We start from the raw sequence: 60948 nt of genomic DNA, 5'->3' as shown, positions 1-60948 counted from the left end.
TCTGCTCTTCATTTGTCTTGTTTAGTGTGATTAATTTTGAGCTGATTTGAATTGCCTACATGACAAAATTAAAAATAACAACAACAACAAACAGTTACACAATATTGGCTGGGAGTATTGTAAACTAAACATGTTGTAGGGATATGGGCATGAATATAGATGTACATTTTAACCTACCAAATTACGTTAAGGTTTCTAGTTCATGGATAAAGGAAATCAACATGACAGATGAAATTTCAGTCCCTGGGTGATAGAAATGTTCTTGTCTGTTGTTCAAGAGAAAGTGGCAAATCAGCAAAACAGATTGAGTGATTTATTTGTGTTTTTCTAATATTGGAAGAGGATCGTTTCTGAAGGAATGGAAAGTCCTTTGTAAAGCTTCTGACTGTGGCTCTGGGTTAAGGATTGGTAGTTTTCAGAATGCTAGGGCAGCTTGTACAGTCTGCTATAAAATCATATATGAAGTGTTAAAGCAGTAATGAAATTAATATTTTTCAAAATAAATTTTTAAAAAGCAGAATGCTTATACAGCAACATTTTTGAAGTGTGGCAAGGAATTCGTACAAAAACACCATTAGACCATGAAAAGAAAAACATGTTCAAAGAAAAACATGTCAGGCTCATTTCTCCACAGTGGGACCATTGCAGGGCTTCAATGGACCATCTGCGCTACTCCCAGCGCTGTCCTGTGTTTGTTCAGTCACTGGTAGGCTACTCAGCCAAGTGTTAGCCAGTTGGAGAACATACGCAGCAGTAAGCAGCAGAATAAGCTTCACTTTCTAGGCCTCTCTTTTTCTTTGCATCAGCAGCTGAAGAGCTGAAAGGGAAAATGAAAACTTGGGAAGTGCTTACGCTGCAATTCCAGCTTGGTTTTGAATTTGCAGAAAGCCCATTTACATCCATGGATGGATACATGGAAGCTCTTTCAGCCACAGGAGCACATTTGTGAGCACTGCTGTGGGAAGCAGCCCCAGCTGATGAGCTGTGGGCAGAGGGTGGCAGGCGGGGCTGAGCCAGGTCTCCCCACAGCTCTGGGCCATCAGCCCCCACACCTGGGGCAGGGATGGGCCCACCTGGCTGAGCGCTGGGGAGGGCAGGCCCTGAGTGCCTGCAGCTGGGGCTCAGATGGGCCCTTCTAGGGGAGGATCAGCAGCTGGGTGCATGTGATTGAGCCGAAACTTCTCCAAGAGCTCTAGAAATGCATTAGGCTGGTGGGCCCGGCTGCTTCTTATTTTTGGGGGAAGCATGTCGGTCGTTCAGGAGCAGTGCCACTGCAGGAGTCTGCTGGAAGACAGGCTGAGCCTCTGGCTGCTGGAGGTGAAGAAGGGGGTGAGTAAATGCCCTGCTGAGTGGTTTTATCCTGTTGTTTTTATTTGAGAGCCTTCAGTGCACCTGATGGGTTTTGTAGTGGTTGGTATTTCACAAGGTTGTGTGTTTGCTCCTGGCACCTGCCAGGGTTCAGTTAGAGGAGAAAATCTGGAAGCTGCTCATAGGAAAGTTAACCAAGCGTAGAAAGGATTTGGCAAGTCCTAACAAGGAGGCATATTAAGTTTTGAGCCTGTAATTAGCTAAATACGAGACTCTCTATGCAGGGCTTTGCTATCCCTGGGGCTTGTGGCCAGACTTGTGAGGATACCCCAGAGCCTTCTTCTGAGGGCCTGCCCCAGCCCCTTCTGTCCCCTCAGGGCTTGTGCACATGGCAGTCACAAGTGAAATGAAAACGTTTTTTCCATTTCTTCACGTACTCCAAAAAATGCTTTTGTTCATGTTCTGTAACTTAAGTAAGCATAGAGAGATACAAGGCAAAAAAGAAGCATTTCAAATGTGTTACCTGTGAGCTGCTGTCATGTGGGAAGAGCTTGTTCCTGTGAAGAAACTGGGGGCAGGAGTTCTGAAGTCATTCTAGTAGTTTAGCTTGTGAAGGCTGTTGTAGCAGGTTTCTGTGGGATACATTTTAACCACCAATGTTTTGTTCGCTTTCCTCTCTAACTCTTCAAACACCTAGTTAAAACCCTTGCTGACTGGCCTGCATGAAGTACTGTGGCCAGAGTGAGCCCAGCTCCATGGCCTGAGTGTCTGTGGGAGGAGTTAATGCTGACGGCCAGCAGCTGGCATCTCCTTCATTAATTTGCAGCCTTACATGCAAGCTAAGCTTTGTTGTGTTTTTCTTAAACTGTTCAGGGGTTACTTAAAAGTGATTTTTAAATTTATAGTAGATAAAGAATTTGAATGAAGGAGGTTTTGTTATTTATATGAAGCAGAAGTGAATGTTTCATGTATCTACAATGATATCAGATTAAAGCAAACCAGATGATTGCATTCATCTGCACTACAACACCCTGGTTTCTGTGGGTTGCACTGGATTTACTTTGGCACGAATGCTGTGGCTTTGGGACTTCATCCTCTCTTGTTTTGAATGTCGAGTCATAATTACACATGTAGAAATTGAATGGAGACCACAGTTTCTGTGTTTGTGTACGTATACATATGTACCTGTAAGTTTAATAGGGAATAGGGGAATTATAATAAATACGAATTGTTTCATTTTGTAGCTACAGTAAGCAACATGGTTACTTCGTGAACATTTTGAAACTTGTAATATGTGAACTGAAAATTCAAGAAGGGTTGGAGAAAGGTTGGACAGGCAGAAACCTAATTCCAAGACCTGAGTTAAAACTACCTTGTGAAAGGGAGCTGCCACAGCTCAGCACTTAATTGGGCTTCCCTCTGAGAGGGAAGACAGGAAAAACATCTGTTGAATGCAGTATGTTCCTTGTAAACTGCAGAGGAAATGCTGTGTGATAGCCCTGCTTGAGACTGCAGGCTCATCATGACCAGAGCCACCTGTTCCTGTTGGAATCCCCTGACTTGGGGCAAGCATATTAAAAAGAAAAAAGGTGAAGGATGCTGTAAACTAATGTACTAGTTGTCCTTGCTTTGGAATTGGGAGCTTGTGAATTCTGAAGAGTTCACTGAGTCAGTAGAAACCAAACTACCTCTAGAAATCAATATTGCCTCTTAGCAGGATGGTTGTAATCAGCATCTCCAAAACATCATACCTGCTTCTAGGGAATCTGCCCCTGAAGGGGAGGGAGGGAGAGGGAGCCTTATGCAGCCAGAGGTGGGGTTTTGTCTGTACTTTGAGGGTGCATTTTGGAAGCAAGGATTAGGGGGTGCAGGGAGATGCTGAAGGAGGCTTGCCACCTACCTGTGGCATCTTTCATTTCCTTTGGTTTCTTCAAGTCAATACTCACTCACTGATCAATAAACTGAGAGTGAGTGCAACAGATACAGAGCAGAAAGGATGACCCAAGACTAACCTATGGACTTGAAGCTATCTTTTAGAAACTTCTTCTTCAGTAGTCAACTGCTAGAATAAGAGTCTCTGAAAAGTTAAGTCTCATCTGTGGAAGGGGAAGAGAAAATAAGAAGCAGCAGCTAAATAATCCCTGGAGTGCAGAAGCCGGGGCCAAATGCTCCCTAGTGCCAGGGACTGCCTCCTTCCCCTGCCCCTCTCAGCACCCGGTGCAGCTAGCGTGTGAAGCCATCACCTTTCTGTCTCCCTCCTCATCTTCCTCCCCAGGCATGTAGATGAGTAGTGAGAGGCTGAGGGAAGACATGAGGCAGGAATTTACGTGGGTGTCCTCTGAGCTTGATGCTGTTCTCTTTTGGGATTTACTGCCATGGTTTCCTCAATCAGAAGGCAGTCTGCACCTCCTGCCCAGCAGGAGGTAAATAGACGTGAATGGCTCCTGCTAAGACTCGAATTGTTGGTCTGCTCACCAATATGACACTAAATCTCTTCTAGTTTTCTTGCCAAAACAGGCGGTGTTTTCAGCGGTACTCCAGGTAAGGAGAAGTCAAAAACAAGTCTTAAACCAGCGAGCTTTAGAGCCAGTGCTGCAGGGATGGCTGAGTGCTCTTTTGGCCCAGCAGCCAGGCGAGTTGACCTGCGAGTTGGGAACCTGTGGCCAGAAGGGAAGGTGACCATAAAAATCAAGTCCTTGGAAGAGATGTTTACCTCTTCAGAACTTCAGTTCCCAAGGGTTTTGGCAGTGAATTTTCAGTGCTGAACATGGATGACTTTCTTTCTGGAGTTGCCTTTGATTGTGTCTTTTGAAACAATTTCATTTGCTTAATCCAATTTCTTTATTAGTGTAATTACCTGTCTTGTGTAGCAGTGCTGATTAATTAGAATTTGTCACTTTTTAAGCTAGAGTGTTTTAACTGGTAGTCTTAGCAGGAAAATTAAAGGAGAAATCGTAGGACAGGAAAAGATTTCAATTGTTGCTCTTCAGAAAGATTTCATCCTTTGAGATATGGAAGTTAACGGCAATATATGAGTGTATTTCTAAATAGCAAGGCTTAATATCTTAAACGTGCTTTTACCTCCTGGGTCTTCCATCTTGATGCCTAGTTGGAAGGATGGGGTCTTCCAGTTGGAGCATCATTGTCTGCAGGCAGAAAGTACTGGGGAGAAGCAAAAGCCACCCCTGTGTCCTACAGTCTTTTTTCTTCTGTATTCAGTCTGCCCAAACACCTCCTGTGTAATGGGAGGTTGTGTGCTTCATTAGAAGATTTGATCCAAAGCCTGCTGAGGTTGCCTTCCTTTGACTTAGGTTTTGTCGAAGGCTCCACTCAGCATCTGTTTCCTAAATGCTAAAAATAAAACAATAAATAATTCTTTCACTGGAGACCTGTGAAACTTTCCAGTCAGGTGGTATTTCAATCAATATAATTATGATAAAATACAGCTGGTGTGGAAGCTTGGGTACAAAGCAGCCCAGCTGACCAAGTTTCTTTTTTTCCAGTTGTCATAGTCAGATTTCAAAAAGATGTGCCTTTTATATTCGGAGCAGGCTGAGCAGTTCTTGGTATTGCTGGCATCACAGAGCCTTAGAGAGACACGCAGAGGCAGAAATCTTTGCTAAACTTTGCAGAATGTGTTTGAAAACTTCCGATGTGAAACGCTAGCCTTCTGAATATTGCTTTATCCAAAGTGCTTCATGACAACCTTTATGTGCTGTGAGCCTTTGAAACAATCTTTTTAGACACGTTGTTTACCTTTGCTCTTTTACTTTGGGAAATATTGCATAAGCCTTTTAAGATGTTTCTTCCATAGTTGACACTCACCCCGTGCAAACTGCTTTCCATTCCTTATCCTTCGTGTTCTTCCCTTCTCTCTCTAGGTTTAAAAATTGAAACAACAAAGCCATCAAACCAGTCTCTAAATCTGATCCTGATGGAAGGGGGAGAGGGATCCAGGTGCCCTGAGGTTCAGCAGGCACTTGCCAGCTGATTTTTAAGTGGACTGTTCTCAGATGTGATAGTGAGTAGGGTGTCGTAAACTGGACTGGAATCGTCTTCTGGGTTTCTGTCGCTGTCCTGAAAGGATGCAAAGTGACAGCGTATTAATGCCCTGCAATAAAGCTAGCCGGTGAAAGCGTGGGTTTTGCACATTACAAAAGCCATACCTTCTAAACAGACTGTAAACTTGAAGGATGGGGGAATGCAATAAATTATGTGGCATAGGAAAGAAAACAGTATGTTTCCACTGCAATGTTATCAGAGTGACAACTCAGCAAAGAACTTAGGAAAATCATACTAAAGGATTAAATACTATTAACTTTGAAACATATTTTTTGTATTAATCCATCTTTTTTCCTCATGAAAGTGGCTTTAACACCTTCCTGGTATTGATATGCAAAGAGGCATGTCTGTCAATTAAATAAAAACAGAAATGCTGGCAACTCTTCCTGTAACCAGAGGCCAGCTGTCAGCCTGCAGGTCAGTCTCGATACACTGATAACCACACGGGGATGTGGGGCAGAAACCGGTGCTGGGTGGCCACTGAGCTGCCAGCTGCACGGCTCCCTCTGACAAAGGGCTGCTTTGAGGAAGCCCCGTGTGTTGTTTCAGTTGTTGGAGCTTTCATTAGCCGTCTTAGAGACAGCAGCGCAGACATCAAAGAAGGAAAGAAACGAGAAACGCGGATGCGTGCCAGGATTTCTTCCTTGTCCCCCGGCGGTCCCCAGCTGCCCTCCCACCTGGACGGCAGGGAGCCGATGGGTCTCAGCGGTGTCGGGCAGCAGTGGCTGAGGTGCCTGGGGCACAGCTGTTGTTCCAGGAGTGCCTCATTTTGTTGCTTCCACAATGAAGTGCCGTGGGATTTTAATTTTCCATTTACTTATTTCTTAGCTCCTTCATTTTTGGTACTCAGGCCCAAAGATGAAAAGCTTGTCCAGGGACATGAGTGTTTCCCTGGAGCCGAAAGTCGGGTTGCCAAAGAACTTTCCTAGGAGCATCTCCTTAACACACGGCTGTTTCCCTAGGGAAAGGGCAGGCTCGCTGTGAGGTCCACAGCTCAAAATGTGCACGTAGGTTTCGTGGTTACAGCCATCCCCAGCAAGAGCTTTGGCCAGGGGCGTGGCTGCGTCATTGTGCTGGTGCTACGCTTGGCTCTTCTGTTTCTAGGTTGAGCAGATGGTACCCTGAGATGAGTGAAGTCATTTGGTTTTGGGTGTGAAACCGGACGTTTCTCAGCATATTTAGATGTAGGTAATGTGGCTGTAGGCATAGACGACAGGTTAACGTTACAAGCTTTTTCTAGAAGTGTACTCTTTAGATAAAAATGCTAAAAGGGTGTGAAGCCTGGCATCACTGCTCTCATATCTCCCGTTTGCTCTCACGTGGTTTCTCTGTCGATGCAGGATAGCTCTATAGATAGTGCAAGCAACTGATAACAAGTATGGACTGTAATACGGGGATAAAATTCTAAGAACTACGCAATCTGTGCAGTTGTGTCTTATGTTCTGTCATGGCCAGTGCTGCAACCAGAAAGTGAAAAAGAGAGGAATTTGCTAACTGGGATGCAAACTGCAGCTTTCTAAGGGTTTGTATGATTTACATGATATATCGCGGTAATTGGTGTAAACCCCTCCAGCAAGGAGGCAGAAAGGGATTTACCAAGCTTGGAGATAATTAAAGTCATGCTGAAGCTTTCCTAACAGGTGCTAAATGTGACACAGTGTGTGGTCTCCCTGCGCGGAGCTGGCTTTCCCTGTAAATGGGGAAGTGCAACATCAGATGCTTCAGTGCGTGCACACGGATAAACAGTGCTTTTATGGCATATTAAGAACAGTTTGTCTTATGACTCTTTATATGCATCTCATAATCTTGATCTGTGGTGTCTTTAGCAGAGCTGTCTAATTTCCAAGATGTGCTTCTGAAGCAGGATGGGGGCTGTTCCTGCTTCTTATTAACTGTATTACCAGCTAAACAAGAAAACAAGCAAAAAACAAACAAACAAAAAACAAGCTGCAAACAGCTGACAGCAATGTGGACCTTCAATGTGTTTCATTAAAAACAAGAGGAGTAGTAATAAGTCTAGGGGTCACGGAGGCAGAGATCAGCTCCTTGTGTCTCCTGGACAGCCTTTTGCTTGTCTGGGAGAGTCCTGGAAATGTGCAGATATTCATCAAAGTCTTTGAGCTTTGAATAGAGCTTTAGTTAAGTGTGAATGTCAACCCCATGTTTTAGTTTGTTCCTGGATAAAATTAGTGGCCTCATTGTGCCTTGCAAGCTACTGGCAAAGAAACTCTTTGATAGTGGCTCCTGGGACTGTATGGCTAAACCTGACAACAGCAAGTGCAGAATTGAAAGAGGGTGGTGTGGTTTTTGCACCATCTTGGGGATGTGGCGATTCTCTTTAATTTGCTATTTAGTTGTGCTTGAGTGCTTTTGTAAGAACGAATTCAAAATGACTTGGGAGTTAAGGTTTCAAGGAGGAGAGAGCAAAGAAAAAAATAATACTGAAAACAAAAAGGCAGAGAAAAAAAGGCATTCTAGTTATTTTTGAAGTGTTGTTCTGTTTCCCCTGTCAAGATTTGGATAGACATAAATTGTGATATGTGTTTTACATATAAAATTTAATTTTCAGTTTGTGGTAAATGAATATGTGGGAAAACATAATGGTCATATTAGGGATTTATAGAACACCATATTTGCAGACACTTATCTTTTACTGTCTTTAATCCTGCCTACAAAGTTTGCCTAAAGAAATGCCATGCATTTACCATTGCTGTGGGGATATTTGGGAACACAGGAAAACAGATGGCAGTACTTTGCAAGGAGTTTCTTTTTAAAATAGTGGGGAGATGGCTTAGGTTCTTTAATGCATCACCACTAAAGTAAACCCTGACTTCTGTACTGAAAATCAGTGGCAAGCAGGGTGCTGCTTATTGCTTGTCTTAATCTGCAAGCTTCCAGTATGGGAGATGCGGCGGTGCTCTCCAGACCTCTACAAGGACCAAAACCTTTGGAAGGTGGTGGGGGCTGCATTTCCCCAGTGGGTTGTGGCCACCGATGCTGGTCCTGTTGGTTTAGGGGTGCCCCCTTACTTGCGAAGCATCCCAAACCCACCTGCTCTTGCAGGTGGGCCAGCACCCCGCTCCTGAAGTCAAGTGGAGATTTTCCCCCGGCTCTCTGTCTGTGGTGGCCTGGGGTCTTCAGGGAGAGCCAGGGGTGCATGTGGTTCCTATTAGCTCCGAAAGCAGAAACGTCTGGGGAAGGCAGGCCTGGCTTACTGGCTCAGATCGGCAGCAGGAAGCCCTGTGACAGATCGTTCTGGGCCAGCAGATCCCCCCCACCATGCACTGAAGCAGGGAGCAAACACACACAAAATCACAGAAAATCCTGCTTAAAACGGCGGGAGGTGGGCAATAATGGCTGCCTTGCGTGGCTTCCCCCTCTTCCTGCCTCTGCGAATACTTTCTAGAGGGAGTTGAGGAAAGGATGGCTCTACTGCTCCCCTGGGAGCGGGGCAGCACTGAGGAAAAGCCCTTCCTGGGGAAGGCAGTGGGTTTCCCAGGGTGATGCCCATACTGGCTTGACCTCAAGAAGAATGGAGAGCAAGCTGGTGGTGAACGTAATATTTACAGCTGGGAGGGGAAGGAAAAAGGCTGTAGTCCAGCGGATGGATATCATTGTGGTGAAAGCAGAATGACTCGACCAGCTCTAGGTGGCCCTGCTCGAGCAGGGGTTGGACCAGGTGATCGCCAGAGGTCCCTTCCAGTATCGACCCGTCTGTGATGCTGTGGCATCAGGTAGATAAATTTGGAAAGACTCTACAGCACGGTCTCGTTAAATCAGTGTGGCTCATTTCCTCAGCCCCTAGGGACTGTTCCTTCTAATCTCTCTGCACTGCTGAGGAGTTCCTGTAGCTTAATGTGTCTGCATCTAAACACAGCAGGTCTAAATACCCGTCTTTCTTCCCTCTCTAACTTCTGAAGATACAGAAGGAATCTTTCTGGCTCTCAGAAGACAAGGTGTTTGAAGAAGTGTTCATACACTTTACATTATCAGCCAAATGATTTGAATTCTGGCTCTGCTGATGGCTTCAAGGAAATTAGTGCCTTTTACTTAAAAAGCAGAGGGTGATACTGTCAGCGTGCTGCAGCTCTGTGTGCACAGATGTTAAGCATCTTAGTCATAATGCCAGCAGGATTCAGACTTTTTACTATGAGATTTCAGTCCTAGTTTAACATCACTGGAGAATTTGCTTTGTAATTCTCTGGGGAACCTTCTTAATTTATATATTTGTCTAAAACTGATTTTTCTCTCCTTTCAGGGAATTCATCCCTGTTTAATAGTATTAAACACTTTCAGCAATGTTTCTGACCAAAGCTTGTTAGCAGGTCTGCCCTGTGCTCACCACGGCACATGTGCTGATGCAAGCTCAGCAGGTTGTTAGGTACCTGAGAGAAACAATACACGTTTGGAGAAAGGTGATGGAAAACCCTTCCCTTCTGCTCCTGTACCACTTGAAAGGGCCGCCCAGAAAGCTTCCCCTCCAGACATATTGTTCTGGAGCGTAGGTACAGTTCTTCCTCACTTCTGCCAGAAAGATGAACGTAATTCTGTCTCGGAGCAAGCTGCAGCATGATGCTGTGTCCTGGCAGCCATACATGTGAATGAAGGGAAGGAAAAGGGGGTTTGCTGCAATCGGATTCATAAATGAATCTCATTTTTCATTGGAAAGAGTAGTTTTTGTGAAGTCTGTTTAATCTCAGGTGGCACTTTTTTCTAGCTGAACTGAGCTACTCAAATTTCCTGAACCACAAAGGATGAGTAGCTTCACGATTTATGATTTTTCTCTATAGAAAGAAGAAAGTATAATTGAAAATAAGATGTACAGTAGAATTAAATTTTCAAGCTGCAGGTTGGAAGTTTTTCACAGAATACAAAGCATAGAACAGACACAGACACACAGACACAGATTTCTAGGTTGGAAGAGACCTCAAGATCATCGAGTCCAACCTCCGACCTAACACTAAGTACTCCACTAAACCATATCGCTAAGCTCTACATCTAAACGTCTTTTAAAGACCTCCAGGGATGGTGACTCCACCACCTCCCTGGGCAGCCCGTTCCAATGCTTAATAACCCTTTCGGTAAAGAAGTACTTCCTAACATCCAACCTAAAACTCCCCTGTCGCAACTTTCACCCATTCCCCCTCGTCCTGTCACCAGGCACGTGGGAGAACAGACCAACCCCCACCTCTCTACAGCCTCCTTTAAGGTAACTGTAGAGAGCGATAAGGTCGCCCCTGAGCCTCCTCTTCTCCAGGCTGAACAAGCCCAGCTCCCTCAGCCACTCCTCGTAAGACTTGTTCTCCAGACCCCTCACCAGCTTGGTCGCCCTTCTCTGGACTCGCTCGAGCACGTCCATGTCCTTCCTGTAGCGAGGGGCCCAAAACTGAACACAGTACTCGAGGTGCGGCCTCACCAGAGCCGAGTACAGGGGCACAATCACTTCCCTAGACCTGCTGGCCACGCTGCTTCTTATACAGGCCAGGATGCTGTTGGCCTTCTTGGCCACCTGAGCACACTGCTGGCTCATATTCAGCCGACTATCAACCAATACTCCCAGGTCCTTCTCGGCCAGGCAGCTTTCCAGCCACTCATCTCCCAGCCTGTAGCGCTGCTTGGGGTTGTTGCGCCCCAGATGCAGGACCCGGCACTTGGCCTTGTTGAACTAACTAACTAGAAGAAACACGGAGTTTTATACTGTTCTGCAGATTATTGCAAATCATACTTGCTTTGTGAAGTCAAAATTGTCTTAAATGTTTCTTTATTACTGGGAGCAAGAGGGTGTCTCACCACATCTTCAATTAGCATGAGTAAAGACTAACACAAAAAGTGGAAGTTTTCTGTGTTAGAAATAACAGATAACAGTTACATTTAATCCCATTTATTATTATGGTAGGATTGAAAGCCTGCTTCTGCACAAGTGCTGTAATCAGAGCTCAGGTTGGGAGAAGGGAGATGGGGGAAATATGTTTTATGCTTGTAGAACTGTCTTTGCCAACAAAATGTGATCCGTCACTGAAAATGCTACATCCCAAATCTGTTACTTGATTTAACAGGCAGCAAGGAGTTAGTGTTTAAACGTCCCTGGTGTGTCCAGAGCTCTCTGATGTTCCCTGCTGCCGATGTGAGTGAGCCTCTCTAACACCACGTGGAGCTCTTACCATCCTAACCCTGGCACACCGTGTGTACAAGCAGCAAAACCCATCACCTCTTTCCCTGTCAGAGGCCCTGTGCTCTCTTCTTCCCTAGCTGGAGGGTCTTCCTACATGTTAGAAGTGTATTTTCCTCTGCTAACCCTCAGCCACTCTGATATATCTCTGCAGTTGATTTATGCACCTCTAATAAGTCCCCTGTGTGTACTCTTCCCTCCCTCCGCATGGTTGCAGTTGAAATGCCTCAGAATCCCGAGTTTTCCAAGTTTACTGCACAGACCGATAAGTATCCTTAGCCTTTCAACACGGATAAAGAGTGGAGGGTATTGATAGACTCATTTGATTTAGTTATCTCTAGCATAGCCCTTTCAAGTGGGAGCCAGATTTGTTCTACGTATTGCAGGACAGGGCAACACTAACAAGGCATTTTTTGGTTAGTGGAGCTGTCTGAAAAGCTGGCAAAAAGCCCCGAGGGAGGACTATCAAAGCATTGACTGCAGTCTTCCTAAATGCTCTGGGGCTCAGCACTAAGCTTGTTTTCACCTGGCAGTTCAGTGAGTTGGCCTGGTCTGAGTACAAGTGACTGGAACACAAAAAAAAGTCAGTTGCAAAAATGTGGAGCAGTAAACAGCAGAGTTGTTGAAACTTGAGTCAGTGCATCTGTGTTGTGCTGCATACCGAAATAATGGCACCATTGAGAATCCAGCCCTTTTCTTCACCCATGAAACAGCCAAGTCCACCTTCCGTGTTATCCCAACTCGAATTCTTTGTGTGGGTGAATGGGAGGTCTCTGTGAAATTTGGCTGAGCTAAAGACACAGTGAAGACAAATGTTAACTATTCTCTTCCCATGGCGAAGTCCTCAACTTTTCTCAGGTAAAATGTAACCTCCCAATTGCCTGGGTTGCTCTGCCTGGGTGATCTGAACCCATTTCCTACAGTCAGACCTACACCCAGTACCTGCCACTCACAAAAACGTCCTGGATCAGATGTGAAACTAGTTGGAGTTTGTGGTTGTGAATTTGCTTTTAGTAGCATTGTGCCATGGCTATGCTGGAACCGAGAGCTGATCCCCAGATCCTGGACTGATCCCCCTCTCCTTTTTCTAGCAGTCGTTGTTTCTGATGAGTTTTGTTCCTTATTGTTATATTACTGTTGTTTATTTCAGCCGTCCTGAACTGTCTCCTGCTGAAGCCAGCAAGTTTAAGTATTGGTTTCATGAGGAATGTAATGGTGCACTTGAGCAGCACGAATGTATTCCTTCTCGGCTCTGCTAGGTCAGCCTACTTGCTTCCCCTACTTGTTACGTAGCAGGGTGGCCTGACAGTTGCTGGTTTTCCAAGAAACGTGACTGTCCTGAATTCTCCCTGAGATTCCTGGTCCTTTTTTTTATTTTTATTTTTTTAAATCACTTGATCTGAATTTAGGGTTTTTATAAAATTCTGGGAGATGGACTAAGTGTGCACACACAAAGCAGATGTGAGTTGACATTTGCCTTTCCTGGCCCATGGAAACCACTGCAACCTGAGCATGAAGATTGAAAAGGGAAAACACTTGTCTTGAATACAGCTGCTTAACCTCTATTCATTTCGTGCTGTATTTCAAGAAAAAAGAACAACGTGTTTTTGTCTAGTATTGCTATGATGACATCCAGTCACAGGCTGGTGAGTGAGGCAGTGACAGTGCAAACAGGAAAACTCCTGAGATGTGCGTGACCTGCTGTTAGACGTGACCTTGCCTGGATTTGAAAATGATGGGTTTTCTACCAGTTGTTCTAATGAAACACATGGAAAATGGAAATAGAGAATTATATTAAAAAAAAAAAAAAAAAAAAAAAAAAAAAAAACAAATGTTCAAGTTAATTTGCGTTGTTAGTCTTTATTTTATTTCCCTAACACTTGGTACTGGCTTACAGTGTGCCATCAGAAATGTTCAGTTCCTTGTTAAACAGCTTTGCAGTGATCTCCACGAATCTCTCCAAGTATGGCTTCTTCATGCCAACTTCTGGCTGCCATTGGCACTGCATCTTTTGGTGCTAAGGGAGCAGGTTTTGCTTTACAAATGTGCCTGCCAGAACTGAAGAAGGAGTCCAGGCTTCAGCTGTGGATGGCTGATAAGCAGAAAAATACCTGGAAATTAATGGGAAGAGGGACAGTGTGGCAGCATCTCGAGCATACAGTGCTGCTCCTGGGCCTTGCCCCAGGGAGGATGCCTTTTCTCTATGCTGTGTCCCCTGCTGGTCAGCCCCAGCCACGTATGCTCTGCATGGGTGCCTTTGGACACTGCATCTACTCCACGGGTCCTTAGCTACTTCTAGGGGGCGTTTGAAAGTCCTCTTCAGCTTGTGCTCCTTCTCATTTCACCAGCTCATCCAGTACTCAGAATCCCGCCCCCTCAGGGAGAAACTCTGGGGGAAAAAAAAAATCCCACGTCAGCAGGGAGCTGCCCCTCGTCAGCCTGCGCAGCTTTTGTTGTTGTTCCTTGACTTTGTAGGAGGTTGTGCTGTGGGGGCACGGTAAGGCATGTTTGGCCCTGAGGTTTCCTTCCTGGTGCTCCTGACTATACAACTGAGGCCAAAATGGCACAAATTGGTCCCATGGGTGGTGGTGGGGACCCGCTGTCAGGAATGTGTAGATGCCAGCACTAGATATAGAAGCGGGAGGCAAAAAAAAAAAAAAAAAAGAAAGGAAAACCAGTTTGTGGGCTTGAAATCAGGGGAGGTGGAAGTCAGCTGAAATGCCAGAGGGAAGTAGAAAACACAGGAGATCGCACAGGCTGAGGAGAGATTGGCAGGTATGAGAAGAAAGCCAAAGACGTGGGAGAATTCAGAGCACTGCCAAGGCGAGCAGCAGGGACTGCTGATAGCACGGCATGTGAATGCAGGTGGCAAGGGGCGATCGGGCAGAAAAACCTCAACATCCAGAAATGGGAAGAGGGTGAAAGGTATATGAACAGCGAAGGTCTAAAATAAGAATACTTTCCCGATCAGTAATAATTTTATCTTAACGTTAGGAAGTCACACACAAACGAAGCCAAAGCAGTGTAAGAATAATTTTATTTAATATTTTGGTGACACAACTGATCTCAAAATGACCATAGAAATTAGCTCACTGAACAACTGCATACATTCTAAATGGGTGCTACTAAATTAGAGTAACTTTACAGATTACACGAGGCACTAATTGACCAGCAGCTACAGAGCATGTGTCCCCCCTGACAGGCACAAGCAGTGTGAATGGAAGCTGCATTTAGTAGCCAATGCGTAGGTAAAGCTTTTGGAAGAGTACAAAATTGCAAAAGCCTTTTTTACTAAAAGATGAATGAGTGATCCTTGAGTAAGACTAACTATTCAGTTGCAGATTATACCCTTTATATATATTTTTTAATAATGATACTTAAAAAGGTATGAAGAAAACTGTCTTGCTAGCATTTGATCTAACGTAGATCTCGATATGAAAATGTTGAGCATCATATAAAGCTTTTCACAGGTATAGGCTAAGTTCTGGGATATCACAGACTTCTACAAAATTCAGAAAAACACCTGAGGTTACTCTTTTTGCATGGCAAAGAAAGGGTTTTGTTGTTTGTGTGTGTGTTTAAGTTTTGAAAAAAGGGAATTGATGCTGTATTAAATCAAAGACCTGAAATGGTTACAGCACTACTGTGTGGGGCTACGGAGCAGTACTGCTAGACTTGGTTCAGGCTATTAAAACAGCAGCAGTGAAGTTTCTACTTGAGAAAGTGAGGATGGTGCCACCAACCCAGCTCTTACCTACGTCAATATGAGCACTGTCACCACTGCCAATGTGATGGAGACTGGCCATCTATGAGAAGACCTGGCCCTGCAACCCTTGACTTGCTTGGGTCTCACAGAGCTACCTCACTTTGCAGCGTCGTGCCCTTGTTTTTCTAAGTCTACAAACACCTCGGTTTGTGAAGTACTCTCATTTCTGATGGATGTCATACGGTGATCTGTATCTCCTAGGAAATGCCCAACACTTTTCAAAATCAGGCATTTATGTATGATGGCTTGTCTTTCAGAGAATTACAGGCTGCTTGTGTGCACAAACATTAACCAGAGGTTCAAGGCCATAAAGTTTCACATGTATGTTTTACTTTAAAATAGTAATTTAGATTTTTGTTTTTAACCATTTGCCTCACCAAAAAAAGAAGTTAAAAGTACCTTTTTCTTCAGTTAACGTGTACAGTAATCAGGATGTGTAATGTTAGTTTTAGCATGATTTGCTTGGAACGAAGTCTAAGAAAAACTATGTAGTTAGTTTTTGAATGCACCATTAAACTCAGCCTAACAGAATGAGTGGTGAGCTGGCCTGTATTTGCTGTAGGCATTACTTGAGGCTTGCGGCATGAGTGTTTCAATGTAGAACCCCCAAATTCTCACTTCTACATACCTTGGAACGTGTGAATCTTAAATGGACTTACCTATGTGCCCAGGGACAGGGCATTAATACTTTGCATGAGAAACAGAAAGTTCAGCTTTTCCTTTACAGGAGCTTTCTAATTCAAATCTCTTTTCTTCCTGCTAATGAACATATCAGCATATGGATTATATCATGTTTGCTATTTGGTGACATATCAAACTTGACCTTTCCTTTCAAAACTTAACGAAAAGTTATTGTATCAGGACATTCTGTTCATTCTCATATAAAATATGAATTGTATTTTAAAATGTTGTGCTCATAGGCAACTTTTTTTTTTAAGTCATTTATGTAAACACTTTGGAATGTTAAAGGCAAGACTTTACATTGGCATTTTACCAAAACTCATTTAAACATTTATTATCGAGGCATTAATGTACATCCCCAGCAGTCACAACACAGGGCTTGCCACATGCTTATGGCTCTTTCCAGTACAGTGAATTCAGAGGGAGGCTACAATATTCTGAGCATGTTTGGCTGTTTGGTTTCTGTGTTTTGTTTTGTTAGTACAAGATGTTACTTTGGGATGTGGAGTCACTGAAGGCAAAGTTAGAGTTAAGGCACAGCATATGGAGACACGGAAAGGATTGTACCACCAGTTTCCAGAGGTGCTCCATCCAACCAGTCAGTAAATAAAATGTGCTTTACAATGGTAACTTCTGTGAACACGCAAGGAAATGAGTCTTTCTTTCAAACTGCATATGTTTGTTAACGTTTAATATATTAAATCATTCCCCTGGCTCTCCTAGAGTTAGAGAGTACTGAATTATGTCTTGTGAAGTTTTCATTTCTGCTCCTGTTCCTTGCAATGTTGGCTATTTTCAAAAAAAAAAAAAAAAAAAAAAATCAGCAAAACAAACTATAACTTATTTAATTCTAAAAAGAGAGAGGGAGTATCTTTAGATGCGAGGCTCGGTGCTTAGGTGTTTGCAGACAGCTGACTTTCATTGGCTGTTTTCTCTGTTTGCAGTCTCTGGACAGCCTTATCAAGCAAATCCATACTATCTCTAAGCGTAACATTCAAAGTAAATGGCTTCGGTTTAATGGTCAACCCATAAGTGAAGTCCATTTTAGGATCCTCATTTGGATTAGCAGTAAAATGGCACTGATGCACCAGTATGGAGGTAAAGAGAAACAGCTGCATCTTGGACAACTCCTCTCCGATGCACCGCCGCTTTCCCAGCGAGAAAATCATCACGCTGCTAGTGAGATCTTTGTTGATGAAGCCGTTCTCATCCAGAAATCTCGTTGGGTCAAAGTCCTCTGGGTTGGACCACTTTGCTGGGTCGTGATTCACTGACCACTGATTAATAAATACCACGGTGTCCTTGGGAATGAGGTAGCCCATTATGAAGGTGTTGGTCGTGGTGGCGTGCGGGATGGTAACGGGCACGAAGCTGCTGAACCGCATGGACTCGTACAAGAAAGCCATGATGTAGGGCAAGTGGGGCTGATCTTCAGCACACGGCAGGCGGTCTCTCCCAACAATCCGATCCACTTCTTCTTGCATTTTGGCCTGCACTTTGGGATACCTGCCATTTAAAGTAAGCGTGTGTACATACATAACACTTTCAAAAGATTTAGTCATCTTTTTCAACGATGCTTTTTAAATAAACCCGTGCTGTAAACGTTTTTCACAGATCCTCATCCCTGCTCTAAATCAGGCAGCTTGTTCCTGAAATATTTTTAAATTTTGCTCATGCAGATCTTGATGGAAAACTTTGTGAAATCACAATTTTCCACGCAATGGTGTCATTTTAGGTTTGCTCAATTTTCATGTTGAAAAACGATCACATGTGACATTAATATAAAGAGTGAAATTAACTTAAAATGTTTCGAAGCTGAATGTACCGATCCAATTTTGAAGTTTCGTTCTACAGCGAACATTACTTTTTTTAAATACGGGGCTTTCTGGCAGAACGAGGGCTTGGTTTGTCGGCTGCGCGTGTGACTCCTAGACGCCAGCACGGGGTTTGTTATCGCTAGGCGTGTTACGCACCCGCGGAGGTCTGCGTGCTTTGAAAAATCCCTGCTAACGGTGCTCAGAAGAGTTTTATGAATATCCTATTCTTAGTCCGTGTATTCTGTTAGACCCTTTTCTGTTACCGTTTAGGTGTGATTTCCTCACCCTGTGTTTCTTGCGTGCTCTCTTAGACCTTTTTCTACTCCTGCCCAGCCGCGATTTTCTTCCCGACGCCTCTCAAGCCGCCCGTCCCGCCGGGGGGGCAGCGTGTTACCCCCCCAGCCTCCCCCTTTCCCCTCGCCCCCCGCCTCGCACCTGATGAGGAAGATGAGGAGCCACTGCAGGGCGGTGGAGAGCGTGTCCTGGCTGGCGCCGAAGATGTCGGTGACGGTGGCGGGGACGTGCTCGAGCTGCAGGCGCGGCTGCTCCCGCTGCAGGCGGATGAAGGCGTCCATCATGTCGCGGGGGGCGGCCCCGGGCCGCAGGCTGCGCTGGTGCTGGAGGAACTTTCGGCGGACGAAGGCGTAGAAGTCGCGGTTGAGGTCGCGGAAGGCGCGGTAGGCGGCGCGCACGGGGCTGGGGAAGCGGCGCAGCCAGGGCAGCGCGTCCACCAGGCTGCCGGCGCCCACGGCGCGCCCGAACTGCTCGTTGCGCCCCACCAGGCGCAGGAACTCGCCGTCGCCGTGGCTGTAGCGGCGGCCGAAGCACAGGGCGCTCATCACGTTGGCCACGGCCACCAGCAGCACCCGCGACGGGTCGAGGAAGGCGCCGCCGGCGCTGCCCCGCACCAGCAGCGCCACCAGCGCCCGCGCCTCGCCCAGCAGGTGCCGCTCCAGCAGGCGGCGGGTGGCGGGGCTGCCGGTGGAGAAAGCCCGCACCGTGGCGTGCGCCGCCCGCCGGTGCAGCTTCCACAGCTCCGAGTAGCCGCCGAAGGCCAGGCTGAGCCCGCCCGACACCAGCTGGAAGGAGGGGAAGGCCGGCCGGCCGGCGAAGGCGGCCCCCTGGCGGACGAGCGCCTGCCGGATGGCCCGCTCGCCGTTCAGCACCACCACGGGCCAGCGGCCCAGGCGCAGCTGGAAGACGGCGCCGTAGGTGCCGGCCAGGCGGGCGAAGGAGAGGTGCGGGGCGCTGCCCAGCTGCGCCGCGTTGCCGATCAGCGGCCAGGGGAAGGGGCCCGGCGGCCCCCGGCGCTCGCCCTGCCGCCGCCGCCGCCGCCGCTGCAGGAGGAGCTTGCCCAGGTGCACCGCGGCCAGCAGGCAGACGAGGAGCAGCAGGCAGCTCTGCGGGGCCGGGGGGCCGCGCAGGGCTTCCGCCAGCCTCTCCAGGGCCATGCTGTAAGGGAAGGGGACAGGTCAGAGGGAGCCCGAGGGCACGGGGGCGCGCCGGCGGCCGGCCGGGCGCAGGGGTGGCGGCGCGTCCCCGCTACGCGCCCGCCTGGGTCCTGCGCGAAAAGAAACGAGAAAACGAGATAATCAACAATAAGGGATCCAAAGCGGCGGGGCCGCTGCTCTCTCCCTCCTGCCAGGGGAGGTTTGCAGCGGGGCAGACGGCTGAGGCAGGAGAGGATGCTCTGGCCGGACGAGCTCCCCGCAGCCGGCCGGCGTGTGCCGCACGCAGACAGGTTCATCTCGGCGCTCAGCAGCGCTCCGCCGGGCTAAAGAGCCGCGGAGCCCCCTCCTGCCGAGCCTGCCCCCGGCCCCGCTTTTCGGTGGCAGGGGGTGACCGCGGGCTGCGCTCCCCCCGTGTGCTGCAGCCTGCCCGAAGCGGCGCGGGGAAGAAGGAGGGAGACGGCCGGACTGACCTGTTGCACGCAGCCTCCATCCGAGCCCTCGGGGAGGATGGAGAGGAGCCGGGCGGCTGCTGAGCGCGGCGTTCAGATCCCGGGCTCTGGGAATCTCACCAGGAGCCCCGGCTCCTGCCCCCCATGGAGCCGCTGTCACCTTCCCGGCGCTTTCACCCTTCGGAGCTCGCCCCGCCGGCAGCCACCTGCCGCAGCCTCCACGGCGGAGGGGTGCGGGGGGCTCAGGGGGCGAGAGGGGAGCCGCCCGCCCCGCCGAGCCGGAGCCGGAGTCGGAGCAGCCTCGCCTGGGCTCCTGGCATGGGGAGCCGCGGCTTTAAATCCCCCGGCATCCGCGGTGCGCTGCGGTGCGGGCGTGCCGCAGTTGGTCCCGCTGACAAATGGCCCTTCCACTGGCCGGAGGGGTCGCCGCTATTTGCCAGCCGCCCTTGGGCCGTCGCCAAACCGAGCGGCTGAGCCGCCGGATGCTTTTTTTTTTTTTGACTTTTTTTTTTTTTTTTTTTTTGCACGGCGGAGGAGAGCGGCCGGGAGGCTCGCAGCAGCCCCCCTTGTGTCAGGAGGCACCGTCTCCCTGCATCTCGGGGGGGGGGGGGGGGGCTTGAGGGAGCTGCCGAGCTTCCCCTCCTCCGCCTGTCGCCTCCCCGTTGCGTGCGGAGTTTGCATTGCGTGAGCCGGGGCTGGAAAGCCTCCAGCCATCTCCTCCCCGGGCCCCTACCCCTCCTCGCTGTACCTGACAGCGGCTCGGGGGGAAGGCGGCGGGGGAGCGCCGGGCAGCTCGCCCCCCGCCGGCCTCGCCGCCCTCCGGCCTCGCCCCTGCCTCCCTCCCGCTCCCGGAGGGGTTTTTTTTTTAGCCCTTCAATCCCCTCCGCCCGGCCCCGGAGGGGAACGGGGGCTGCAGCCCCGGCCCGGCGTGAGGGAAGCCCTCGGGAGGGAGATGGGAAAGGTCTCGCTTCGTTGGGGCGTTTGGCGGAGAGAGGAAAAATAAAGAGCTGGAGCTTCTTTGTCAGATGTTGCGCAGGCACAGCGCGGGAGGAGGAAAGGAGGTTTGGTGGCGTTTGGGGATTAGGCTAAATGAGATGCTGGGAGGCAGCCCAGCTCGGGGCGCGATCCCAGCCCTGGCCGGGGCTCTGCTGCTTCTTCCCCTGCGAAGCAGCGCGCTCCTGTCTGCTGCCACGGCCCTGGGCTCCCCCAGGCAGCAGCACGGCTCTTGCTCAGATCAGCATCAGCCACGTCTCTCCGCGTGCCTCTAAAATCCCGTCTGCGTGCCTCAGTACGCGCTGTGCTGCTTCTTTCTGCCACTGCCAAGTGGCAGAGGTGTCGGAGCTTTCTCCCCGCGGTGCCAGAAGTAAGCTCCCTTCCTCCCACCCCGTCTCTCGGGTGAGCTGGAAGGATCCCGCAGTCCAGCTTCAAAGGGGAGCGACGCACGGCTCTGTCCCTGCGGCCTGAGGGCCGCGACAAGCTTGGAGAGAGACCTGGGCTTTGATCTCTCCCCCAGCACCATAAGGTAGAAAGCAAATTTCACGTGCTGTAACTAGCCAGCTGTGGCTAAGGCTGTTTCTGGGTGCTGGATTGAGGTGGTTACAGTGGCTCACAGCAGTTACTGGAGCTCTGGGTTACAGTACTGGGCGTTTGCCGTTGCCAGCAGGCAAACTTGGCTTTTTCCTGGTGACTGTGGGAGTCAGTTGCCTAAAACCAGACGTTACAGCTCTTCTTGGTAAGTCCCTAAATCCTGCCTTGGATGCAGCACATAAACTAGTTGCATTGCACTCTGAGAGACTGCCATTTAGTCTGGAGCAAGCAGAGGAGATTCCATTTCAGCTCCTGTGTAAATCCGAACTTACAAAGAAATAACGCCTGCGAGGTGGCCAAGCAGAAGGAAGAACATTCAGTGGGAGGTTGCTGCAGGGGACGTGCATTGCCTCTGCTGTGAGCCGCAGAGCCACAGCTTAGGGCGTTATTTATAGCTGTAAATAAGTCCTGAGGCTAGGAGTTATTTGCAAGTCCTGGTACATTTTATTTTAATGCTGTAAGAAAGCATTTCGCTATATTTTTTTCCCATTTCTTTTTGGTCTTCAGGACTTCTGTCACTATTAGAGAGGAAAGAAAGAAAGAAAAATCTCTTTTAGATGTTTTGTTCCTTGGTGGTGGTACCAGCTGGTGCCCCTGCACTAGGCGCTGTGCTCACAAGGTATTTACAGTCTCAGGCTGCTATTACATTTTAGCCTGAGCATTACGATGGCCGTATGTGATAAAAGTTCGCCCAATTTTCTAGGCTCTGATGCTGTGTGACCTTGATTAGTCCCTTACTGCCAAGCATAGTCTGGGTGAATCACTCCAGTGAATGCGTGACAAGAGAGAGACCAGCCCTTGGTCTTCATTATATTCCACAAACTGCCTTCCTGCCTACCTCTTTATTCACACTTCTTGCTTCTCTTCTTGTGTTTCTAGCGGCTTAAAGTTCAGAATTGCTCTTAGATAATGCATGCTTCTTTCCTCCAATTTCTGGGGACTTTATTCAGGCACAGGTACTGCTGAAGCCAGTCCCAAATTTCTGAGGCAAAGCTAGTGTTGTTCAGAACTAAAGACTGAATCGCTGAAAATGTACGCTGCCTAGAGTGAATTTTTCTGAGGCCTAGAAAAACGCACTTGATGTAAGATATGGAAGAGGAAAGCAGTTGAAGGGGCAGAAGTGGGTGGGTTTGGGATTAAGGGAAAGGAATTCGGGCTTAATCTGTTAAAGATCCTGACTGATTTGACAGGAATGCCAGACGGAGGGGCTGGCAGGGTCTGTGGGGACATCAGTACCTCTGCAGTTCTGAGCGGAGGTGTTTTCTGTAGGTGGACAAGAGCCCTTGTTATGGAGGTGAGAGTCTGGTAAAGGGAGAGGAACTGCAGAACCTGGAGAGGCTTCATTTGCCTTTAGAGAGGAACTTTTTAGCTCTCCGACACCGTCCTCCCTTTTTCAAGAAAACCCCTTAACCTTTACCAGATTTTTATGCATGTGTTAAGAGCTACTTACCTAAATAAGGGTTTGCAGGCTCAGTTCTCAGTTTTTCTGTGAACTGTGACAGCCGCTGGCTGCTTTTTTGGGTACTGGCAAGGTCAGTTAGGAGCCGCTGCACATAAATCCTCTTGAGCAGCAACTGGAATTTCTCAAGGACTTGTCATAGTCTCGTTTTCTTTCCTTACCTCTTCTTCTGCGGCGTGCCATGGAGAACCCCCCCACACACACTGGGTTCCTTTGGCTCTTTCCCGTACCTGGGTTCTCACTCTTCATTTTACAAATTCTTAAGGCGGATTATACAACAGTTGAGCAATGTTTTATCCTGGAATCGCCTCAGTGCAGAGCTTGTACAAATTGTTTACCGTTTAGAGAGTGATCCAGCCCATTCTTCGTTAAATAATCCCATGGAAATATTGTTTCCGATTGCCTGTTTCTGAGTGTTGCACAATACTATATCAGATGAAGAAACAAGTAGCGTCACTATAAAACACAGATCGCTTGGAAGCTTACATGCAATATCCTATTGCATAAAATTTTACTCTGCCTTTTGAGCTCAATTCTAATCTCAACTATACTGATGGAAGTCACGGAAATCACCACTGAAACAATCAGAACTTGACCCCCGTAAGCCTCTGCGATTACAAGAGTTTGCTCAGGTTATGCCTGCACAGGAGACCAGCACAATGTGGAGTTACCACTATGCTTCAAGATGTTTCGGATCCAGGAGCAGAAGGTCTGCAGCAGCTGCTCCATCAGGACCCCCCAGGGCAGCTGGGTCCAGAGCTGGCACCTGCTGCTCTGCACCGCAGAGATGTACCCGCATGCTCAGGGCTGTCTACGCCATACAGAACTGCTCAGTGCTAATACTAACCTCAGGCAGGGCTACCACGAGTGTGGAAGATAATGAGATCATGTCTGCTGCACGTTCCTGGTTTTCCTCAGCTTGGCGGCTTTCCCATGGTGCCAAGGACAAGACGCCAGCAAAACGCGAGGAGCTACGTCCTCAGCGCTGCTCAGAGTGCCAGGCATGCACAGGAGCCAGCTGCAGCTCCATGATTCAGGGATATTTATGTACTTACTGTGGCCTAAATTAAAGCGTTTTTGGCATGCTTGTTAAAGTATATATGTTTGTGGTTACATATCACATTCTTAACCTTCATTAATTTGCAGCTTTCCTTGGACTATTGCTCTTCCCTGCATTCTCACTGACTTCCCAGCTCACATTTCCAGCTCTCCCTGGCTATTGTAAAGCCCCAATTGGGCTCCTAGCCCTGAGCCGAGTTCCCGCAGCTGCCGAGGGAAAGAAAGAAACCTCCCAGTACTCGCTGGGGCTCAGCTCAGTGCTGGTCTGATTTGTCGCCTCTCCATCTGTTTGCATTTTCCATGTTATTTGCAAAATAAAGGCATACATTGGAAATTGCTTCCACACAGGTAACACACAGATGGGATTGCAGAAAATGAGGGCACAGTGTTATAATTAATTCAGGCATTTCTCTCCAAACTGTGCGGTCATTTCTTGACAGTAGTAGATGTGACCATGCAGCTAAGTCTTCCTTGAGAGGAAAACACGGAGCTGATCGCTTTGAGGCTACCCTCAGAGTAGCCTTTTAAACTATCTTCTGCTATGAGGCAGAAGAGTGCAATCTAATTTACACGCTGTTGGGCACTCACTCATGGCATATTGTGTGTGTGTATTTATGCTACACAAATGCTCTTTATTAAAGTACCCTGAGTCACCTGAAAGATGGACAAAACAGCAATATTTAGGAAAGTTTAGACCCTGCTCAAGATTTGCATCTGCTCTCAAAATGCGATGAGTGTGCAAACTGTTGTGCCTGCCCACTGTCCCTCTTTAGCAAAGGGACTCCCGATGGCATCTAGCAGCGTCACATCGCCACGCTGCTCTGGGTTTGGCAGAACCAAGGGCTGTGTGTCTTTTGAACTATGGAAACGTTACAGCCTGGTTGGTGTGATAGCTCACACCAAAGCTTAAAACAGTAGTAACATTTAGGGCTAATAATGTTAATGTGCTACTAAGCAGCAATATTACATTTCTCATTTGTTTTCCAGGCTTTGCTGGGTGCTCTGTTAGTAGTTGTGATGTGGAGGTTGTAGTCCCGTTGCTTTATTAACACGAGGAGTTTACTATTTGCCATTTCAGCAAACGCCAGTGTATTTGTATGCTCAGTGTAGTGATGGATGGTAGTGCAAACCATTGCCAGGCTAAAGCTGAAAGCAAAGTCTGCCTCACAGGCAGAAATGTATTCTGTATGGGTGAAGTTTCTGAAGTTTTACTTGTGAAGTTCTTAAAAGTCTCTACTATAGATTTAGATTATAGATTATAGATCTCTACTATAGATATAGATTATAGATTTGCACTACTATAGTGCAAAATATGGCTTTTTAGAGACCGGAAATTTGTCCAAATTTGAGTGAGTTATCAAGGGAAGAGTAAAAAGCACAAATCTGGGAGAAAATACGTTATGTGGACAAATGTGAAGTCCCTGCTTTAAAGCTTGAGGTTACAAAACATTTCAAAGAAAAGGCCACCACCATGTTTTAACATGAACATTTATTTTCTTTGTTCTTATAAATGGGTTCAACTGTTTATAGATCGAACATTTTTAAAAATTACAACATGAAAAATGGGTTTTCCTGGGATAGGAAATTTCAGCCCAGATGACTGCAGTTGGACAAAGTTAAAGTAATGATGACTTGGAGTTTCCAGCTAAGGGAACCCTGCCAGTAGATGCTGTGACAATGCTGCATGCAGAGAGAAGATGGTAAAGCACAGTTGGAAGAAAGAAACTTACAGCTCTTTGATGAGAACATGGGTTTTTATATCATGTGTCTTAGGTGCCTTAGACATTAGCTAAACCGGTGTATGGATGTTCAGGTCACCACTTCCCAAGCAATAATTTCTCATGACACATATATTGGTCATTTGGGTTCTTCAGTTTGCTCTGTTTGTGCACCAACCTTTGATCCCTTGACAGCAAAATAGCTCTTCAAAGTATTACAATAGGCAACAAAATTTAAATTTAGCAGTCTCTAGAGCAATCCAAGCTGAATTTCAAAATTCTCCTCCCTTCACAGAATAAATCTGGTGGTGTGGTGGGGGCTGCAGGTCTGACCTAGGTACAGGAGCTGCATGGAGGTATGACCATTACTTCATACCCTGTTATGATGCCTCCAATCTTTCTGCTTAAGGGAGTTCTTGAACAGGGCTGCAAGCATCTAAGAGTACTTCAGAAAGCGATACCAGAAGCCTCTGGCATGGTGGGTATATATACACATATATATGTTTTCTCTTTTGGAGCCAGACTAGGACCATTTCTGAGGCATAGTGTCAGGTAAAAAAGTCAGGTCTTGGCTACCTGTTCTCCTTCAGGGTTTTCATGGGGCTGGCAGTGTGTGCCTCCCTCCTCTGGGCTTCAGTTTGAACTTTGGAAAAGCCCGTTCTGCTTTCTGGCAGGTTCAGGTGGATGCGCCAGACTTGCCTGCGCTATTAGGCAGGGACTCGATGGGGTCTGGGGTAATTTCTGGTCCAAGCGATTGAACTTGTGTATTGGAGAGTTTACAGTGTTTTAAATAAAGGTTATCCTTTACTTAAGCCTGCTTCTCTCAGGTTTTCTGAGAGAGGAGGTTGTGCTGGGCACAAACGGATTGCCAAGGTGGCTGACAAACCAAACAGGGACACAGTGATGTGTGCATCACGAGGGCTTTCCCTAGCTTTTAAACATGAAGAGACAGGTCCTTAGCTGGGATTTTCCAAAGAAAATCCATGTCATGAACTAAGAAATTTCATGTCAGTCAAGCAGATGCTTGTAAATGTCACCCCTTAAGAAATGTCACCCCGTCAAATGCACCAGGGAACATGCTCGCCCCACTTCCCCCCTCCATTCCTGAAGGTCAGTAGTATTTGTGAAGAAGCCTCAGATTTTCCTTCAAAAAGGGTGGGTCCAGCTACACTGGCTTTGCTGAAGTATCCCGTCAGATGTAAATGCAGGAATCCCAAACGGGCCTTCAGTGACTTGGCTGTTAAAGCTAGCTAAGGAAATGTTTGCACATCCTCTGCAGTAGGGCATTCTTGGCTTCCTTTGCTCTGTTGCGCAAGGGTTTGGTGTATTTGCCTCCAGCAGTAACTGCATTTTAGTGGTAAATGAAATGACTCAAATTCTGAGGACTGGGATGTGTGCGGGTAATACTCTAGCCTATAAAATTATTCATGCTCTTCCCTGGGGTATGGGAAATGGGAGTTGTTTATTTGCGCACTTTTTAATTTGAAGAAAGGATTAGAGAAAATCGAGTCAAACCAAGGGGATAAGGGAAACTCCCTTTGCGGTATCTGTGGTCAATGGTGGAAAACTGAGCACAGGATATTTTTACACTATTCCCTATAATGGCTGCATCAAGACAGTTGCCTATGCCTGTAAGACAAGCAATAGTAATAAAAGTTTTCTCTAGCCCTCTCACTAAATTCGGCGGGGAGAGAAAACACTCCTGACACACGCAGATCACTGCTAGCGTTTGGAAGCAAACCCAAGGGAAGTGTCTGTTTCTGAGCCGTTCAGGTCTTCTAACCTTCAGCAATGGCAGATCAAAGACCACAAGGGAAGCAGACTGCAGGTGCCAGTCAGGGCAGGTTTCGTCTTGTCACAGCACTCCGGTAAGAGGCATTCGCTAATGTCTGTTAATCTCATGGCACGCCAAGGGAGAAAGGCAGAAAGAAATTGCCATAAATTCTTCCCTCTACCAAGCAGCCCACACCCAGGCTCCGGGTGGCTGCAGGACCATGGCTTGATGCCTGCCCCTGCGAGGGACAGCAGCGGTGGAGCCCATGCCCAGCCGGGCCTTTCCGTGCCCACGCGGGTGGCAGAGCTTGTCCTGGGGTCACCCCATGGGCATCGCCTCCATGGGGGGTGAAGCAGCCTCAGAGGCTGCACGGCGCTGGAGGTGCACCCTCACGGCAAGGAGCGGGAGAGCAAAGGTCTGCCCCGAGGAAGGCCGGAGGCCCGCCTTGGTTGCCATCCTGTCGCAGCAGGACAGCCTCACCGTGCGGCCCAGGTGGCAGCGAGGAAGCCGTGCAGCACCGCGGGGAAGCAGCAGCAGCAGCAGCAGCACCAGCAGCGGAGGTAGCAGGGCACTCTACCAGCTGCAGGGAGAAGGCAGGACTAGGCACAGCTCAGGGCGCTCTGAGGGACGGCTTTGGCCAAAAGCCAGGTTTGCCCCTGTCTTTCTTTTGAGGTGTAAATGGCATGCAAGCAGGCTCCTCTCAGTGGCTTCTCCGTGAAGATAAATAACCCGATCCCCCGGTTATTATCCCCCTGCTCTCCTCCCCTTCCCCCTGACTGACTTTGATTATTGTAACTTTACATGCGCTTTTAATTTGCGTGCAGGCAAGTACAAAGGCACAACCGGATATACCTGTTATTTGCCAATGACCTGAAAGAGTATAGTTTATGTTAAGCCTTGGGTTATGGTAACGTTTGCACGCGATTCCTCAATATACATGCTGCAGGCAACTCATGGATGGAGGTGATGGAGGGTGGAGGAAAGTTTTAAAGTGACAGAAGCTGATTTAGTTCCTACTTAACGTACTGTTTGTGTGCAGGCCTCTATTTCAGTTTTGCACAGAGCATCAGCCTTGCCCTCAAGGTGCCTATGGTCATCTTACCCAGGCTGCAGCCTGCTTCTGGCTGCTCCTGCAACTCATCTCACGAAAGCTTAATGAAAATTAGGCAAAAATGGCAGAGAGGATATTTACACCTCCCTGTTTGTTTGTGGCGTGGTGGGAAGAAGCTTGCAGGAGGAGGAGGAGGCTGCAGGTGAGGTGCTTTGCAGCAGAGGGGTCAGTGCTGAGTGTGCAGGGATGCAGCACTGCCAAGGCTGCATCCATTTTGTAGCATAGGTCTCAGCACCCTAAAGTGCTTGAAGAGATTGCACTTGAGCCTCACTGAACACAGTTTAAAGAATATCCACCACTCCTGTGTGCCTTGGTTTGTCTAGTAGTTACAGCTGGAAACTGCAAGGGGATGTGGTGTTCAGTCCTTATCCTGCACACTCACTTGCTCATCTTGAACCTAACCAAACAGAAAGCCTAGTAATGTGTTTTGTTTGGTTGGTTGTTGTTGTTGTTGTTGTTTTTTAATTGCATTTCACTGATTCCACATCAAATTAGCTAGGTCTTCAAACAGAAGGGAAGTGTTTTAATCTGCCAGGCAAATAAACTTACCTTGAAGTCTTTCACCTGAGTGGTTTTGTTTCAGGTATGTGTCTTAACCCAGTGTTAAAGACTGCACCAAAGGAATTCATCAGACATTTCTTCTGAAGGTTCAGGAAATGGAAAAGATCCCATTCATTCTTAGCACCACCTCTTATCTCCCAAGAAGTGAGCGCTACGTGAGTGAAATGCAGTTTTGTCCTTATGGGGCAGACTTCAGTACTCACACATCTCTCAGAGACAGTGGGTCAAGGTACAGAGAGTCAGGTGCTACTCTTCCAAATGAGGGAATCATTAAATGATTGTTAAAATAGTAGAAGACAAGATGGACCTGTTGGTAAAAAAATAAGTTTATATTAAGTTTATATTTCTGGACATAAGCACATTTAATCTTTTCTGTGCCTGAGCTTCCCTATGAAATTGGGAGTGATAACACTCAATGTGGCTCTGCCTAGTATCTGCTCTACTGTTCTTTAGCATGTTAAGACAGAACTTGGGCAGCCAGCACTCAGGAAAATGATGTCTAAATTTGTGGTATAGTGAATGAGGGACTGAGTTTTTAATCCTATTTTTAAGTCAAACTAAACAAAGTTGCCTTCTGTCTTCGGAAGCCCACAGCAGGCACTCATGGTCTGCTTGTGAAAGGCCTTTATGTGAAGCAGCCTTGAAAATAAACATGTTTACATTTCTCCTCTCCACTCGACTATTTCTTTCTTCCTGTTTGCATCCCTCTGATTGTCTGCCCCTTTGAGGAACTGTTTTTTTTTGTTTGTTTGTTTTTGTTTTTTTAAATCTTCTTTTCCTTATTAGCTTTCTGCTTCCCATCATGTTTTCCTGTTCTAAGCATCCCATATACATGACATTTTTTGCGTATCTTCATTTTTATTCATCCCCCTTTGTCTTCATAGTTTGGCTGAGTGTAGAAAACTCACATGTAATATCAGCTTCCTAGAGATCGTGAACTCTTAACACATGGCTGGTCTTCCTGTGCTCAGAATATTTCTCGAAGATAAAACGTATATACGGGTTTGTTGTGATCAACAAAGTTTTCCATTTTGTACAAACAAACAAAAATAATAAATCACAGACACCATTCCATGGCTGGATTTTTAAATAAGTTCAGCAAAATTATATAGTGCTGCTGTAAGTACTGATGCACAAAACATGCCTTTACAGTGCTGTGTGCTCGAAAACCTGAAAGACTGTAAAGCTGTCTGTTCCAGCCCTGGAAGGAAACGTTCACAACAGCAAACCCTGTTGTGACAGGGTTAAACAGTCAGGAAAGGGTTACAGGCTGCCTGCTTGTCACTTGCTTCAGCAGGGGTTTAGATTGAGATGTGTGCCCTTTTTTTGGCATGGAAAGCTTGGGAGCCCCTGCAGCTGGCTTTGGATGAGGGAATAGCTTTGCTTTGTGTTACTTTATGAATTTGATGTTTAGATAATAAAGTGTATCCTGGAGCGAAAGCTGAAGAAGACTTGGGTATTTCTGTGCCTCGACCTTTCCCTTTCCCCTGGGCAAGAAAGCCCACCAGTGTACAGGCTATGAAAGAGCATATGACAAGCATTGTAAATTATTTTTCTTTTCCTTTATTAGAGTAATTCCGGTTTACTTTATCAAAAAGAAGTATGAAGAGGCAGGTATGAAGAAACTGTGAAGAAGCAGCACGCCCACATTTCACTTGTAGATGCAAAAGAAAGTCCCACTGAAGGTAACGGGGCTTTTGATGAAAACCCAATGACTGAGATGATTTCATGATATTTATCTAAGTCAGCATTTCCAGTGCTTGTGTCACACATCAGTGACTGCTGGAACATGGGGAAAGTCCTCTGCCAACTGAAGACTTTGAATTCCTGGATAGGGAACTCGACTTTAGATCAGGGGAACAAACAAGGTTTGTTTGTTGGATAAGGATTACAGAGCTGAATGCAGATCCTGAAGCAGTGCACATTGAAAACCCAGCAGCAGTAACAACCTGCCTCGGTGTTACTCTCAGTTGCTGCTGTCGTAGCAGGCAGAGCTGCCTGCACCGCACCTCCAGCTGCTGAGGGAGCGCTCAGGCCGGGTGTGAGGGGGAAGAAAGATGCAGGCAGTCTCTGGGGGTGTGATTAAGCAATGGTTTCAGCACACCAGGAGCTTCACCGTTTACAGTGCCTGTGGAAAAAGCGATGGCGCCAAGCTTGCGTTAAGTATTTTTGCATGGGAAATTTCTTGAAATGCTGAGAAAAGAAGAGCTTTAAAAAATGTTGATAAACTCAGCATATGTTAAGTTATCCCCTTGATTTAAGCAGTACACCATTCTGTAAGTTATTTCAATTAGGAGAAATGATGGGCCATTTTGTGTAATCCAGTGTTTCCATACGGATTCAAATGAGAGGGGAAAGCTTCAGCAGGCTGCGAGTGCAGGAATCAGGCTTAGTATCATGACTGATTTGGGAAGACTGGACACCGACAAGATGAAGTAATACAAAGGCAGAGGACTAGACACAAATGAGTTTGGTTCCTGCTCTCTACCTAACGGTATTTTCACCAGCTACTGGTGTCATGACAGATCACAAATTAAACAGTGGTGGCGATGTTGTAAAAGGCAGATTTTGCTCTGCAATGGGTAAGAAGCAGGATAATATTCAAGATGACGGTGGTAACTCTAAGTCCCTCCCTGCTCAGATGAAGTCTCTGCAGGGGAACTCTGTCTAATTTTAAGCGCCATATTCAGGAGACATGGGCAGACTGGAGGGAGGTAGGAGTAGAGCAGAGACCTGTAGCAAAGCTTAGGAGATGGAAACTCTTTAGCTTGCTTAGGCTAAGGCCTTCAGTATTTTGATGGATGTTATAAAAAGTAACGAGGACTGGGGATTTTTTCCAGCTGCAATGGATGTATGGTCAAAACTTACCTGACCATTATGGAAGATTTAACCACTAGGAAAAACTTTCTGCCAAGAAAACAGAGCACTGGAAAAGGCTACACATTGAAGGTTTTGACAAGTTAAAAAACTGCTTCTCTGCTGTGGTCAGCATGTATATGTTTTTGCCTTGTTTTGATGGGGGCAAACCAGCTGGAATGAGGTCCACTTCAGGATTGTTCTGGCCTGATGCGGCTTTGCGTGTTTAAGCAGAGCAGAGGTGATGGTGGCCCTGGCACACATTTATGCACTTTATTGCACATTCACCAAGCACTGCAGGTGGAGGGCAGCCAGGTAGCCGTCGGCTCTCTGCAAGCCCATACACTTCACTCTTAGTCCTGGTAAAGTCACTTATATCTGAGTGCTTTTTCAATCCTGTTAGCTGGCAGTCTTATTAGATGATTTTACAATTATTTTTAATGTTGACATTAACAAGCATTTCTCCTTTACAGTAACAACAACCACAAGCCCTTTATTTAACTCTCCTTTAAGCACTTATTTCTTGGAAGCACACATCTAGCTGGTCGTCTCCCAGCACATTCATCTGTGGCATCCATGGGTGCACGTTAATGCCACAGCAGTGCACTACCAGATCATCAGCAAGACTGATGTGACTGATTTTCTGTGCTTCATGCCAGGTATGTAGGGGTATATGTTACTGGTAAGAGCAGCATGAATAAATCCTATCTAGTCTGGGAGAAAATCTGGTGATCTCAGAATTTTCGGGGCTGATTTGAACCGACAGAGCAAGTTTGAAGTGGTTTTACAGAACCAAGGTATTTTTTATCTATATTCCAGGTATACTTGTCTTGTGGAGTCGTATGGTTGAGTTGTACTTGTTCTGCAAGTGTACAATTCTCTTTGTTCCATGAGGGTCAGCCAAAATTATTATTTCAGCTGAAATTATTATTATTATTTATTTTTATATATTTATTTTATATATATTATTTATATTTTTATAATTTATATTGTTATTTATATATTATTTATGTGTATATATTATATTTATATATTTATTTTTGTACATTTATTTTATTATATATAATTATTATTATTTAAGCACATAAGCATGTGGATTCTGCTTACTAAGCCTACATCAGGCATGGGTTGTTTACTATGGTTTTAACATACCTTTTCTTGACCTGTTTTGCTCCACAGCATCCTTTTCACATATTGTGGGATGAATTTTGAGTGGGCTCTCCGTTATTTGTTCTCAATTTAAGATTTAGGCAACTGTCCAGATTACACAGAAAAGCAGTTTGTAATCTAGAATAAGCATCTCTGTCAGTCAGTAGTGCTAAATTTATGAAGGAACAGTCTCAGTGTGAGTAGTTACTTACCTCTAAATTCCAGCCAGCACCTGAAAGAGATCACCTGGGGATGCAGATCTCTTTGCATAGATGTACATAGATCATAGTGATAATAATGTGAATAACATTTCTTGTGAGGTAATTGCAGACCCTTTCGCAATCTCTCATAAGCATAGCAGTACAGCACACTTGCTATGCGAGTAATTATTAAAATTCCAATTTAGAGTGGCAAGCACTGAAACAACATGATTAGGGACTTTCCAGAGGCCACCCCTGACATTTTTTACTTGCTTGACAGTAAAATCCAAATATAATTGCTTCTGTTCCTATCCATGGACTCATTTTCCTTTTTCATACTTTTGCCTGGCATTGTCCATTTTACCTAATATCTTCTCATGCTCAAGCAGACCCTTACTGAGTGTTCCCAGTGATAGATAACTTTGTACAGATACTTTCTGTTTTACTAAGAAAGGCTGAGAAGAGAACAAGCATGTTTTAAACCAGTAGAAATAAACACAGAGCCAGCTCCACAGGCAGTCAGGGAGCGTCTCTTTTATTACATCTGTTAGGTATCATCTGGGACAAATGACCCCACGCCGCTGTGGATGTGGTCATGTGCTGACTCGTGAGAGAAGAAACGCGCACGGTTCACTTGCAGGACCTCAGCTGTAGATGCGCTGCTCGCGGTACCAGTAACACGTGTGGGAGCTATGAGAGGTCACAAAGCTCCTCACTGTGACCGCTTGTTCCTTGGCTTCATGTCCCCACATGCAAGGTGGAGCAGCCTGGGAGGCCAGGAGACCAAAAACTGCAGCTGGAAGTTGTGGAGGGGGAGTATGGAGGTGGAGCCATAGAGGACTGGGGAGGATCGGATCTCCAGTGGTAACACATCCCACCCTGCTGCTTCCAAGCCCAGATCAAATATGCCTGTAACATCCCCAGCAGATGCTTGTTTGAGCCCTCCCAAAAACCCTCCCTGGTGGAGATTCCCCTTCGTCCTTTGACACTATGGCCAGGGCTTTGTTACCCCTTCCCAAACGTCACACTTCAGCTTGCCTTCTCGTGCTTCAGACACGCTACCTCTTATCCACAAGGGACCCAGAGAGTAGCTTTTTCTGTCTGCAGTCCTTTATATGTTTGAATATATTTGAAGTCAGATGTGGTGTGTCCCCTCAGTCTTCTCCAGATGGACCCTCCCAGTCTCCTTGTAGATTATAGTTTTTAAACATATGGCAATTCTTGTCAATTCTTTTTCCAGGCACCCGGCTGTTGCTGGGTATTTTTCTTTAAGCCAGAGCCTAAAACTGGACAGGGTACCCAAATGAGCACAAGTGAGTAGAACAAAAAGTTGTGTTTTTTAAGATAAATCTCATGTCACACAACCCTAGGACTGCTATCTGCATTGTCTTGTGTCCCTCTTTTCAGAGCAGGAAGCAATTTATGTTCAATATTATATGTCCTGCAACAATTTCTTGTGAGGTAATGGAAGACAGTGAACAAACACAGTATGAAGAAGTTGTAATAGTTAAGTATGTGGATGTGTAGCTAACTTTGAATTTCATTGCTTTTATTAGTTTATTATCATAGCAGTCTTGTGGTGATTAAGAGTGTTTCCTGTTCACATGGGAATGACACAGGGGTTACTTGTCCCCAGAAACAGCTATTTCTGCTTTAGCAGGAGCTATCTTTATGATCTGCTTGGAAAACATTATTGTTGAACTCTCCTCCTCATCTGGCCGCTAATCTGTTTTGATGCTCAGAAAAATTCACCAGTGTGTGAATATTTGGGTGGAGTACACACATAGGACCATCTTCTTCATCAAAGTTATCTTTCATTTATTTGTTTCAACAATTGCCCGAGCCATCTCTTCAGAAACTTTTTCCAGTGATTGTGGAACTAAGATATTTCAATGGGATATCTTTTGTCATTTAAAATGTCCACTCTGTTTTGTACAGAAAACAGAAAGAGAGCAATTAAGGAAGCTTGGTAGACATGCAAAACCCTCATGCAGAGACTAGTTCTTACCAGGATTAATTTTCTCTCTGAAGTCAGCAGATGTGCAGTTCTTCTGTGACCACGATTTATTTCTCTGCTCATAGCTGATGAAGAGGACTCATTTAATTACTGCACACAATTACCAGGCACTTTCCCCAGTAGCCACATGAAATAGTTGCTGTGGGATTTGGAGGAAGTTATGATGCATTTCTGTACCCCAGTAAGGTTCTTTGCGTGTTCAGATCTCACAAACCTTCTCTGGCTTAGCACACCCAGTAGTGTTTCTTTTGACTTGGACCATCTTCAGAGAAGATGAGAGGATTCAGGCTAAACCTCCGTGTTGACAGTAGACCATTTTTTCCATGGTGTATGTGAGCAATGCCTTTATTTTCACTAAAATTGTCTTTTATAACAATGCCCATGCCTTCTAGCATGAGAGGCATATGCGGCGATGAGAACTGCATCTTGAAAAGATTGCGGATGAGAACGAAGACAAGAATCATTGGCAAAGAACATTGCACTAAAGAAACACAGCAAAAAAACTTGGCTATGCCATGGGAAGTCAAAATGATTAAAAAGTGAGATGTGTCATTTTATCTTCTAGCTACATGCAGCATGTGTTTCCCGTGTCTCGTATTACAAGCAAACGTGAACTGAGGGTTTATGGTAATACCACCAAGGAAGTATGATATCATCTCCCCCACAGGTGGTAAGTCAGTCTTCCAAGGTGTGTTTACACGGTGTGCTTCAGAGCACCAGCACACACATGAGTTACTTAAGCAGTATCTGTAATTACGGGAGAGTTTGAGGAATAAACATTGTCTAGCCAGGTATGAGTTGTAAAACACCTTATGGCAAAATATGTGATGCCATTCATCTTATCTCGATAAGTGCTTGTTAGGGCATGAATGTGATTGAAGGCAAATGAAGCTGATTATGTGGATTATAAATGCACAGCACGCAGATCTTATGTAATAAGACTAGTCATTAATAAGACAAATAGTCCGATGGTGCGCAAGCAAATTTGCTTATATTTTGACATGTATAAGTCTATATTTCAGGATACCGGTTTGCTTCTATCTAATTTGTAAACCACAAACAAAATAAATTGTATGAGATTACTAGAGGAAAAGTGACAAAAATCAGCATCAGTAGTACAACCAACTTGATGCATTTATTTTCATTTTGGGTCATCAGAGCAGTGGATAACTAGAGATTGTTACTATTATACATCCATTATCTGCCCTTTATATTCTTTGTATTTATGTTTATTGAAACAATTTAGTGCAATTAAACATGATGGAAATAGCGTGTGACTGCTAAGTCTATTTGCTATTTGTTATCTTTTGTGTTTTGTGGTATCTTAGAAGCTGTGGAGTAAAAACCAGTAACTTGTATTCATTATGTCACTTTGGTTCTAATGCATGGCTTCAGGACAGACTCACAGCTGTATTTCTTTAGGGGCTGGAATTTTTTGGTAAGAAAATGGTATATCTGTAAAGTTCACTGTCTGTGGAATACCTTAGATGTTTTTTGGCTTAGATTTTGCTGGCCCATACGTGAGGCATTGGACATTACCGTTGTGATACTGTTGAAACTCCTTCAGCCACACCCTTGGCCATCGGCATAGACGTACTCTGGGCCCCGGCTGCTGAGAACGATGGCTATTTGCATGGGGAGTGAGGTCATCGAGGTCTGCCACCTGGGCCACTGCAGGTGGTGGTGGTGGCCCAGCGTGTGTGCTGGGCCATCACTGGCTCTGAGAGGCTTCTCAGGGCCATCAAAGCCAGCCCAACAGGATGGCGTTCATTACACAGCTCTGTCGGAGTGCATCACCCCTCGGCATTTCCTCCCTGGGAGCCCAGAGGCAGAAGGGGAAGGCTGTGTATCTCATTGCCATTGCAGCACTGGTCTCTCTGTTTTTCTTTGTTTGTTTTTTTTTTTTTTTTTTTTTTTTTTTCCACAGTCTGATCCTACTCAATTGTCTTTGCAGATGTGCTTGACCACCTACAGTCTTTTTGGACTGTTTTCCTTCCTGGCTTTTCATGCTCAGCTATTCATGAAATCTGAACTATGTGTTGATCTCTGAGGCTGTTCCAACTTCCCTTAATGCAGTAATTATTTAAAAAAGAAGTGGGCAGCAGTTCTGTAAAATATTTGTCCACATTTCTCTTGGATGCTTTCCTTTAATAAGCAGACGAGGGAAGGATCTGGTTTTAGCTAGTTTCCTGGGGAGGCAAGGCATGGGTAGCACTTGCTGGCCACACATACGTGTGTGTCTTACTTAATCCTCACAAACTGCTTTTGAATCAACTGGCTGCTCTGGACAAGAGGCACAGAGATCTATGGGTTCCTGCATGTTCCTCCTCTAAACTTCTCTCGAACTGGACAGAAGAGAGGTGTATTATCTAGGGCTTGCTTCAGCACATGCTCGTCCTTTAATAGATGCAATTCAACCATGAGACACAATTAGACAGGGGCAGGTTCATTAGCTCCACAGCTCACACCACTCCTTGTAGGACTAATCAAAGCATGCTTGCTTCTCTTGGCCAGGAGTAAGGCAGTGTTTTTGTTGGTGCTAGGGTCCTGAGTTGTATGAAAGTCCTTATCAGAGCATATTTCTCCTGTCTTTCACATTGCCTCTGGATAAGTTTTCTTTCTGCTTAGTGCATGCATTATGGAGCCCTGCAGGGCTTAATGCTGCACCTAATTTTTATGCATGTATGTTTTCTCAGTCCAGCTTTCCACTGAAGGCATTGCCGTAAGGCATTGCTACATCAATCATTCTTCAGCACTCCTTCTTTCCTGGTGTGTCATGTTCTTCTCTTTCATGCTGTGCTGGAGATTCAGAGTTAGTAGCACACAAGTTTTTGATCAAAAAAACAATACAGGGAAAAATTGAAGTGATATTTTACCAGTTTTACTGCCTACATCTTTTTTTTTTTTTTTTTTTTCCCAGCTTCTATTTATAATCTCTGGTTAATCTGTGGAACTGTAATACTACTGGTGTTTCTTTTCCTTCCTCTCATCTCCAGGGAGAAGCCCCTGGCTGTCAGCCAGTCTTTAGACATAGTTTTGCCAGCATCAGGCCCGACTGGGTCCCCATGGGCTGAGGACAGCAGGTCTCCTCTGTCTCCATCCTCTCCTCACCACTGTGTGGGGCTGCATCAGAGCTGCCAGAGCACCCAGTTCCAAAGGGAGCAGCCTGGGGACAGCTGGGGCACGCAGCAGGTATGTGCCTGCCTCTGCGCGATGCCAGTGTTGCATGCGACTTGGGCAGTGAGCACACCTCGCTGCAGTGCAGGGGCAGGATTCACAGCACCCTTGTCCTGCAGGGATTCCCACTTTCTAGGAACATTTGAGCCTTTTCTAAGCTATTTAAGTCTGCATATTTTGGATACCAGAAATATGCACATTCAGTGTTTGGGCCATTGGCTTGGGTTTTCACAGCAGGTGGTTTATCCTAAACCTGCCACAGTCAGCCTAGTCTTCATTCCTCACAGCCTCGCACTAGTCAATCCTAAATTGGTTTTCTTGGTTGTTTGTTCATTTTGCAGTTTATATGACTTTTTTGTTTCTTTTTTTCTCACTGGAGTAGCAACAAACTCTTCTACAGCTGTTAGAGAGAGATTTGCTGCCTGAACCCTGTCTTTTGGACGACTAACTGTGGTAAAGTAAGTAGGGACCCAGATCTAGATGCATTCAGCTTATCTGCATTTCTTTATAAGAAAACCCTCTATGTGTTCTTATATGCTTTTATTACAATTTCCGAAGTAGATTAATTGCTTCTAGATTTAGCTGAAGCCGTTGGTGCAGAACTGCAGCCACTTGGGCCAGTGTGAATGAAAGCGAATGAGACCTGGCACTGAGAGCACATGGACATCTCCCATCATTTCCCTTCTGCCTCGGTGTGTGAAATTGCTTTTTGAGAAGTCCTTATGGACAGAGAGCTCTGTGTTTGATATCTTTTCAAAAGGAAACTTTTATAAACCTGGAGATTTCTTGTTTGCAGTAGATTTTATACCATGTCATACAACTAATTTATGGTGGTTTTCAGTTTGTCAGTAAGTTCATGTCTGTAATGGAGGAAATCTTTTTTTTTTTTTTTTTTTTTTTTTTGTGAAAAGTATAAAGCAAACAATAACATTTGATATCTGTGTCTCTGCTTTCACCAGAACAAAGCACATATTCTCTTTAGCCCAGCATCACAGTGTAGTCACTATTCTTTTTAGGAAACATGTACATTTCTTAGATGGTTTTGAAATGGTAACATCAAAATCTAACAATGACTAAAGAAATCTGTTTAAAAGATAATGATTTGTGCATTGCAACACTTGCCGTCAGCGACTCTTTAGAAGAGGAGTGAAGTTTCTAACTTGAAAGGAAAGACGGCAACTTTGGATTTAGAAGCATCTTAAGGTGACTAAATGAATTACTCATGTTTCATCTACTGACATGTGAAGTAGGAGCTGCTTTTATTGGTGACTGACAGCACAGAGAAGGAGTCACCTAGGAAAGCACCTGGTAGTCTGATTTACTCATTGTCTTCCTCAACCTGAGAACCAAGAAGTCTAGAAGAAAATTATTTTCTAAGGCTGCCTCAAGCTGCTGCATGCAAAAACACCTTGCTTTCTCTGGAACATGCTTAGTCCAGCACTTTGATCCCCATGACTTTAGATATTCCTCACCAAGCATGATGTGTCCGTCTCCAATTGCAGAGGCAGCAAAGTTTTCCCAGTTTCCCCTCTTAGCACACTTAGGAAGAGTAGAAAGAAGCTGCTTCTGACCCCTCCAATGATTTCAAGCTTCCAAAGAGAGTGTTAAGATCGGAGCTTTTTCATATGGGAGGGCATAAACAAAAGGGAATGTGTAAAATTAGACATCATAGTAAAAAATTTAGACCAGTTAGATTTCTTGCTTTTATTACCTCTCTCACAACACAGGAGCAAGGGGCCAGTCAGAGATGAAATACGAGCAAATTCCAAATAAATTAAAGGAAATGCAATTTATGTGATGTACAGCTGGAGCTTGAGACTCATTGCCAAAAAAATAGCAACTAGGCTCAGGATTAAGCAAGATTAAGCAAGACCAGGAAGACAGAATGGACTTCTGTGAGCAGCACAAATGTTCACAGGTAATTTGAAAGGCTCAAAAACATGTTTAGAAGGGATGTAAAACCTGAGACAGTTGGGAAATATCTACAAAGTAACCCTTTCAGCATTAAACTTATAACTTCGATGCTCTTCATCCTTTGATCTTCTGAGCCTTTAGGTAAACGTACCTGTCAAACCTCTTTGGTGTTAAGCAACATATTAATTTGCTGGCGTATCAAGGCTGTGCCTAGGCTGCTATGGGGTGCTGCAGTTTCATGGACAATATTCTGTCAGTGTCTAGTTCATTTTTAAATTTTTTTCCCTTTATTTATTTATTTATTTAATTCACCCGAAATACCTAGGGACCTTTCCGCCTAGGGAAAAGAATTCAACCTCTCCTTTATTTTCAAGATTTTAGACAGGTGGGAGAGCCTGTTTCCACATTGGAAATGTTTGTTTAGGGGATCTATTTGGGCAGGATCTAAGTACTTTTAACATCGAATAAGTTCTGAACAGAGTAGGATGTTGATGGCTGGTCACTGTTGGCTTCTGGGCCAGTTGGTCACCTCTGGATCTAAGTGCTCACTCTCCAAAAATGAGGATTTAGGAACTTGCAGGATCTCTGCAGAAGACATTTATTTACATGTTATTCTGCTTCTGTAAAGATGTCAGCTTGCAAGATTCTCCCTTCCGATTTTGAAGAATCTTTGCTTGGGATGTGCTCTTGGCTCACCCTATGGGCAATTGCATGGTCACTGTTTGCTCCCCTCCTCAATATTTATCTGCTCCAGGCACAGATCTTTTGAAGGCAGGGGTTGCATCAAGAAGCTCAGAAGGAATCTATGGCTAAGAAAAGATGATTTTTTTGTTAGAGGAGAGAAAGGACCTGGCTGTGGTCCCCATGCGCCTCTGGTAAAACCAGAGTGTAGAGGGAAAAGACAAGAGATGTAGATCCACAGCTGTATCATTAGTCACCCACATTATGAAATTTAGACCAAGAAGCCAGAAAGCAAGACAAAAGCTTGCTTTGTCACATGGGAAAAATACTTAACAAACCATAGTGAGGCACTTCAGACTATCTTATTCATTCTTAAACTGTTTTATTTCCTTCTAACATGAGCCGTCAAAAAATACTTGAAGTTTGTAAGAAGCACAGTTGCTTTTTGCTTTGTAAATAAGAAACTAACTTATTCAACTGTAGCTGTCTTTGAGATCTGGTTTTTGATTCAATGGAAAAGTGATGACAGGTGTTGTCATGCAGAAATTAATTCTTTCAGCATAACTGTCCAGGTTCTGGAATGATTTATTCTGTGTAAAGTATTTGGCAAAAATAAAATCTACTTATCCTGTTTAAGCTACAAGGGAAAATAGTTAAACCAATCAATCCACCCTGTCCGCCTGTGCGATGCTGGTTGGAAATTGGCACCCTCCCTGCTACACCATGCAGTGCAGCGGCTATTAAACTGATACTTGGCAACTTTGCATAATGGGGGATTTTCTCAGTGTGAAGAATGCCAGTGCTTGTTCTAGACCAGCATCAAAACCATTGTTGTCATTCTTGTTGTTTTTTTTTTTTGCTGCGTTAAAGCAGATTACTGCCTGCTTTACAAAGGTCTTCATTCCCTATATCCACTACTGCGTTCTCATGAGAAGAACATCGTGTATGCCTGTTATAATAAAGTGATGTACCAGATTATGGTGAAGTTAATCAACACTGACAGTATAACAGGAGTGATTGCAGCTTGAATTGCAATAAATTTGTTTGTTTATAGTTGGGATTTTGGAACAAACAAAGTGTTCTATAAATCAAAGAGATCTCTCACCGAACTTACCCTATTAAGGAGCAAAACATCTAATAAGTAGAAAAAACAGCTGTTTTGAGAAAGCTATTTATCTTAATTTCTTTTGAAAGAGCTAGTAGGTGAGCATATTATTTGTTTCAGGCAATGCAGTGTTGTGATATTTAAGTTATGTCCCACAGTCCCATAATATTTGTTCTACACCCTGATGACATGCAAATGCCAGCTTCTTCACTTCTCTTTTGTTTTAAGCAAATTCACATTCCTCTGGTTTCAGGGGAAAAAAAATAAAGAAAGAAAGAAAAAAAAAAGCTATCAAACCAGGAGAAAAATGCATTTTCTGAATTCTATTATGTACATACTAATATCATAAAATTCAATCATTATCATGAGTCAGGTCAAACTCACAATTTTTTCATTCTTCTGTTGTCAGTTTTGCTATTATTTATCAGTCCCATCAAGATAGATACCGTCAGCACAGCTGTCTTGTTTCCATATCTCCCAGATTTGATCCATAATTTGCAACTTGACTCTACATCTACTGATAGTGATTAATTCATATCTTAAATTCTTTTAACAACTAAAAATCTTAAATGTGTACTGCAGAAAGCAGTGCCCTTATCCCTGATTAGTTAAGAAATATGGAGCTATATTAATGACCCTATGATTCTATGAATATTACAAATTCCAGCATCCCCCTTTCGGCGTAACAGACTTGATCAGTATTTTGCAGCTTGACCACGGGAAAGTTAGCATCTCTTGCTTGTCACCACTGCACCAGTCACCTTGGCTAATCACATTAGTAGAAGCTACAGGATTGTGCATTTTGGTAACATACACAGAAGATAGAGTGGCAGAGCTGAGAAACACATTCCCATGGTGTAGTAATTGGTAAAATACAAGCACTGAGAACAGGAAGGACCTTTTTCATCTTCATACACCAAGAGAACATTTCCTGTAAAGCTCACAAAAGCTGAAAACAAGGGGAAGGCTGCACCTCTCTCAAAAAGGATGGCACAGTGTCCCCGTGAAGCTTGTTCTCGGGCTCAGTCCCGGTTAGCGCAGTACATCTTCATTGCTGTGGTGTTTCGTGCTCATTACAAATCTCCGTCGGAGGGAGCCTGTTAAAACCTGCCAGCAGCTCCTTCCCTTGGGCAGCTGCTGAGCCCAAGGTGCTGTCAGCGTGCTGCTTGGTGGCTTTGTAGTGTGTGCAACCTGTCCCAGCTTTGATGCAGCCCTGCCAGGAAAGTGACACTTCCAAAAACACTTCAGCGTAGTTTTTAAGATTCTGAATACCTGCATCAAAAGCAGAGGTTCAGACAAAGAACCTCCCGGCGGCAGGACTTCCTTGGCCTTCGGGGGCCAGGCCCACACGTCCTGTCTGTGCCGTGCGGGGCTGGCTGCAGCCCCCACCTCCTGCAAAATGTCCCCCTTCCTTCTCTCAGTGCTCCTTCAGTCCAAGTCCAGTCTCCGACTTGGCTTTGCCACATTCACCAAGCTCACAGGGGCTGAAAGGGACTGTGGGTGGCAGCCCGGAGGAGGGAGGGCAGGGACGTCTCGTCCCTGTGCTGCAGCATCGCCCTGGGACGTCTGCCCGCAGCCAGAGGTTGCTGCTTGCTGCACACTGATGCTGTCGTGAGTCTTCCACCCATGTTCATTCAGGGCTTGCTCTCCCTTCCCCTGAACAGTGAGATTTGAGATTAGATGTCGTGCTATTTATAATAACCTTAATTGGCAGCAAGCTCACAGAAAGTGGCCCTTGGCATATGAATTAAAAATTGCTGTGGTGAACTCAAGATAGTAGAATTAATAACTTGGCTGTAGAATCAATAAGCATCATTTAACTGTGCTTGCAGCAAGAATCTCTGAAAAGTCTGTTGTATCGTTAGCTGCTTCTTACCACAATTGTATCATACTTTCTTGTTGGTGGAGGAAGATTGATTTTGTAGGCACTTATCTGCATCCTTTATGTTGGTGTTTCGTCCTGTTGAGTTTGGTGAGACCACTGCATGCCCTTACTTCCAGCTGAACAGAGATATTTGCAGACATTGCGTTTAATCCATACTTGGCATCCTCTTTTGCCTGGGTCATTGTCACTGAGCCTTACAATAATATCATCGCAACAATTTCAGCCACAGCAGAATTGGTATCACATAGATAAAATTAGTGCATCTAGTGCTGGAGCAAGTGTTCGAAAAGCTGGATCTCTGCTGCGTGTGTGTTGAGAGGACTGGGGTCTTGATCAGTTAAAAAGCAGGATAGTAAGGGAGGTAGAGTTCAATTTGTTTTACAATTTTATTTATTTTTTTTAATGAACCTTTATTCAGTTTTATTTAATGTAACAGAGAACAATTCATCATTTGAATCTGCAGATATGTGGGATAATGCTAGAAGCTGTTGGCAACCCTCGAAGTTTCACCAAATGGGAGTTTATCCTGAAAGAGAGAATATTTACTCAGTACAGGACTGTAACTACGTTTTCATGAGGTCAGTGCAAGTTCTGACCTCATGCTGGTCCAGGGTGAAGGCAACCTGCCAGAAGGTGCCAGTAATTTGCTCTAAGAAATAGGAAGACACACTGGTAAGCTGTGGGCCACACAGAAATACAGACATGGAAGCTGGAGGCAGTGGCACACCAGCCCTTGTGGGGGCCAGGCACAGTGAAATGCTGACCTAACACATCTGCTCATTGGAGGGATGCTTGTCTCTGTCAGCACTTTTCAACCATGGTTTGCAGTACGTTGGCAGGAGATGCTTTGTTATACCTAACTCAAAGTGTTCTGAACCCAGCAGGAGACTTTCTGGCAATTTCAGTCAGATTTATATTGTGCTCTTAGAGTATGGCTCCTTTCCCATGCTAAGTGCTCAGTTAAAATAATCTAGACTGTTTTACCAAAGGCTATAGAGCCAGCTGTTCAAACAAGCCTTTGGAGGTGAGGTATTAGTGAGGTGTAGAGAAGGAAAGCTGTGGCTCATGTAGTTTTTGAGGATGACTTTCCTGAGCCACCTCTCTGCAAGCAAGCGGTGAGTGAGCCTACCTTGTAGTGGATGTGGGCTGGGGGCACATGGAATGGCCACCTCTCTCCATCCCACCAGCGAGCCCACATTCCCCCAGGACACATCAGTATAAACTGCTTCAGATAGAGCAGGGTGAGAATCTGCCCGCAATTCTTGGTTCTGTTATTTTGGTTTATTTCTAATGTATGTTCTTGGTCTACTGGGGGTGAATAGATTATATAGGTTGAAAGAGTGAAGCTTACAAAGCTTCTTTCTGCTTTTTCAGCTAAACCATTTTCAAGTCACATGCTTTCTTAAAACCACTTCAACTATATATGAACAAGCTCAGAGGTTGAGAGATATATGAAAGAAACATAAATTCTCTCCTTTGCTGGAGACTGCCTACCTGTGGCTTTTTCTCCTGCCATCGCCCTTTATGGATAACTTCTTTATACAGAGTGAGAAGGAAAAAAAAAAAACATCAACACCTACTGATTAAGCATGAAACACCTTTCTGGTTTAGAAAGAAGAGAGTTACTGCTATGCAAGCTTAGTCAGCTATGGAGAAAAAAAGTCAATATTTGGAAAAAGAGCAGATCTAATTTTTAAGATCTCTCTATTTCAGTTGATTTCCAAAACAAAACCTTAAAAAAATCCAACCAAAACCATCACGAAAGAAAGTGCAAGAGATATTATTAATGAGATTGTATCTGCTGAAATTGGCCAAGTACTTGCATAGATTACTGAAAGAAATTTGATGCTTAATTTTTTCAGACAATTTAGATGTTGCCAGAGGTGGTGTTCCACCTGCCTACAGGAAGCTATCTGCAAATTTACATCTTAAAAAAAGTTTTAAAATTTATATTAATCATCTCATTTACAAGCTACTGGTACTATACATGTTGCTGCAGATTAAATAACTCATTGGCTGGGTTTCAAATAGTAGAAACCAAGGCTCTGCTCTTGTGAGATGCTCTCACATCTTCCCTTTCTGTCATGCTGGTTAGGCTGCTATTTACATTCTTTTTATTGCATCTGGAGCCCTCAGCAGAAGGGATTGTTTGTCCCTGCAAGATTAAGATTGAAACTGGTCCGATGACAGTCTGATGGAAATGTATCTTGTTTTCATGCTGGCATTTATGTCTATGCAGGCAAACAAGTTATTGTGGTGGTAAGTCAGCTAACCAGAAATTATAGGTCATGGTCATGTTATTGCCTTGCGCTATATTGTATAAGCTGCCTGAGAAGGATAAGGCCCCTTGCATTTCCTATGGGTACCACAGGGTAAAACCATATAAACATAGGCAGGTACTGTGGAGTAGTTGATATGTTACTAATTCACACCTGGCTTCAGTCTTGGCACCTCTTGGTACCTTACCTTCACTCAGAAGGTGCTTTTCTCCCTCTTTTCACATCTTTAGGACTGCATCATCTAAAGTTACCAGTTATTGATCACAAGAACTATTACATGTTCGTGCTCTAACTGAGATGTATTACATGTAGTTTGCTAAGATCTTTGCATAAAGGTTACCCAGAATATATGAGCACAGCAAAAGTGTGGTATAATGATCAGGTTGTCAAGGTGACACGCATGAAACCACCTTGCTGTAAACAGGGACAACACCAAGAGCACTGAGAGCCTTCATAGAACCCCCTCAGGCACCCTTTTTGCACCCCATTTTTCCCATTTGTTTTCTAGAGGAGAAGGGCTGTCAAGAAAGATGTGGGCATAGGGTTGCCATCAGAATCACCCATATGGATATGAGACAAACATGGCATAGGATCTACAGGAGATGCATACACTTCTGGGTGGCATTTGGAGGCCAGGAGACCCAGGACATCTCAGAAGCCTTTAAACACCCATAGTTTAGTTGCTACATTGAACTCTAAGCTATGTTTGCCAAAAACAAACAAACAAAAAACCTACAATAGAGTAATTAACCTCTGAAGTGCACAGAAAGGCTAACAATCACATTTTCTTTTATTTTTTCCAGTTGTGTGTGTCTTTGTATCACTGAGCACATATCTATGTACATCTTGGAGTCAATGCTTTGTGGAGTAAGAACCACGCAGTGTTTGTGTGCCCTTACAGATGGAGATGGCTGGCAGAGTGCGAGGCTATGCCAGGCTTCTGGAAGCAAAGCTGCCTTTATTGCATCTCTGGGAGCTTCCAGGAAAGGGACAGAAAGGACGTTTTATGGATTAGTTGTTCCCCAAATAATTGGGATGAGTGGACTGATTATTGACAAAGTGCCATTAAGTTGTAGTTGAAAACATTGAATTGTATTGTTTAACATGGTTCTGCGTAACAGATACCACGATTCTGCGAGTCATCAATTTGAGACCTATCAGTTTAAATAAACAAAAGAGATATTGTGGTCTCAGCTGCCCAAGATTTTACACCCTGCTTTTACTCTGAGTCCTATGAAGGGGCTTTCTATGAGGACTTTTGAAGAGAGGAGTTCAAGACCTGATTAGAAAGTGTGGGCTTAATTTACTCTCTTTCTAGATGTCTGCACTTCTGTCAATTCTATATGTTAATATCCCTTACCTTGGCATATTTCCTATGGTGACAAATTAGAGTATTTGCTGCATCACAAAGTGCAGGAAAAGTGATGTCTTTGGAGGACATCCACAGCAACAACTTTGTGTTTCATGAATGGTTTGTGTACGGTACTTCAGGATCATGAAACATATACAAATCTACCATCTTATATGCAAATACAGATGCTTTTGATTGCAAATATAGTTTTGATATATCTTTGAGGAAACACTTTGAAAAACAGTGGCTATTATGCATTTAGTTCTCGTTGTCCAGCACCGTCTATTTAACCTCTGTTCTCTACCTCCATTTTTTTTTGGAGGGGGTGGGGGGGAAGGGGAAGTGAAAAGTATATTTCATTTTATTATCCTGAATTACATCAAGTCTGCATCAGTTAAGCATGACATTTCACTCACAGTAATATTTCTCTCTCAGACAGGAAAGGGATTTTACTGTTGTTGAAACTCCCTTTTCACATGTGCATAAGCTACTCCTAGTTTATGGAACAATGGAAAGGAAACCATACTGACTCCATCCAAGCACAGAAGTTCTAAAGATGAAAAGCAAGCAAGCCAATACAAATACACATGATGAAACGTGATGATTGTTGAGTTTAAAGATCACATTTTCTAAGATCCGTAAGGAAGCAGAAAAAAGAACAAACTGAGAAATCTGGAAGCCAGCCCGCCTGGAAGAGCAGATCATTCGTGAAGTTCTGAAAAAACTCTATGTGGAAGGGTGGTTATGGGACATATAGAAAGAATAGTCATTGCTGGTGTCTGCTACAGACTGTAAATAGGCAATGCAGAACAAAAATGGGATGTTATGCAGACAAGAAGGAAGCAGGAGGAATGGTTATCAAACACTCAAAATTAGTTACATCCAAATTCAAATCTCTTTCTCTTGATATGAACTTGATCTGAATGGTGCTGCCTGTGAGATTTTTTCTTTTCTTTTTTTTTTCATTTTTTTTCATTTTTTCTTTTTTTTTCTTTCTTTTTTTTTCTTTTTTTTTCTTTTTAAAATTTTTATAGGAATCTATGAGAAGGCAGAGAGCTCATGGAGACAGTAGATAGCTGAGAAAGTCTGGACTAAAGAACTTTTCTCTCCTCACTCATGTCATTAGTGGGCTTATAAATATGTTCTATTTGCTTGGAAAAGACTGCTGCTGTACACATCAGGTTAACCGAACCACAACGTTGCAAAAAAAAGGTTTAACTGTTGAGGGAATAAACCTCATGTGCAATTTGCAGAAGACCAAAATGAAGAAGGCTGGGATGTAAAAAGGTGATCTATAGCTTTGTACCACAAAGTGTGAAAACTCTCTTCCATTCTGCTCTGTCCTGCCTAATCTTCACTACTGTCATGCCCAGCCGCCACATTTTCAGATCACAGATCAAAGACTATTTATACCCCATTTGCTCTGCTCCCATCAAGGCCTTTTCTTCTATTCTAGTCTCTATTTTACTGCTACTCATTTCTTCCAACCAAGATTTTAGTCCAACTGTTGACCTGAATCACTCCTGAATTGTTGTAATGCCCTCTGCTTAGCCTCTGTTTTTCTCTTTCTTCCCCAAATAATATTTGTCTCTTTGTCCCAATTTGGGCAAACACCCCCTCCAGCCATGCACATGCATGTACACATTTGGCTCGTCTGGAGCTATCCTTGCTTTTTGCATCCTATTTAAAAGCTTTGGTTTTATCTTTTAGGACTCTGAAGATAAATATTCCTTGGCACCTCTTTTCGTTTCTTCATACAGCACCCATCTGCTACCAGTACTTCACCAGGTCTCCTTTTCCCCTCTTGTCCTTCATGCAAAACTGGGAAACACAAACAAACAAACAAAAATGAATAAAGACTGTACGTGCTACTCTCTTGCACCTTGCAAAGAAGCAAATTTCAGTCCAACAATTTCTGAATACAGAATTGGGAGTTCTTAGAAAATTGCATTACAACATCCTCTTTAAATGGGTACTCATTAGGGCAATAAAGACCTAGCATGTGGGCAACTGCTGATGAACCTGCTTTATCTCTTTCAAGTGCATAAAACTGTAAGAAATTGTAACAAATACCCATTTACTCATTCGGGGCTAGCAGACTTGAAAAATCACAAACCTTATTTCCGTGCAACATTGTGCATAGTGTGTTTTACATGCAGCAATAGACTATGCTATACCTTCTGTGTGAGCTGAAGGTACAAAAGCAGAGGATTGATAAGGATCCCCATTAGGCCGCAGCTCCATTATTCACTACTGCTTTTTGGGCATAGTCTCTGTTGCACATTCCATCATTAATATGGAAGAAAAAGCGCTTATTCTTGGAAAATGCCCTTCACTGTTCCGAATGACTGTGATCACCAGCTTGGAGATCCTAATTGCAGCCTATTAGGAATAATGAGATTTGCATGGTAGAAGCCAGAGAATTACACGGATAAAGGAAAAAACTCACGACATGAAAGGTTAATATAAACATATACTGCATGAAAGTGCAAAGGACACATAAATTGGTGGCTCATTACTGCAGACTGACCCATGGGTAAGAATGTCACCCAGCTCAGAGGCTTTCCCAGGAAGTTTGGCTGCAAAAGTTACAAAAGATAAGGACATGCTTGTGGAAACCGCTAAACTAATGAGAGCTGAAAGTTGTTTGAAATATCCCGATGACCTCACAGATGGGATGCTTATTAAGGTATCTGCATCAGTCTCTTTTTTTGTCTAACAGACTGTTGTAAAGCTTTGCCGAGGCGTAGCCAACAGTCCGTGAAGGTGTCTCCATGCTTTCTGACATACCAAGGGAAATTTTTTTTTTGAATGAACTCAAAATGAAAACCAACATGCATATCCAATTTTTGTTTGCAGGCATATCTGTGGAATAGCACAGGCGAGGCAGTCAACTACGATTACTTCATCAGTGCAGGGGCTGCCCACTACCTACGTGCGTATCTGCTCGAGTGCGCTGGTCAGGAGCCAACTGCAAATTTAGGTCTTGAAAGTCTGAAGAAAAGCGCTTTATGTGTGAGGGTCCCATGAAGGCTCCGTAACGCAATTAAGCCACATTTTAACAAAAGGCTAGCCATTTTGCTGCTGCATGACATGAGTAATTAAAATATCATTTAAAAAAAAAACAAATGAGTGTTCCCTTCCACTCTCGGATATTGTTTGAAAAAGATGGAGGGCCAGGAATATGATTTTTGTTTGTTCCAGGGTCCTCTGAGTAGAAATCTTGGGTGACGCAATAACCCAGCAGCAAAACGTATCTACCTAAGCTCCTATGCAGAGCCATCAGCTTAGCAGCTAATATGCTCATAACTTAAAGAGTAGAAAAAGTTATTTCCCTCCCTACTGGAAGGAAATAGGTTTTCCAGGTGCTTTTCTTAGCTTGTCGTAGGTGACTGTGTAAGTGTGAAAGTGTTTTAAGAAAATCTAGGCAAGGAGGAGTTGGGAATATACAAACCGATACAAGGGTTTTGAATATAATGAAACAATGTTGGTATGGCACAAAGTCATGGCTGGTCAACTGAAAGGGTGAGAAACGGCAGTAGCTTAAGAAAAGGGGACCTATAATTCCAGCAATACCTAAAAATGAGAAAGGAAATACAAGCTTGAGAGGGAAAAGATTGTGTAAGGTGTGTCTAAAGAAGCAGTTTTCAGTGACTTTGTTTCAGCAAATTTGACTGCTCTTATTAAATCGCCACATGACACAAATGTTGTAGTGCTTTTGGCCAGATTGTGCTCATTATACCCTGTCAGACAGAGGTCCGGTGCATATCACAGACCCAGCGCATTCCCCTGGGTTGTGATGGGGTTCGTGGTTGCTATGAAATCCATTGTATAAAAAATACATGGTCGGGCAGTGAGATGTAGACTGTGACGAGGGATTTGGTAAAAGCCCAAGCACTGCCAAATCCCACTAAAATGTTTGGCAATCTTTCTTTAAGGGCTTACGTTCAGATTTAAGAGCCTAATTTTAGGTTCTCAGATGCAAAATTGTACCCTCTCTCTTTAGGAAAATAGCAAAGGAAACCAAATTATAGAGCTGCTCTTTACAGCACTGGTTAGGTCTTTCTGTGGCCCCACCAGCCCATAAACCCCTCCAGTACATGCCCTCTGACCTTCTGGCAATTTTCTTGCATCACCATCAGAAAGGAGCCCAACAGTAAGCCACAGCAACAAAAACACCGTGTTGCGAAATTCCTTTGCTGATTCCTTTTGCCTTTCCCATCAGACCTGTTACTTTGCAGAAGCCTCACAAAAATCTCCGTTGTTTTAGCTGGAGTGGGTGGGAGCCCTCTCTGGTGATGTGTTGGGTGCCCTCATCCTCTCCCCACCCCTTGTTCCTGCTACGGGCTCTGTCCTGAATTAAAAGCCCAAAGAAATACACGAATGGTGATTAAAAAAATAAAATCAGCTCCACTTGGACCGAGCCTTTTGAACGTGGGTGGAGAGGGTGGGCAACGAATCCCAGGGAGACCTGTTTCCAGAAAGTACACTTAGCAGTGGGAAAACTGTTACAAAACCTTATTCTGGCTGAGATGATATTCTTGGGTCAGTCAGTTTGTTGGTCAGCAAAAGTCCGTGTGTTTGCAGAATGTGCTCGACGCTGCACACTCCTTGCAGCTCTGCTGTCCCCCTGCTCTCCCAGCAGCCGTTCTGGGTCAGGAGTGGTGCTTCCATCCAAGCATAATGAACACCTTGGGTTAAACATTGATTTTTCACATCCTGGAACATCAATATCCAACAGATTTTTACCCTACATGCACAGAGAAGTGTGTCCATTTTGTGGTATTTCTTATTACTGCAAAAATATCTGTTTTATAAAGTATTATTCTGTAGGAATACATCATGACATTGCCTTGACATTTCCATTATGCTAAAAGTGCTTGGAAATCTAGTGTGTCATGTCTTTTGAGATCCCTATAATTAAGAGGGAAAGAGCAACTCCATGATTATTCTTGGAAGTTACTGAACTGAGTGAGGAAAGGGCATAAATACTCACACTGGAAGTGGCTGTGTGGTGCTGGTGCTGGAGGGTTCTCAAATTATTCAAGTTCAGCAAAGGTTGTAATAGGGTTTTTATAACTCAGTGCTGGATCTGAACTTCTGAACTCCATATTGCCTTGGGTTTGTTCTCCTGCCTGTGTGCCCATGTGCAGCTGCAATACCGTTACATTTCCACGTTCCCTAGCGCGCTGTCATGTGATTGTATTCTGAAATGAAATGGAAAGTGATTTATTGTGCTGGATGAGGTTTTTACTCTTCTGTGGATGGATGTAAATCTAGGGCAATTTCCCATGCTCCTGCAACCAGATTTCACTTGAAAAAAAATCTAGAATAAACAAATGAGAAAAACATTCCAGAATGCTAGAAAAATAGAAGCATTTCTCTCTGCCTTCCTGTGTTGATCCAACAGGTTTTTGCTGAGGTTGCTAATGACTGTGAAATGTCTTATACATAAGTTCTCTAAACCCCCTGCTGTAATTATATTTCATAATTCTGTGCAACTGAATACACGAATGACATTACAATAGCAGTCAAGTAATACCCCTGAATTCTCAATGTGAAGGCATTGTAAGTTCAAGATAACTCTTACAAAGAGCTGTTTTACAGAACTGAAGTGCCTGTGAAACATGAATTCAGAAGGAATTGAGGATAAATCTCATTGTGAATATTGCTTGACTGGTGGTAAAGCAGATAGCCATTCAGGAGATAAGCTATCCAAACAGTGAAATAGGCTATTCTGGTGTTAAATGAGGCATATATTAAGTATACATCATTTAAATTACTAAATTTACAGTAATTGATGTTGTTCTAAGTTCTCATTTTATTCTGATATTCTCAGAGGATGAATTTCTGCCAATCCTATCCACAGACCCAAACATTTTTCTCCCACTGGGACTGTGTGATTTCATGATGTGTGAGTTTTAGGGTGTGTAGCTCTGCCTCGTGTATAGCCCATACCATCCCAGGGCCCTGGTCTCCACCAAGGCTTTAAATATTGCGGTGCAAATCACAATAAATAAATACCACTCAGATGGAAAGAAGAATCAACAGCTGGGTTTTCACTTTGCCTCATTCAGCTAGTGAGAGCTTAGCTTGTTCTTGACACAGAAAAGTTAATGTGATGTGAGTGACGAGGAGAGTTTATCCTCAGCAGAGGATCGCAGATGATGTGGCCAACATACTAAGACTGGGACAGATTTCCTCCAAAATTCTGGCAGACACAAAGCTCTCAAAGCCAGAAAGATATCCAAGGGCTCATGTGGGACCGATAAGGAAAAAGTTCAAGTGTCTGGCATTTCTGGAGAGTTTCAAAGGTTTGGGAAGTCCTCTCCAGTGGTTCCTATCAATCCCAACTGCTGATTTTTGCTTCAGTATTTTCTTTTTTGAGTCAAAACAAAAAAGGATGATAAGATCTTTCTAAAATGTTAAACCCCCTGTTCTGTTACTCAAGGAAATACTAAGAAACGGGACAAATAAAGGATGATGATTTATTTGTGATTTTTCTGCCTGGTGCTATCTGAAGTGTCCATCTGCACCGGCTAGCGCACTCCCCTAGGGGCTGCTTGGGGGTCCTGGGAAGGGGACAAGGGCAGACTTTGCTTTTTCCCTCTCAGAACAAAATCTGAAAAAGCAGGACCCTGCAAGCAGGGTAGGGTGGCAGAAGCGGTAGTAATCAGTCTCCAGTTTGGCAGGCAGCAGCGAGCTTTGCATCTGGCGGGGCATCGCAAGCCTGTCGCGGCAGCTCCCGATGATTAATTTTGAGGATAACGACCTCCAGAGTGCTGCGACCTGTGGCAGTACGGCTGACGGGCTCCCCTTCAGATTGAATCACAGCACGATGGCTGAGTTGTTTTTTTAACCCTAACAAGACCTGTCATTAAAAGTTACCACAGCTTGGCTTTTCCCCTTTTTTCCTTTGTTGGTCCCCCTCAGCCCGGGCTCTGGGCAGAGCTGCAGCTGAGAGCGCACAGCAAGAGCGATGAACCGTGGCTGCCAGAAAGGCCAGCACTGAAGAAAGCCGGGAAGCAACGCTCTGTGGTGTTTCCTATGCTCTGCCTGCTGGGATTGCAGGAGGATGTGAGAAACCCAGTACTTCTGCCAGCCCTCTACGAACCATAAGGCAGCCTGATTCTGCTTCTGGTGCCATGTAGGTTGCCTCATGAAGGTAGGCTCAGGGTGCTTTGAGTTTAAGGTTGTTGATGTTTTATAACTCTATTAATAACCTGATGACTTTGGCTGGCTTAGCAGTCTCTAATGAGGCTAGGATGTTTGCTTGTTGGTTAGCAGTGCTTCAAGGTATTGCTTCAAAATTACAGAATGCATCACTTCAGAAAGGGCTGCCTGCTGTTAGGAGCACTACTTTCTTATGTGTTTACTTTCCCATCTCACCTCACCACAAGTATCGATAATTATTTCTATTGCATGTTTGTCAGCAAAAAGCTGAGAGTGAGCCGAGAATACAGAGAATTACCAAAAGAAAGTAAAGCCAATAGAAATACTTCTTGTGGGCATTCAAATGTGCCTGTAATTGGCATGAAGATCCAAACACAGCACAAAGAAACATTTCTGTATATAAAATGCCAGCACCTGAGTGGAAGCACTTGAGTTTTTTGTTTGTTGCTTGGTTGCTTTTTTTACTGGGGGTTAAAAATACATTATTATTTTTTAACAAAGAAATGGGGAGCCTGGAGTTGCTTGGCACAGACCCTTCCCTTGCAACATCCTCTCTCCCCTTTCCCCCCTCCATTCCCCCGAAGAAGGTTTCACAGCTCTGCAGTGGTTTTTCATGAGCTGCTCTTGTTCTGTTTCCCTCTTACAAGAGCACAGCTGATGCTCTTCATTGAAGGGGAGAAGACAAATGAACTCTCATGACTAGTTCAAACAAATTTCCTCAGAAACATCTCTTTGTAAAAACTGGGTGCAGCAGAGGCGTGACCATGTCAGGCAGCCTCTGCCTGTAACTGGGAGCTGGACAGCTATTGCCTGTGTCTCTGGGGCCTCCGGAATTTTCGTTTCCCTTTTAGGACTCATTTGGTGCTTATTAATGAGGGGGGTCCTGTTTTTCTGTGCTTTCAATATGCTTCTTACACTGGCCACAGGCTGCAAGAAAACATGAGTCCATGTTTTTTATCCAGTGCACTCAGTTCCCTAGGTCTTCTAAACATTTGCAGTGTGCTTTGTCCTATACTTCTCCTGACTTCTGCTCTTTACTCCTTTGGACACACCTCGAATAAATCAAGCTCTGGAAGCAATGGTGGCCCAAAGGTGCTCCTGCTGACATGACTTAAATTGAATTAAGGCAATGATTTACAAATCAGAAACATTTTTTTTTCTTTTAATGGATGAAAATATTAGCTATAAATTCCAGAGTCCTTCTGGTCTGTGCCCAATTAAGCGTGGTAAGTAAGCTCTTGCTCTTTTCCCCAGTTTACAGTTGTGCATGACGATCTACAGAGTACATCTGTCTACAGCTTTATTATCCAGTAAATTTCATCTGCATGGTTCATTGGTAATTAAGGTAATAAACACCCTGGAGTCACCAGTTCACCCAAATAATTTCAGTGAGAGAAAATAAACAGTCCAAAGAAGATCCAAGGAAAACATGTACAGCCACTGAAGACCCTTTTACCTTTTCTTTTACTCCTTCTCATTTCTTTGCTTATTTATTTATTCCCACATCCACCCAAGGCCCAGATTTCTTACTAACTGGATCACTGGCGCCATTCCTTGTAAAAAGCTTTCCAGCATTGCAAAGAATGAGTGCAGACACAGCACAGGGATCGGGGAGCGGTGCTGTTGCTCTCCACCCCTGATCTGCATCGCCCACCCCATGGTGCTCCTCTCCCACCCACCCCATCCTTATGCCCAACCCCGACCATCAGCTTGAGACTTGCCCCTGGAAAGCAAGTTTAAATGACAAAACTCATCACAGCTAGCATGTACCTGAATACCTTTTGTTTGCAAAACTGTACTGGAATGACAAGTCTTTGGGACAAGTCCAGAGCTGCAGCATCAGGCCTCTGCAAGGCTTTTCTAGGCACAAGGGAGCAGCTGAGGCTGGTCATCTTGTGTGAGATACTTCCAGGCTAAGAGAAGTCACCATCGTCAGATCAGAGTTGACAGGCGGCTGGCTGAGGCATCATACCATTGCATAATCAGCAACCCACCACATTTAAACAGCCCAAATAGGACCGTAAAGTCACAGCCACTGCAGAAAGAAAATGTCTCTGCCTTTCTGCCCAGGCTACGGCCCCCTCTGTGAGTTCAGCAAAATGCGGGGGGTATTCATCATCTGCAGGGTCATCCCACTCCAGCTGCTTGACTGCAGTTTCACATTCGGGGTGGACCTCCACATCATTTCTCACTTACCACATCTCTTCCAGCACCACATCTTCCCACATTTCTCCACTTCATTTTGAAATTCCCCCGACAAAAAGTCAGCGTTTTTACAGGTCGTGCAATTAGGCATTAATCCCACAAGTATAAGTATTTAAATTGAAGTAAAAGAGTGAGCCTACTGATTTTGATTCTTTCTGTTTCTTATTTCTTCTCCCATTCTACTCTTTCTCAGTTCTCATAAGTTATTAGTACAGATGTTAAATAAAGCTGTTTCCTAGCATCTTTCATGAAGAATATATGTTTTAACAGGAAGAAGCACATAGCTGAGTACTTTGTCCACTATGAAGAAATTGTCCTATGGATATATTTCTGCCATTGCTGACAGTCCAGAAAGACAACACCCATTTTATTTTAATTTCCTGATAAGATATGAGTATCCCTTTGCAATATAGTTATATGTAAAGGGCTTAGATATAATATAACAATATAAAGTAATATGTAATGTTCACTTTCGTAATGGTATTACCTGAAGACTGAAGGAGGCGTTGCCTAATGAGCTCTCCCAAACCTGGCCAAGCCCATGCTGGGGCTGGCTGTGGAAAGGGTAAAATCGCACAGTGAACCCCATCCAGAAATGCTGCTCTTTGCCAGAGGGGTGGTTTAGGGCACCTTGCAGTGGACTGCAGGAGTAACACTGCATCCAAAGGGTACAAAGATAGGTCAAAGCCATCTCTGCTCATCTTCGCTCCTTTTTGTGTGGTTTCTTCATGCCTGTACGAGGTGTAGCAGATTCCTGCACTGTGCATTACTTGAAGTATGTTCTACTCAGAGACAGAATGTCTTAGCATATTAAAATTATTTCAGACATTTTTATATGAAAAAAAAAGTCTCAAAACTAATCCATAATACTTTACCATTTTATCACCAGGTTAGTTCAGGACTTGGCATGAGTGGCACATCTCTGTAGCCTTTTAATGGGCGGGAGTCTATTTGCACAACTTCTGCATTGGATGATTGCCTGTGTGTTGGGGGGTGAATGAGGAAACTGGAATTCAAACCTAATTCCTTTCCTCTGGAAAGTGGCTGCAGACAAGGGGGCATGAGACCAGCAGGTTTTTAGCCACCTTCCTAATCTCTTAAGCCAAAAGTTGTTGAAATAAAGCAGAGCTGCTCAAAATGTGATGGTCTGGGTTTTCATGAAAATCATTTTCTGCTTGGATGGTTCTTCAAGGTCACACCCACTAATGTTACTCTGGGTTTCAGGCTGGGATTAGTACAAAATCTCAGAAAGGCAACTGTAGCCAAAACGAGACAGAGGGCTTTATACCATGAAAACCCATTGAGCTTCAGATTTGTTCCACCTAAACTCATAAATTTCACATCTGAACATGTCTGGATGAATACCAGCTAGGTTTCCTCAGTGCTCAGCTGAAAATTACAAGGGATCCCAGCTGCCCGTCTCCTGTAGCACATTAAATCAGACTAAGAGGTACTGGGCCAGGCCTGACTGATCTTATTAATACTACTCTCTGATGAAAGATTCCTTCTACAGGAGAATCAGGAGAGCAATGAAAGAAAAACCAAACCATATTTTACTGCTTTTTGTTTGTTTGTTTGTTTAGTTATTATTCCCCTAGTTTATGCCCTCCTTTTGTTTAAGCATCCTGCTGTTCTAGCACTTATGTCAATTTGTGTCTGATGTGCACTTCAGAACGTTTTCCTTTAGTCTTCTGAGGTATTTTGTTTGTTTGTTTGTTTGTTTTTTTCCCTTCTTTTCTTTAGGGAATGCTCCATGTAAGGGCAACACTGTATTCTCCGGATGCCACCTCCCAGCAGTGGCCCATGTTTAGGGGGCCCCTCAGTGAATGAGCTGATGTGGCACTTGTCACAAGACCTAACATGGGACAGGCAGACACACTACAGATACTACCTCTGTGCTTTTTCTCTGAAGCCTGGCCTGTGAAGAAAAACAGAAAGTTTGTTTTACGTGAATAAATATTGATGTTCTACTATCAGGTAGACCTGATGGTATGAGGCTGACATACAGCCTGTGTGGGGGTGGTCATTAGGGCAGGTAAATGTGCTGTCTTCAGAAGGTTTTTTATACAGTGAGGTTGTATCTTCACCGAAAAAGAACTTCACGTTTATTTTAGGAAAAAAAAAAAAATCTGACTTTCAACATGTTTCTGTGGGGGAAGAGAAAAAAATGGCATGTAATGACTGAGATTAGAATATATCCTACTACTTAGAAGACATCTGTTTTCTATTTGTATGCAGCATATTCTGTTCTGTACAGATACCACACAGTATATCAAGAGGTTTCTTTGCAGCTGTCAAAAAATATTGAGCAAAATTTCACATATCTGAATTAACTTTTGTCAGACTCTATTAATTTCCTTCCCCCCATTAGCTGAAAAAAATCTTAAAAGCTTAGAAACACAATCTTGGCAACCAAGATGTGATTTTATAGGGGTACATGGAACTGCAAATGTACTGAACGCCTTGTAACAGTGATTCACACAGGCCGTACTCATTTGATGACTTGTCAGTTATAGCCTGTAGGCAGTATCACAGCACAGAGAGCAGGTACTGGGGAATCATAACCTTTCAAACCCCTTTGCTCACTTACTGGTGGAGGGCAGAGAAATTTCTGGTGAAGCATGTAAGGTGGTATGCTGGTTGGCTGAGCTGATACAGCAAATGCTGTAATGATCGCATACAAAACAGGGAAGCAAGCAAGGGATGGGTCAGCCATGACTGCATACAAAGATGACTCAATTTCAGTGTGAATAAAAGGTGGTGAACATACATATTCCAGTAACAAAGACCTACTACTTACAAATGGAATTGCAGGCTCAGAAGACAGTATTTGGAAGAGCCCTTAGAGAGGACCCATGCCAAGACGTTTTACTGAGAGAGGATGAACTGTATTCAGGCATTCCTTAAAAGTGCTTGTCCTGTGGGTTTCTGAAAACTTCCAACATCCCTAATTAACTTATTCCATGAGTTCAGGACTCCAGTCAAAAAGGTATTCTTTCCTCCCAATGTCTGACTGAAGTCTTCTTTGCTGCAAATTAAGATAAGTTCTTCCTATCTTTCTCTGAGTGGAGAGAAATTTATCAAAATCCTGCCTCATATAACCTTCAGAGCAACCTACTGGAAGATTATTATTCAATAACCCTTCTCAAACCTGTCTGCTACTAGCGTAAGCAAGCCCAGTCTTCTCTCACAGTCAGTACTTCAACACAAAGTCATCCAGAGTAGATTCTCTCTCTCATTTCTCCACAACTTTTATAACTAAACACAGTGTGGCATTTGAGGTCTTTTTTAGCAAAGAGTAGAAAGTTATCCTTATTTCCTGTGAGATAAGTATGATGTTGTCATTAGTACAGCTGAAGTGAACTAACAGCATTAAATTATTACTTCAGCTCCAGTCTCCCTTTTCCACTAAGCAGTTAACTGTACATTTGATTTTACTTTCCGAAGTGTCATGCACTGTCATTTATTGAGCGTGTCTTTGGATTTTGCTCTTTCTGACTGCTCACATTCAGTTTGAAATCTTGTTCTGTTCTCCAAAATGCTTTAAAAACCTTAAAGCACAATGTGTCACCATTTACCCTCCTCTCTCTTCACTGTCCTCAAAGTTGTTCACTGGAGCTCTGCTCAGGAAAAGCCCTTGCAGGAGTATATGTATACCAAAACCTTGATAAACCTTGATAAAAAGAGGTGGTTTTTTGTTTTGTTTTGTTTTGTTTTGTTTTTTCAGCCAGGGGGGCACACGATGTTTATGCCATTGTCCATTACCTTGCTTATGTGAATAGCATGTGGAATGCTACAAGAAACTTTACTGAAGTCAAGAGGCATCTATGTCTGATGCTTCCAACCTACCCACTAAGCCAGAGACTCTGTTCTTCAGATACCCATGCCGGTCATTTTTAGTCTTGTTGATGTCTTCTAAGTATTTGCAAACTGATCGTATAATCATTTGTTTGACAGGTCTTCTTGATATTGGGGTTAGGATCA

The 60948-nt window shown here is 44.4% G+C and overlaps 1 protein-coding gene across 4 annotated transcripts; it reads right to left on the bottom strand.

Annotated features, from left to right (window-relative positions):
- Window positions 1–331: 331 nt before the first annotated feature.
- LOC121067288 (cytochrome P450 1B1) lies at window positions 332–20300 on the bottom strand. 4 transcript variants are annotated; one of them, XM_040551564.1, is made up of 5 exons: window positions 19725–20300; window positions 18239–19364; window positions 16931–17492; window positions 1235–1329; window positions 332–819 (listed from the first exon to the last, which is right to left on the bottom strand). In XM_040551564.1, exons 2-5 carry the CDS (start codon window positions 19252–19254, stop codon window positions 780–782), a joined length of 1713 nt encoding a protein of 570 aa, XP_040407498.1. In that variant the 5' UTR covers window positions 19255–19364; window positions 19725–20300; the 3' UTR covers window positions 332–779. The 4 variants fall into 4 exon arrangements, with proteins under 4 accessions (XP_040407498.1, XP_040407496.1, XP_040407497.1 ...); XM_040551562.1 differs by having other exon boundaries at window positions 18239–19255; XM_040551563.1 differs by lacking the exon at window positions 332–819 and having other exon boundaries at window positions 1161–1329; window positions 18239–19255.
- Window positions 20301–60948: the final 40648 nt, after the last annotated feature.

The sequence above is a fragment of the Cygnus olor genome, chromosome 3 (assembly GCF_009769625.2).
Source record: "Cygnus olor isolate bCygOlo1 chromosome 3, bCygOlo1.pri.v2, whole genome shotgun sequence".
Taxonomy (NCBI): domain Eukaryota; kingdom Metazoa; phylum Chordata; class Aves; order Anseriformes; family Anatidae; genus Cygnus; species Cygnus olor.
Note: the sequence above shows the minus strand (reverse complement) of the source record. Positions and strands in the feature narration are given on the sequence as shown.

Bases quoted from the DNA above. Each gene is read 5' to 3' on its own strand.
- LOC121067288 (XM_040551562.1), bottom strand. From the start codon at position 19,744: ATGGAGGCTGCGTGCAACAG. The intron at 19,256-19,724 runs GTCAGTCCGGCC...CTTCCCTTACAG, and splicing joins ATGGAGGCTGCGTGCAACAG to CATGGCCCTGGAGAGGCTGG. The intron at 820-1,234 runs AAATAAGAAGCA...ATTTTCCCTTTC, and splicing joins GACCGACATGCTTCCCCCAA to AGCTCTTCAGCTGCTGATGC.